General features: G+C 38.0%; 2 pseudogenes; one reads left to right on the forward strand and one right to left on the reverse strand.

Moving 5' to 3' along the window:
* Nucleotides 1-7913: 7913 nt before the first annotated feature.
* On the reverse strand, nucleotides 7914-24778 carry LOC144374382 (TNF receptor-associated factor 4 pseudogene; annotated as a pseudogene).
* A 2624-nt stretch (nucleotides 24779-27402) lies between these two features.
* LOC144374383 (uncharacterized) lies at nucleotides 27403-30228 on the forward strand (annotated as a pseudogene).
* Nucleotides 30229-72089: the final 41861 nt, after the last annotated feature.

Genomic DNA, 72089 nt, shown 5'->3' on the forward strand with positions numbered 1-72089 from the left:
AGCCAGAGAGGGCTGGCAGGCAGGCTGTAGCACAGGCTGGCGAAGGTGGAGAGTTTGCAGGGCTGCAAGAGGCTGAAGAGCAACAAGGAGCAGCAGGGAGCAGGGGTTGGGGAGAAGACAGAGGAAAGAGGAAGGCCCATCCCCCTCCCCCTTTACCTGCTGCTGTCCCCTATCCCTATAGGCTTCCCGTATAGTCCCTCAGAGCCCTGGGGCCAGTCTTAAGGGCCACCTCCAATGCCTGGGCTGCAGCTGAGAACATGGAAGGGAACCAGAACTGCAGGTTGACTGAGGGGTGCCAGAATCTGTGGGAGACATGATCCTTAATCCAGAACAGAATCTGGGAGCCAGACACTCTAGATCTAGCCCCAGTTCTCCTCCAGGACATTGTCCCACTGTTGGGCCCTCTCCGGAGGCTTCCATGTCTCAGGGCACCATCATCCAGCCTGTCTATGGGCCCTCGTCACTTCTGAGGCTCTGCTGAGTGTCATCTGGATGGGAGGCCACTGCCTTTACTGTTTGCAGTCCTGGCCCACTTCCATGCACTCTCCAGGATAGACCTGCACTCCAACAAGAGATGCCTTCTTTTGCCATAGTTGATGTGGGCATCAGAGGCCTCCATACTCCTGCACTCTGGGTATTGATCCTCACTGTCTTTATTTTCTGTCTTAGAACCTATCAATTTTCTCTAGGCCTTTGAATGCAGGGACCAAAATGATCTATCTCATTAATGATAAAAAATAGTGATGATTTTTGTCATTCTCAGGAATGACGGTGATTATCACCAATAAACATAGTGAAAATGTCAATTGTGATGATGACAGTGTCAGTAACAATGGCATTGTTGGTGGCGGTAGTGATGAAGGTCATGGTGAGGATAACAACAGAATCAGTGATGGAGATGATGAGAGTGGTGGTGAGTGTGATGGTGGTAATGGTGTTAATGGACTTGGTAATGTTGACCGAGGTAGTGGTGATGGTGGAGGTGATGGTGGACATGATGGTGGAGGTGATGTTGGTGGAGATGATGAAGGTAAAAGGGATGGTGATGGAGGTGATGAAGGTAGAAGGGATGATGGTGGTGGAGGTGATGACGGTGATGTTAGAGGTAGAAATGGAAGCAAGGGAAAAAAGGAGGGTGAAAACTATGATTGAGATAGTGACAACTGTGGTGATGACAGACATAGGGATAAGAGTGCAGATGTGGTGATGGTGTCAATGAAGGTGGTTATGATGGTGGCTGTGGTGCTTGTTGTAGTAGCAGTGCTGATGGTGCTGACTGACGCAGATGTCTGGGACATTGAGAGCAGTGAATGAGACAGTGTTAGAATAGTTGAATTGGAGGAGAATGGCAACGCTAATGGTTGTGATAGCAATACAAATGGCATTGAGGAGAGAGATGGTAGTGACAGTGGTGATGACAAGCAGAGTAATTACAGAGGGCAATGATGGTAATGATCTGATAACAGAGGATCTAAGAAGTCCACTTCCTACGCCTCTCATCATTCCTCTTCCTCTTCCTCCAGTGATTCTTGTCATACCCTCCATCTTACTTTGATTTTACTTTCCATGTTTCACAATCACTGTGGAATTAGAAAATGGGGCCAATAAATAAAGATACTGTGCAGCTGTTGGTTTTCAAAAGAGAAGCTGGGTTCCCCTAATATCATTTGTTATTGGGGGTGTCTGAATTTAGGTAGTGGTGTCCCCAATTTTCACTAAAGTGAGACGGAGAAGAATTGGCCTCAGAGACTCAAGTTGGGGGTTATGAAGAGCGTCATGATGGCGGGGCAGGCCACACTGGAAGGGGATGTCAGGAAGGCTATGGAATGTCTTGCCTTTGAGATGGCTCAGAGCAAGAGAAGGCCCACACTGGTGTCAAGGAAGGATAATGAATGGCTTTGGGAGTCTGAACATTTACCTTGCCAGGTAGGGACAGGAAGTTTATTTTTTTGGGATGTGGGCTGGGGTGGTGGCTCAGTGGCAGAGTACTTGCCTTGCACACATGAGGCCCTGGGTTCGATTCTCAGCACCACATACATCTACAACTAAAAAAATATTTTAAAAACATGGGACCCATCTTCAAGGCCAACAGGAATCAGATGAGAAGAGGAAGTCAGGGAATCCAACAGGGAACACAGCCTCGTGGTTTGGAGAAATGCTGGAGTTCTTGTACAGATTTCTTGTGGTTGTGAGTGGGAGGCGACTGGGGATGTGGGCCTCTGTGGCGCTGCCTTTGGCCCTGAATCTGCCAAGAGGTCGCCCTCCAGGGACATTGTTTCCCTTCCCCTGGCAGGCTGCCCTCAGAAGGAAGGGAAGAGGAAGGAAAGAGGGAGGGGACCCTGCTGACAATTCGCAGGAGTAATCTGATTTCTCCCACAAACTCTCGGAGCTCTTGACTCCCCTGCAGTTCCCATTTCTAGGCCGTCATCTCAGTTCTGAATTTTCTTTTTTTTTTTAAATATTTATTTTTTAATTTTCGGCCGACACAACATCTTTGTATGCGGTGTTCAGGATCGAACCCGGGCCGCACGCATGCCAGGCGAGCGCGCTACCGCTTGAGCCACATCCCTAGCCCATCAGTTCTGAATTTTCCTCTCAGCACTTTCCATAACAGTCTTAGCTGCTGGCAGAGCCAGGGACTGGGCCTGGCCCCTGGGTGGCCAGCCATGCTTTGCCTCCCAGGGGCAGTGTCTGGGCTCTGGCCTGCCCTGCAGTGGGTGCACCTTCTGATCATGTTGCTTGGCTCCCCAGGCTGCTCCTCTGGTAGCCCAGATAATGAGACCTGGTGCTGTGCTGGAGGGGTCAGCATGGTGCAGGCAAGGCCTGAGGCAGTCTGTGCAAAGCCCGGTGGTGTAGCCATGGCCCCCATGGATTTTGGTCCTGGAAGCTACACAGACCCATTAGAGCCCTGTGGGCCCTCAGCTGCTGCTGTCCTGTTCACACCCGACACGGTGTTCTCACGTGTGACCTGGGTTGGTCGTGGTGCCTTTGCATTTGGACCATGAGTGCTTTTCCCAGGGGTCATGGGGCCATGAGCTGGTGGATGCACTGACCTCACTCTCCTGCCTGTTGGATACCAGTAGAGATGATGGCATCTGCTCTCCAAATATGAGCCATCTTTGCTTCCACTGGCTGAAATGGACAATTTCCCTCCTTGGCCACCCACACAAGAGCCTGTCCAGTGACACCTCAGCAGGGTTATCAAATGGAAAACAGGAGCAGAAAGCATGCCTTCCACCCAGTGGGATGAGGGTGCCATGGATCTATGAGAGGCTTCAGGCTGAGTGGCCTGAAGTAGGAGGCCAGAGGCATCTTGGTGTTGGTTACTAAGTCCTTTTCCTACTGTTAAATGGGTCCTGGGAAAGTGTGGCCATGTTTTGGCCTGTGGCCCATGCCATCTGAGACTGACAGTACATCCTGAGCTGTGTGCCTCCTTATTTCTTTGGGCTTTGTGCACAACACTTGATCCCAAGCAGTTTTTAAGTGTCAGGGGACGTTGGAAACAGCGAGTTAGAGAAGGTGCTTGGCAGCCTTGAGGATCTCTGAGTCCTGGTCACAGGCTTCCTTAGCGGTCCCTACCCATGGCACACAGGGACCACTGTACTCACCCACTGGGAAGTTTGGAGTTCTTGCCACCTGTGCACATTATAAGAAAAGCCAACAGGATCCAGAAAGAAGGACATAAAAGTCAGGAAGAGACTTGTGAGGGTCTCCAGTGGATGCCACCTCTCCTGGCTGAGGTTTCTCACGAAATGCCAGGAACAAGAGATGGCAGCCAAGCAGCTGGGAATCTCAGGAGAGATTGTCAGAGAGAGAGGGTGATGCAGAAAGAACATCACTGATGGTTTAGTTCTTAATTTTATCCATGGTTATAATTTTTTATTTTTGGTGGATCTACTTCAAGACTGTCAGATTAGACAAATTTAGATATGTGTAAAAAGTGGCTTTTTTCCCTAAATATATATTGCAATACTGGGAAATCATCAAATATAAGATATGGATACATTTCAAATATTAGGCTGCCAATGGCTTGGTTTTAGAGGGAAGAGAAAATTTTTAAAAAGTATAAGAAGTGTAGATCATTCATATCATGCTGAACATATTAGAACATGCTAGTAATTATAACTACTTGGAGGTTAATGCAGAAAAGTCACAAATTCAAGCTTAGTAGAGCAACTTAATGAGACCCTGCCTCAAAAAGAAAATAAATTAAAAGGGCTATGAATGTACCTCACTTGTAGAATGTCCAGGTATCAAAAAAATAAATCAAAATTCCAAATGAAAAATCAATTACCCTTAATACAGCCAATACTTAGGAGTTTTTTTTTTTAATGTTTTGTATGTTTGGGCTAACATGAGATGGCTCAATGTTCTACGGGTTGTACACAAAGGACAGCCTTAGGTTACATTTTTGTCACAATATTTTGTTCTGACTACTGATGTAAAAGTGTTCAAATAATTTTTAATGATAAAAAGGAATATGCAGAATGACTATCTGAATCACCATATTTCAAATAGGGAAGATCTTCTAAATCATAATAGAAAGAGGACTCTTCACTGTTATAGCAGAACACCGAATTTGGATTTAATATCTTCAACCAGCTGTCCCAATTCAGTCTCCATGTTTTTTTTTCTCACAGACAAATTATTTAGAATTGAAATCTCACTGTGAGATATATAACTTGATAATGGGCGTCTCACTCTGAGCTGTTTTCAGTAGACACATATGATGTCATCAATTGGTTTGGTATGATTTGTACACACATAAAGAACTTGGGGTCACTTAACTTGAAAAATGAGAAGTGCAATCAAATTTTTATCCATATGGTTCTTCTGTATAAGAGAGAATAAAAAAAATGTTTTCTCTTTTTCCATTGGGGACTCCCTCTCTGACTACAGTAAGACAGGTACTCTCAAACTTCAGCAGTAACACCAAGATTACCAGTCTACTGAGATGAGCTAAAGCTATTGGTCCAATATAACCCCATCTTGGAAGCCTCAGCTCCAAATCCAGGTAGAGAGGAAGCAGAGAAGATTTCTAGATAGGTGCTGGAGGAAGGCATTTTCAAATCTATTACTACATCATATCCAGGACACAGGTATTTATTTCTAACATGCTACAAAATTTATTTGAATTAAAACTTATTCAAAGTTTTATAGAATTACTTTTGTTATTATTATGATTTATAACATTAACATATTATCTGAAAATTAAATTATCTTTCAGAATTATTTCCTCATAATAACTTACAAGTAATAGTAATTCAAATGGCTATTATATCTCAAATTATATAATTATGTAGAACTTGAGATGTTCAGGGCTGAGGTTGTAGCTCAGTGGCAGAGTGCTTGCCTAGCACCTGTGTGGCACTGGGTTTGATCCTCAGCACCACATAAAAATAAATAAATAAAATAAAAGCATGCTGTCCATCTAAAAAAATGTTCAAAGTACTTATTCATATTGAAATGGTGAATTCAATAACAAAACATACGAGGGCAAATTCAGAAAATATTCTTATTTTATAAACTTAATTGTACAGTAACTGTGTAAAAGAATGGTGTGGTTCATATGAAGTGTGTTTTGTTTAGAAATGAAAATGACATGCATGCAGGGCACCAGTGAAGTTTCAATGCACTAGCAAAACATTGGACCATAAAATCAAGATAAAATCCAGAATGTAGCATGTTTTAGCAAATGGAGTGCTTCTGTTGTTGTTTTGTTTTGAAGGGTTGATATTTGACCTCAGGATTTATACATGCTGAGCAAGTATGCTACCAATGAGCTACACCTCATTCCTCTGAAAAATACAGTTTTACTGCAAGGCCACCATGAATTAAGTTACTATATATTGCAGATTTTAGGCTATGACTGCAGAGAACTTCTGGTACACAAAGCCTAAAAATCTTCATGATGTGGTCCTCTGGAGAAATATTTTGGAAAATCTATTGATATAATTTTAATACCACCAAATATATTGACAGGTTTTTGGATCATGAATCCCTATGTGCAGTCCTCAGCAGCATTCTGATTAATTTGAGAGTCAAATATTTAAGCATTTATCCACTGTTAATAAAAATCAAAATCTAATCATGAGTAAAATTGGGGTACCCAGGTAGAGTGTGAGTGTGGCAGGCAGCTTCTTTCTGCATCTTGGCAAGTTTTTAGAAGTATTAGAACAAAATAAACTTAAGATGTGTTATCACACTCAGTGTTTTATTTGATTTTTTATTAGTTCATTTAATCATTTTAACAAAATCTAGAATTGAGCAGAATTCATTCCCGTGTAGCTAAGAAACTAGCCAAATGCAAGCCCAAGTGTATTGCCAGAATTGAAACTACATTTCCAAATATTACTGGAGTTTTTAAAAAAATTGGGGGCTGGAGTTGTAGCTCAGTAGAGCATACTGGTAGCATGCACAAGGATACCCAGCACCAGGGGGAAAAGAGAAATTCAGCCCTGTCCTAGACCAGCTGAAAGAGTACTCATACTTCACTAACGTTCCTTGCTGGTAAAGCATGAGTCACTGCAGGTGGCCACTGAGGCCTATATGAAGAATGGAATAAAAAGTTCAAGTACCTTGTATCTCTCTTTATTTTCTTTTAATTGTAGACTGTTGTTTTCTTTATGATGCCAAGGATCAAACCCAGTGTGTCACACAAGTGCTCTACACCCAGTGTCTCACACAAGCGCTCTACCACTGAGTCACAACACTAGCTCGCCTTGTACTTATTAAAGGCCCCTCTATTCAGTCCCCAGGTGTAGGATTGCTTCAGGTAAGTTAACATTTGTTAAGCACTTAGAATAAGTGTCAGGAACATGTATTATCTCATTAACTTCATAAGGCCCACTTAAGACAGGTCCTTTCACTATGATGTAAAAGTTAATTTAACTTGACTGCTATACGGAAAGAAATATTTTGCATAAAGTTCTTGGCAGTGTCTGTAACCAGAAAGTACTAAATGAATGGCAGTTGTCAGCAGGAGCCAGGCTTGATGATACAATTAAGGAGGCAGAGGATCACAGTTCAAGGCCAGCCTCAGCAACTGAGACCCCTCTGAACATATAAGGGTTGAGGATGTAGCTTATTAATGGAGTTTCCCTGGGTTCAATCCCCAGTATCAGAGGCCTGGGGCTGGGGCTTGCTTATGACATAGCATTCGATTTTTAGTGAGTAAAGAACTGGGTATTCCAGCCTTATCCTGCACCTTTCCCATTTAGCCACCAGGAGGCAGCAACAGGTATTTTCTAAAGCCTGCTGTGGTTCCCCCTGGTGCCCACCAGAGGGCGACATATCAGGGCAGCTGATCTTGGGGTCATAGTGACAGCACTTCTTCTCTCAGTGGGTCTTTGCATAGTTAGCCCCAACATCCCAGGGCCTTAATTAACTTGGAGGAGAAAGGCTGGAACCAAATTAATAAATACAATTCAGAATTTATTAAAAATCAGGCCTCCCCTGTTGTGCCTTCCTCGAGCTAAGGAAATAAATTAACAGAAGGGACATTGATGGGGAAAGAAAAATTAATCTCAAGACAGATTTTTTAAACTACCCTTCCCTTTCCCAACCCCTCCCCCTATGTCTCTTGGGACATAGCACCTGAGCAGGTACCTCAGTCCAGGTACAATGTGGCTGGCACCAAGGCATACCTGCCTTGCCCAGGAGGGGAGACAGGCCCTGGGAATATTTGTTTCCAGCCCTTGATAACCCAGAGACCTGCTCCCCGCAGGGGCCAGGGCTGAATCACCAGTTGAGGCACCTAAGGGTGGTGGCGGTAGGGGGAGAACAGGGTAACAACCCAGGCAGCATAAGCAGCTGAAAGGTGGTCCAGCACCCTCTTCAGGTTCAACCAGTGCCTGATGAATCATGTCCCATCCACCCCCCCCCTTCTCCCCTTGAGCCTGCCGGCTCTGCACTCAGCTGAGGATATTCCTGGGCAGTTCAACAGAGGCATGGATGAAGAATGCATCATATTGCACATATTTTTGCTTTCTAATATCCTGGTGAGAGAAGAACTTGTGGTATCCAGAGCAGAGCAAACTCTCATCCAAGGAGCCTCACCATGTGCCTGGCTTTTGGAAATTTTTCCAGTTTGGGTCAGAATGGAAAGTCTCAATGGCATGCTGTGGCTTAGCAAGCCCTGGGTCGCATTGGTCTAGCAGGGATAAAGTGACACGATGGGCAAAGAGCCACTCAAGGAGATTGTCAAAGGCACCTGGTAGCACACAAATGTACAGAGAAAGATTTGTGTCATCACTACTGCCGTTGTCATTGAGGAATGTAGACACCTGTAGTTTGTAACCATACTTATGTGTATAGAAGTCTGGGCTGATGCAATCGAGGATGGGCTTGGCCTTGGCCTCTTGTAGCCTCTGCCCATAGCTGCCAATCTTCCAGATGAGCATGCCCTCACTGCCTACTAATTGTTCCTCCAGTTCACAACGCAGCTCCTGCAGCTCCTGTGGCTGCAGGCTCACCAGGACACACATCATAGCCAGATGTGGCTTCACACTCTTCTCCACCATGCCATGCCATTGCCAGCTTAGGGCAATGTTGGCAAATCCCCAGGCAATGAGTGAAGGGAGGACTATTACCAAAACTGGAAGGCTCAGGGATAGCAGGCTCCCAACTCTGCAAGAGAAAGACAGGGTATTAGGAAGAACCTGCACCTGAACCGCAGGGGGAAGGACCTCAAAGAACTAAACTGCCAGAAAACCTAGACTACTGAATGTAAAAGAGAACTTCCAGTGAAATTGAGATAGTAGGCAGGATTCCAGTGTAGGGTAAAGAAGAAGAGTGAGTTTAGGAGTTGGACAAAAGGCCCTTTTTGCAATGGAATAAATTTCTATTAGAGTGTAAATGGGAATGTCAGCACACATGAAGAGTCAGTCACAACAAGGCACTTGGGGAAATAGATATCAATAGTGATGTTAGGAGATCTGGAATGTACAAAATGAGTGACAAGATCAGGGATATTTTGAACAGGGGGGTGGTTGAATTACCCTATCCTAAAAAGAAACAAGTGTTTACTCACCATAGGATTGAAATTTGAAAACAATAGGCAACACAGATATAGACGATTTTAGTAATCCATGCTCTCATTAAAATTAGGCTTTGGTAGAAGAATAAGATAACTGTGAATTTTGCATCTTGTGTCCAGAAGAAGATGTGATGAAAGCAATACATGGAGCAGGTGACATGCGTATTTTTTTTCCACCATTTCTGGGAGCATGTTCTGAAACCCTATCATTTAGGGTTTGGGGATACAAATAGGTGTACCCTGGGTCTATGTATATACAGATGATGCATGAATAGACCATATGGTGAATAAAAAATATAACTGCTTACTATTTTAAATAATGGATTGAATTGATATTTCAAAAAATGCATGAAATCTTGTATTCACATACGAACACTCATTCTAAGTAGTCATACATCCAGTGGTAATATTAGGGTTACTAATGATACCAAACTGTGTTTGAGTTTTGCTTCGAAAATGATGATGGAATTCAAAAGTAATGTGTTATAAAAGAAATCTCATGAAAAAGCAAGTAAAGCTACATGGAGAAATCCATGGATTCTGATACCTGGAGTGAATGAAAGTGAATCATATGCATATCAATTTGTGAATATTGGATGAAATGATACATCCTATGATGTATCCTTTCTGAAGAAATAGGAATTTAACAATTTTGAATGAAAATTTACTTCAAAATACACATCATGTCCCATATGAATATACTTTCATTGATGTTCAACTGGGTCACTTACTGTAGAAATATTAGGGTTAGTACTCAATTTTCACTGAAGTTCATTTTGAGTATTCACAAATGAATATGTATGTGGAGAAAATGAATATGTCTGAGAAATATCTTGTGAAAAGTTGATTATAAATCCACACAGATGGACATGAAAGAATCAGGGTAGTATGAGTATATGACACATATATTTCATGTTTGCAAATCCATATTAAAATGTAAGAGTACATATGCCAATCGAAATTCCTAAGGGGATATATGTCCTTCACATATGTACCCAAAATATTCATTTTCCTCTACATTGTTTCATGTATAAACTTGTTGAAGTATAAGCTCACCACAGCTTGAATTTTCAGTTACCTCAGTGTATTGGGGGGCAGTGATCTCTTCATGAAATTTGTATTTTCCAAAGTCAGAGTACTCTCAAGAATATACCTGTGATGGCATTAGAATTATATATGTCTATATAAAACTATACATTGTGACCCAGGCGACAGAGACAGGGAGTCAGGAAGTTACATATTTGTTAATTTTGAAACTTCATGAAGAAATAAAAGGAGAAAAATGTGTGAGAGGTTTTATAATATGTATCTCTGATGAAGCAAAAGGCAAGTCCAAGTATACACCGTGCCTCCTATCAAATGCCTCTACTTCTATTCCTTTAGGAGTATTTTTATCGATGTTACAATAAGGAGTCAGAGTCTAGTAGGTTATGGGTTAGTGTCAGAGATTCGATATTTCAAATGGCAAAATGGAAAATGGGTCTAATATATATGTGAACACGTGCCACATAAAAATCTTCCACTGTCATCCACCACAATGCCTTGACATTACTATCACCCCACATAAGACACAATGAGAGGAGAAGAGGAAAAAAATCTGTGAATACATATCTGGAATTAGAAATTCTGAGGAGCTCACAAACTTGGGTGTGGCAGAGGAGATCCCAAAAGTAGGGGGCAGGGTAAACAAACCACAAACATGGAACTTTGCTGGCCTAATGACTTCTTGACTATATGCCTCTGACATTTGTGCACTAGAAATATAGCTTTGTGCTTTAGTTTCCTTTGAAGTGAGACCTAGATAGCAACCCAAAAAGCAAGAGGAGGAGCTGTCAGTGCCATAGTGTTCATCTTGTGGAAAAGTCTGTCCTCAGGCTTTTTTCTGACCTATCATTCTGTTCCCCTGAATGTCAGGAAGGTCTTTGCCTCTTGCCAACACTTTGTGATGCCTCAAGAAAACAGTTTTAAATTGAAAACAAAGGGGCCTCACCTGTGGCTCTTTGGTAAAGTGATTTATAAGGGATGTGTATGAAGCAGGCTCTTGGCCCTGTGTGAGGCTCTGGCTTAGGTTCTCAGCACCCCATGTAACTGAATAAAGATCCCATGTGTCCATCCAAAACAATACTGACACAAAAGAACAGTAACTTAATATGAAATCTCTAACATTTCTATGGTAATTCTCCTGACCTTCATGAAGTGAGAACAGGAATCCTTTGTGTTAAATAAGTAGTTCCAATCTCAGCAGCAGCTAGTACATAGGTGGTGGGGTTTTTTTCATGACTCCAGTACACATAAAAAATCTACTCCCAGCAGTCAGACAGCCTCTAATTTGAGAAATGGAGTAGTATTAACTGCAGGCTTATTTTATCTATCTTGATTCTCTGGAAGGGTGTCTATGCCCCATGATTTTAGGCAAATGAGGGGCATGGGAGCTTACTTGGGACACCATCTTGGACTGCTTCCCGTATGGAATATTCAGCAAGAATGTTATGATGAGTGCCTATATGGAAGAAGATGAGGGCCATGTGGGAGTGTTTTTGTTTGAATTGTGGTCATTTGTGTAGTGGTTGGAAAAGATGACTGGGTCAATCTTAGCTTGAACTCTGATGCGATTCCCATTAGGGACTGAGTTCTGGAACTGACATCTGAGAAGTATTGCTGTGAATTATGTTGGGATTTTAGGAGGCCAAGCATGAGAGGCACCTTTGGAAAACTTGACATCTAGGCCCAGGGTGACTTTCTCCACAGCACTGGGAATCTCTGCCAGGATATCACATGATATTCTTGGTAAACCCTTGTCTGCAATAGCTAAGAGTCAAAACACACGTAGACCTCACATTTAGACCCCAATTGGCCTGGTTACATGTGACCGTTTGGGCACTCTTTGGGAAGCCTTGCCTGTGTTAGCTCATTTAAAGGAAATTCCTTACTATGAATGCTTCCTGAATGAATCAAAACCCACAGTGCCACCTACTTTATCCTTGACATATGGCCAGACCAATACCATAAAATTTTTGAGCTTCCAGGAAGCAATGATGGAGAACCTTTGGATATCCTGCTGCTCATCATGACTGAACCAGACAGTGCCTTGATTGACTGGAATTCATGAAAATAGTGTAGAACAGAGATACCAGTGAGTTGGAGCCATCTGGGAACTGGGCCTAGAGCAGTGGAGTGAAGGTGTATGATAAAACATCTGTGGTGGGGTTGTGTGGATCTGCCATTGGCTTCTAAATGACATGTGACTGACATGGTGCTGCCAGCAGACCCTTACATATAAAGGCATGTTGTTGTTGGGAGATGTTTTAGGTTGATGGTCAGAACCAGGTTGCTATGCTCTAGTAGGAATAATGTATGGGTTTGCAGCTCATTTGGTGTTTTCTCCCACAGATCCTGACTCACCACATGTGACAGAACTTCCTCCACCACTATGTCCCATTTGAACATTTTGTAATTCTTATAGCAAATACCAAATTTCCAGTGAAGCTGCAAGAAACACCATGAAAACTGGAGGATTACCCAATGGCTTCACAGTCTACATGGAGAGATATTCATCTCCAAGTGGCCACAGTTTATGTTCAAAGAGAGGATTCAGCTTTGCTGCCTCATGTTCATTGGAAAATAGGAAAACATGTCCCCCAGTTCACATCGACACAGACCCAGCTTTAATGGTCTTACTACCAAGAAACTTAACACTCCTGAAACCAACATATATTTGAAGTACCCAATGCTCAGAGGCAGGCTGTCAAGAAGTCATTAGTCCAGCACACCTCTATATTTGTGGAATGTTTACCCTGTTCCCTATTTTTGTAATCTCCTCTGCCACCTTTAAGATGAGATTTTTAGCATTTTCTATTTCAGATATGTATTCACAGATTTCCTTCCACTTCTACTATAATTGTATCTGACGTGTGGCCATGGTAATGTCAAGGCATTCTTCTGAATGACAGTTGGAAGATTTTGGTGTAGCACATGTTTGCGTACACATTGGAAACATTTTCATATTTTCGGTTTGAAATATTGAAACTCTGACCTGAATGAATAACCTACTAGACTCTGACTATTAATCTTAATGTTATGGGTAAAAATTAACCTAAAGGAAAAGAAGAACAGATCATTCATAGGAGGCATGGTGTTATACTTGGACTTGCCTTTTGCTTTATCAAGGGTATGGGTTATAAAACTACTTTCATTTACATTCTAATACTTCTCCATAAATTTTCAAAGTTAACCAATATGTAACTTCTGACTCTCTTTCTCTGTAGCCTGGATCAGAATTATATATATATATATATATATATATATATATATATATATATATATATATATATATATATATATATATATATTTCTACCTGCTATCACAAGTGCATTCTTGTGAGTATTCTGACTTTGGCAAATAAATATTCTGTGAACCAATCACTCCCACCAATCCTTGGGGAAACTGAAAATTCAACCTATGGTGAGCTCCATAGTTGAACAAGTTTATAAATAGAACCATGTATAGTAAAATGAATATTTTTTGTGATCTGTGAATGATATATGTTCCATTATTAATTTTGATTGTAATATACATTGCTAATTTTTAATATATATATATACTCTCTTTGGATTTGATAATATGAAATATGTGAGTCATATTATACATTTCCTTGTTTCCTGTACATTTATGTGAATTTATAATCAACTTTTCACAAGATCATAATCTGAAATATTTATTTTTCCCAACATATTTATTCATTTCCTAATACTCAAAACTAAATTCAGTGAACATTGAGTACTAATACTAATATTTCTTCAATAACTGACTGCAGTTCACATCAATGCATGCAGAGTCATATGGGACATGATGTGTATTTTGACATTAATTTTCTCCCAACTTTTGTACATTAGTATTTCTTTACTACATATACATCATAGGATATATCCTTTCACCTGTAAGTTCACAAATTTAAATGCATATGATTCACTTTCAGTCACTGCATGCGACAGAACACATGTGCTTCTCCAAGTTTTTTACTTGCTTTTTCATGAAGCCTCTTTCATAACACATTATTTTTGATTTCCATAATCATTTTTGAAGCAAAACACACACACCTCATTATAAACTGTAGCCTAATATTACCACTAGATGTACAACTAGTTGGAATGAATGTATGTATATGAATACCAGATTTCATGTATATTTTAAAATATCAATTCAATCCATTATTTAAAATTAGAACCAGTTATATTATTTATTCACACTATGGTCTATTCATGCATCATCTCTATTCATAGACACAGGGTACACCTATTGGTATCCCCAAACATGAGATTATAGTGTTTCAAAACATGCTCCCACAAATGGTGGAAAAAAATACTCACCTGATCTACATATTCATCACAGTAATATTCTGGACACAAAATGCAAAGTTCACACTTATATTATGATTCTATCAAAGCCTAAATTTAGTGAGAGCATGGATTACTAGAAAATATCCAATTCAACTTTGGCAAATGCTTTCCAATTACAATCTTATTGGGGGCTATATATTTGTTTCTTCCTAAGATTATATGTTCAACCACCCCCCTGTTGAAAATATTTCTAACCATATTAATCACATTATATTTTGCCCGATCTCCTAACTTCTATTTGATATCTATTTTCCTACTTATTTTCACAAGTCCATTTTTGTGACTGACTCTTCATGTGTGCAGACATTCACATTTACTGTCTAACAGAAACCCTATTGGAAAGAGCTTTTTGTCCAATACCTAAGCTCAATCTTTTTCCTAAATGTACACTGCAATCCTACCTACTATACCTATTTCACTGGATGTTCTCTTCTATATTTAATAATCCAACATACAAGATTCTATACCATTTTATATTGATTTATATCATACATCTGTGCAAAGCATAATTCAAAACTATGTATGCAAATCCAGGGCCCAAGGCCCTTCTGTGCTTCAGATCTTACCTGGTTTTCTGTTTTCAAACTTACATTTCATCTATACATACTGATAAATATCACAATTTCCCAATACTAGTATTCATCCAGCAGAATGACTCCTAACCCAAATAAAACATGATATTAACCCTAACCATAATCTGTTCCCTCAATCTAATTTTACATAAGAGAAGTTGATCTTTCAATACAGATATGTAGGGATTCAACACCTTCAGAGAACCTCAAAGGTAGGTGCAGAAATGATCCCTGGAGAAGATATCAACAGCTAGGTAGGGCCTGAAGGGCCTAAGGTCATCTCCCATGGCAAACAAACAGGTCAGGAAGAATAAATGTGTCTGAGTCAGCCTCTCTCTTCTGAATGCGTGGAAGATGGACCAATCCAGGCCTGTATGGATAGCTGGTCCTGGGCACCTATGGTATGTATACCTTTCTAAATTGTGAAAATGTCACAGGAAGATGGAGCAGCTTCCATCTCATGGGACCCTTGGAAGCAACTGTTAGGGAAAAGTGGTTTCCAAGGCAGTGATCTCATTCACTTCCTTTAAGGAACTGACCTCATCTCACTTCCTTGGTGATGGACCTCTCTGAACTTGGGATCCAGGTAGCCAGACACTGAGAGCCAGTCCCAGACCCGACCCGGTGGTCTCACTTGTTTGGATCTACCAAGGACAGAGTCATTCTTTCTTGGTACCTAGTCATATGGGGATGGCCAAATGCCAGGAAAGCTCTGAAGAGGGGCCTTTCCTGAGAAAGAAGGTACTGGCTCATCGCTGGCTCCTGAAATTCACTGAGTTGGCAAAGGAGACCAGAGCTGAGACAGGACAGGCCACTGCTGGGGAACACAGTTTGACCCAACAGTCAGAGAACACTTTGGATAGAGGCAGACCAACTCGGGGGGGGGGGGGTAGTGCCTTTGTGGGTCTGTGTTTGAATTTGTGGTTTTGTTTCATGTTCTGAGAATATGGAGGAAAGCGGGTCTGTTCCCTTTGGAGTGGACTGTTTACTAGTGAGTCCTTTTGCTCAAGGCAAGTGTTTCTATGTCGATGGACCCCACAGTGTCTGTGGTGGTAAACAGAGAAAAAAGAATGCATCAGTGGATGTGTCCTGTCTAGTGGAAAGCTTCCCAGTGCTCATCCTGGCTATTTTATGAATGGACTGCTGCTTGCCTTGCAGATGGGCAACACCTACTATGTTCCTAAGTTCCTGTATTCTTTTTGAATTCTGGCCTCTCTACAGAAGTGGCTCGTGGATTTGTGTCCAAGATATATACCATCTGCAAGTCTAGGTCATGGCCATGAAATGGATTGCTGAAGGGAATGTCAAACATCTCAGAAAACTCAGAAATCAATGTGACCAGTAAGGCTCTAAGTGTAGAAACTTTGCTTGACTACATAGCAACCCTAGGAGCATGATCAAGAGCTGTCAGTGCCATAGTGTTAATCTTGTGGAAAGGTTTGTCCCTGGGCCTTTTTCTTACCTATTGCTCTGTTCCCCTGAATGTCAGGAAGTTTTTTGCCTCAGGCCACACCTTTGGGAAGCCTCAGGAACACAGTTTCTAAATGGAAATGAAGGAGTCTCACCTGTGACTCTTTGATTAATTGCTTTGTAAAGGGTTGTGTCTGAATTAGCTTCTTGGCCCTGTGTGAGGCTTTGGCTTAGATTCTCAGTAGCACATGAATCTAAATAAAAATTCCATGTGTCCACCCAAAACAAAAATGACAAAAATTTACAGTCATTTTGGATGAAATCTCTTGCCTTCCTCTGGTAAGGCTGCTGACATCCATGAAACTAGAACAGGGATCCTTTTGGTCAAATGGGTTGTGCAAAGCCCTGCAGTAGCTACCCCATAGGTGCTTGAGTTTTTCCATGAGTTCAGTACACATAAAGAATCTACGTCTGACAGTCAATAGGCCTCAAATTTGAGAAGTGGAGCAGTATGAATGGTAGGCCCATTTTATATATCCTGATTCTCAGGAAGGGTGTCCAGACCACGATTTCATTAGGCAATAGAGGGGAATGGGAGCTTATTTTGGACATCATATTGGGCTGCTCCTCTTAGGGAAACCTCCAGCCAGAATGTTATGATGAATGCCTATATGAAAGAAGATGAGGACCATGTCGGAGTGTTTTTGTTTTAATTGTGGTCATTCATGTGGTGGTTTGAAGAGATGACTGGGTCAACCTCAGCTTGAACTCTGGTGTGATTCCCATTAGAGACTGAGTTCTGGAACTGACCCAGAGAAATATTGCCATGAATTGTGTGGGAATTTTAGGAAGCCAAAAGTGAGAGATGCCCTTGGAAACTGAGATCTAGGCCCAGGGTGGCTTTCTCCACAGCACTAGAAATCTCTGCCAGGATATCACATGATTTTCTTATTAAAGCCTTGGCACCCATCTTTGAGACTCAAAACACACATGGACCTCACATTTTAGTCCCCAATGGGCCAGGCTTCTTGTGACCACTCTTTGGGAAACCTTGCCAGCAGAGTTCTCTAGAGCTTTCATTGAAAGAAGATTACTCACCACTTCAGGTTTCCTGAATGAATCCAAACCCACAGTGCCACCTACTTCATCCTTGAAATATGCCTAGACCAATATCATGAAATTTTTGTAGTTCACATTACCAAGAAGCACTGTAGAACCTTTGTGTCTCCTGTTGTTCATCATGACTGAACCAAAAAGTGCCTTGATTGACTCTAATTCATAAAAATGGTGTAGAACAGAGATGCCAGTGAGTTGGAGCCTGATGGGAAGTGGGCCTGGAGCTTTGGAGTGCAGGTATGTGCTAAAACCTCTGTGTTTGGGCCATGTTAATTTGTCTTTGGCCTCCAAATGAGATGTGACTTCCATGGTGCAGCCAGCAGACCCTTATGTGTAAAGGTTTCTTGTTATGAGGAGAGATTTGGGGACAATGCCCAGAATTAGGTTGCTCCAATAAAGGGGTATAAATGTATGGGATAGCAGCCTGGATAATATTTTCTCCTGCATACCCTGAACCACCTCATGTGACAGAACTCCCTGCAGCACTGTGTCCCAGTTGACCTTCTTGTATTTCGTGAAGCAAATGCCAAATTCCCAGTGCAGCTGCAAGAAACACCACAAAAATTGGAGGAGGACCCAATGCCTTAACAATCCACACGGGGAGACATTCATCCTCCAGTGGCCACAATTTACCTACAAAGAGAGGGTTCAACTCTGCTGCCTCATGTTTTTTGAAAAATAAAAAACAGTTCACTTAGATGCAGACCCAGCTTTGATGGCCTCACTACAAAGAAGCTAAGGCTCCTTACACCAACATATATTTCAAGTGCACAAACTCAGAGGCAGGTTGTCAAGAAGTCATTGGGCCAGCTCAGCTCCAAGTTTGTGGAATGTTTACCCTGATCTCTACTTTTGTAATCTCCTTTGCCACCTCCAAGGTTGTGAGCTCCTGAGCATTTTCCATTCCCGATATGTATTCACAGATTTTATTACTCTTCTTTTCTATTTGTGTCTTATTTGGGGTGAATGTAATGTCAAGTCATTGTTCTGGATAACAATGGGAAAATTTTTGGGTAGCACTTGTTCGCATACACATTGGATTCATTTTCCTATTTTCCATTTGAAATGCTGAATCTCTGACTCTAACCCATACCCTACTAGACTCTGACTACTAATCCTAACATGATGGATAAAAATAAACCTAACTGAAAAGATGTACAGAAAGTTCATAGGAGGCATGGTGCATCTTTGGACTTGCCTTTGGCTTTATCAAGGATATGTGTTATAAAACTAGTCAGATTTTCATTCTAATACTTCTCCATGAATTTTGAAAGGCAACAAATGTGTAACTTCCTGACTCCCTTTATCTGAAGCGTAAGTAAGAACATGTATTTTTATATGCATATATGTAGTTTTCCCTTCTGTCATAGGTGCATTCTTGTGAGTTCTCTGACTTTGGCAAATACAAACTCCATAAACATATCATTCCCCTAAAACCCTGAGGGAAATGAAAATTCAACCTATGGTGAGGTCCATAATTGTACAAGTTTATTTATAAAACCGTGTTCTGAAAAATAAATATTTTTTTTAAATCTGTGAATTGTATCTATTCCATTATGAATTTTGATTGGCATATCTATTGCTACTTTTTTGGTGTGTAATATGAATATACACTACTTTGATTCTTTCATGTTTATTTTTGTGGATTTATAATCAACTTTTCCAATATTATTTTCAGAAATATTAATTTTAATGGCATACATATTTGTTTCCTAGATCAGTGAATAATACATAATATTCCAAATATTTCTACAAAACTGACCCAAGGTTATCATTAATGAAAATAGATTCTTATGGGACATGATGTATATTTTGACATTAATTTTCATTTAACATTCTTTCATTATTAATTATTCAGCATGTATACATCATAGGATATATCCTTTCATCCACAAGTTTACAAATTTATAGGCATATGATTCACATTCAGTCACTTCCTAGATCAGAACACATATATTCATCCATGTTTCTTGACTGCCTTTTTCATGAGACTTCTTTACAAACACATTATTTTTGATTTCCCTAATAGTTTTAAAAGCAAAACTCACACACTTTTCATGATAATTAGTAACCCTAATATTACCACTAGTTGGAATGAATGTATGTATATGAATACCAGATTTCATGTATATTTTAAGATGTCAATTCAATCCATTATTTAAAGTTGGAACCAGTTATTTATTCACAGTATGGTCTATTTATGCATCATCTCTATATTCATAGGCACAAGGTGCTCCTATTGGTATCCCAAAAACTAATGTGTAGGGTTTCAAAACATGCTAACACAAATGGTGGAAGAAACACGCATGTCACCAGATATACACATACATTTCATCACAATAATATTCTGGACCCAAAATGAAAAGCTCATACTTATCTTATGATTCTGCCAAAGCCTAAATTTAGTGAGAGCATCGATTACTAAAAAAAATCCATGTCAACATTTTCTAATGTTATCAAATTTCAATACTATTGGGGACTATATATTTGTTTCTTCCTAAGATTATATGTTCAACCACCCTCCCTGTTGAAAATATTCCTAATCCTATCACTCACTTTATACTTTGCCTGATCTCCTAACTTCTATATTGATATCTTTTTTCCTTTATATTTTTACGAGTCCATTCTTGTGACTGCCTCTTCATGTGTGCTGACATTCACATTCACTCTCTAACAGAAACCCTATCACAAAAGGGCTTTTCGTCCAACCTAAGCTCAATCTTCTTCCTAAACCTACACTGCAATCCTACCCACTATACCTATTTCACTGGATATTCTCTTCTACATTCAATAATCTGAGGTATAAGATCCTATCCATTTTATATTGATTTATATGACACATCCGTGCAGAATGTAATTTCAAACTATGTATCCAAATTAAGGGCCCAATGCCATTCTGTGCTTCAGATCGTACCTAGTTTTCTGTTTTCATACTTACGTTTCACCTATACATTCTTATAAATATCTCAGGTTCCAATACCAGTATTCATCCAGCAGAATGACTCCTAACCCAAATAAAACATGATATTAACCCTAACCATACTCTGTTCCCTCAATCTAATTTCAGGTAATAGTAGGTACAGAGTTGGTCTTTCAATGCAGGTATGTAGGGATCCTACAACTGCTGAGAACCTCAAAGGTAGATGCAGAAATGATCCCTGGAGAAGATATAGGCAGCTGGGTATGACCTGAGAAGCCTAAAGTCATCTTCCATGGCAAACACCCAGTCAGAATGAAGGGATATGTCTGAATCAGCCTCTCTCTTCTCAATGCAGGGAAGATTGACCAATCCAGGCCTGTGTCAATAGCTGACCCTTTGCACTTATGGCATGTTACATTTATGATTTGTGAAAATGTCACAGGAAGATTTGTCAGCCTCCATCTCATGGAACCCTTGGAAACAACGGTTTGGACAAAGTGGTTGCCAAGGCAGTGACCTCATTCACTTCCTTGAAAGAAGTGACCTCACCTCACTTACTTTTTGATGGAACCCTCTTAACTTGGGATCCAGGAGGGGAGGCACCCAGAGCCAGTCCCAGTCCCAGTGGGCTCACTTATTTGGATTTACCAAGGACAGAATCATTCTGTTTTGGAAGCTACTGATGTGTGGATGGCCAACTGCCCAGAAAGCTCTCCAAAGGGCCTTTCCTGAGAAAGAAAGTACTGGCTAATCACTGGCTCCTGACAACTTCACAGAGTTGGCCAAGGAGACCAGAGCTGACACAGGACAGGCCACTGCTAGTGAACATAGTTTCGCCCACCAGTAAGATTACACTTTGGATAGATGCAGACCAACTCCTAGGGAGATGTGTGTGTCTTTGTGTTTGTGTGTTTGAATATGTAGTTTTGTTTCATGTTCTGAAAATATGAAGGAAAATGGTTTGTTCATTGTGGAGTGGACTATATACAGTTAGTTCTTTTGCTCAAGGTGAGTGTTTCTATGTAGATGTATCGCACTGTATCTGTTGTAATAGACAATAGAAAAAAAAAAGAATGCATCAGTGAATGTGTCCTGTCTAGTAGAAAGCTTCCCAGCACTCATCCTGGCCAATTAATGAATGGACTGCTACTTGCTACTTGCCTTGCAGATGGTCAACACCTTCTATGTTCCTAAGCTCCTGTATTTTTCCTGAATTTTGGCCACTCTCCAAAAGGGACTCGTGGTTTTGTGTCCAAGATATGTGCCACCTCCATGCTCTGGGACATGGCCATGTACTGGATTGAAAAAGTAAATGCCAAGCATCTCAGAAAACTCAGAAATCATTGTGACTGGTAAGGCTCTCAGTAGAGAAATCCTGCTTGGCTAGATAGCAACCTAAGTAGCACGAGCAGGAGCTGTCAGTGCTATAGTGTTCATCTTGTGGAAAAGTCTTTCCCCAGGTTTTTTTCTGACCTATCATTCTGTTCCCCTGAATGTAAAAAAGGTCTTTGCCTCACTCCAACACTTTGTGAAGCCTCAAGAAAACAGTTTTAAAATGGAAACTAAGGGACCTCACCTGTGGCTCTTTGGTAATGTGATTTGTAAAGGGATGTGTATGAAGCAGCCTCTTGGCCCTGTGTGAGGCTGTGGCTTAGATTCTCAACACCCCATGTAACTAAATAAAGATCCCATGTGTCCATCCAAAACAAAACTGATACAAAAGAACAGTAACTTTAGATAAATCTCTCCCCTTCCTCTGGTAATTCTCCTGACTTCCATGAAGTGAGAACAAGGATCCTTTGTGTTAAATAAGTTGTTCCAATCCCAGCAGGAGCTAGTACATAGGTGGTGGGGTTTTTTCATGACTCCAGTACACATAAAGAATCTACTCACAGCAGTCAGACAGCCTCTAATTTGAGAAATGGAGCAGTTTTAACTGAAGGCCCATTTTATCTATCCTAGTTCTCAGGAAGGATGTCCAGGCTCCATGATTTTAGGCAAATGAGGGGCATGGAAGCTTACTTTGGACACCATCTTGGACTTCTCCCCATATGGAAACTTCAGCCACAACATTATGATGAGTGTCTATATGGAAGAGGATGAGGGCCATGTGGGATTGTTTTTTTTTTGAATTGTGGTCATTTGTGTGGTGGTTGGAAGAGATGACTGGGTCAATCTTAGCTTGAACTCTGATGCGATTCCCATTAGAGACTGAGTTCTGGAACTGACCTCAGAGCAGTATTGCCATGAATTATTTTGGGATTTTAGGAGATCAAGGAGAAGAGGCATCCTTGGAAACTGAGATCTAGGCCCAGTATGGCTTTCTCCAGAGCACTGGGATCTCAGCCAGGATATCACATGATTTTTTTAGTAAAGCCTTGTCTGCCATTGTTGAGAACCAAAACACAAAGAGCCTCACATTTTAGAACCCAATGGGCCTGCCCTCATGTGACCTTTGACAACTCTTTGGGAAGCCTTGCCCATGTGATTTCTCCAGAGCATTAATTAAAAAAATTCCTCACCACTCAATGGCACCTGAATGTATCTTAACCCCACAGTGCCACCTATTTTATTTTTAAAATAGGGCTAGACCAATACCATTTGGAAATTCCCATTACCAGGAAGCACTGGAGAACATTAAGATCTTTTGTGGCTCCCTCATGAATGACCCAGACAGTGGATTTTTTTACTAGACTTCATGAAAATAGTGTATAATAGAGATGCCAGTGACTTTGAGCCCATTGGCAATTGGCCCTGGAGCAGTGGAGTGCAGGTGTGTGATAACTTCTGTCTTGGTGCCATTGCTTGGAAGCCAGTGCCAGATATACATATTTCTTGGCCAATACCTACTCTCTCCTGCCCCAGCTTCATCATCAGTAGTCTCAAACATACTGGATCTGTTATCTCCAGTATTTTAATGACTTGTGGTCAATGAAGTTCCACTCTTATTTTGTCATGATGAGCAGAGGGAGTTCCTAAGGTGCTTCAGAGCTTCTACCTCACGGGAATTAGATAAATTTCAGGATGTAGGCATAGGCATATGTCAACAATGCAGTAGGCAGCTAGGTAGGTTTTGGATTCAGACAGGGCCCAAGAAGTAGTGAGCAATCTTGTCTAGCTGTTAACATATAAAGAACTCATGCCTGAGGGCTTTCCACATCATATCCAAAAGTCCTCATGCATCAGGTTCAATGGGTTAAACGTGGGTGGAATATATATGCTTCAGGCTCTAACTTTGGCACCTAAGGCTTTATAGAGAATAATGTGTGAAATCATCACTGAGATTATTAATGTGGTAAAGAACTCCACAGTGGGTCTTGCTCTTATTTCCTAAAGACAACTTTGATGCTGGGGTAACCAAAATTCCAACACAATTCACTGTAACACTTCTTGGTTAAGCTCCAGAAAACAGGTTTGTCTCATGTTGTGATTTGATTCAAACAATTTTTACTTCTGAGTTTTACCCAGCTATCTATTACAACCACCACACAAATCACCACAATTCATTCAGGAACCTTCCCTCATGGGCCAAGTCCTTTTATCTTTTTCCTACTAAGAAATTATTCTAAAAACATGGCTGAATATGTCCATACTTACAAAAGTCCAGGATTGTTTCCATCGGAAGTACCCATGCCTCTCATTTGCCTAAATTCATAATGGGCTAGATATCATTCTGAGATCCAGGGAAGTTGAAATGAACCCAGAGTTAATAGTACCCTTCAACTAAAAATAGAGGCCTCGAGTTTGCCAATGGTAGGTATGTTCTTTTTTATGTAAATTGAGCTAGAAGAAATTCAATAATCTAAGTCCTAGCAACTTAAGGGCAAGGACTAATACATTGGTCTTAAAGGGTCACTGTTGTAGTTTCATGAGTGTCTGGAATCTCACATGATGGAAAGGAGAGTCTCCACTCAATTAGGTTTTTGTATAATATTAGTTTTGGATGGAGAAGCAATATAATTAATAATCTGAAGCTGTGTGGAGCATCTCAATGAGTGCCTCACTCAGGTGAGGCAATTGCTTTAGCTCTGAGTAACAGATGCAACCCATTCAAGTAAATTTCTAAAGTTCTTCTCCTGAGGCTTCACAAAAGAGAGCCCTAAGGCAAAAAAACTGCTTCTCATGAGTAGAGCAGAGCAATAGCAAATAATAAAAGCTCTGGACAGAGTTTTTTACAGGACCAAAGCTAGGACAATAAATTTCTTCTATTGCTCATCCTGCTTGGATATCTATGTATCCAGTCAGGTTTCTGCTCTGAAAACCTTACCTTCCACAGTGATTTCTCAGTCTCACAGTGATGCTCATGAGTCTCTGCATGAAGCCCATCGATAGACATGTCAGAGGGCTTGGAGCTGGTAAACATCTTTGACATAAATTATCTTCTCTGTAGTGGCCAAATTTCATGAGAAATATTAAACAAATGAACATAATAAGTCTTTTCCATCCACAAGGCAAGCAGATATCCATTCATTAATTCACAGGGATGAGCAATGGGAATATTTTCATTTGACAGACACCTCCACTGTTGCATACTTTTTTCTTCTTCCTAGGATGACACATGAAGAGGAACATATCAATGGTGAAATAGTAGCCTTCAGCATAGCACCTCACTACAATACAGGCAATTAACAGTGGGAAAAATGCTTTTCCCACCATATTCTCAGGCAATAAGAGACAAAACAATAAATCAAATACACATCCCCAAATAAAAACACACACACATAGACACACATCCCTTAAAATGGCCTGTGTCCATCCACAGTGTCAACTTACTGGTGTGTTAAACTACATTCACCTGTAATAGCCGCTATATACTCAGCTCTAGTGTCCTTGGGAAAACTCACCAGAGTTTTCAGGACCATGTCATGGTCCTGTACCTTCATTGGCAGGAAAGCTCCCTCCTTAGTGCTTTCATTACATTTGGCCAACCATAGATCAGTAAATACCAAGAAAGTAGGACTCTGTACTGGGTGAGGCAAAACAACTGAGAAGACTGAGACTGTATCTGCCTCTGGGTGCCTAGATACCTTTATTCTTTGTTAAGAGAGTTCTATCACCAAGGAAGTGAAGTGAGGTCACTCAAATGAAAAAAGTGAGATGAGGTCACTTCCTTGGAAACCACTTTCTCCTACCAGGTGTTTCCAAGAACCCCATGAGGAGGAGACTGCACCTATCTTCCTGTGACTTTTTCAAAAGTTGACAGAGTCAAGCAAACATACCCAAGGTCAGCTGTCTAGTGAAAGGTTAATAAAATAGGTACTTGTCACTCCGTTTTTCTATATGCTTAACAAAACACTGTTGAAATCTTAATAACTGTTTGCTAATCTTGTTCCCAGAATGTGCTGTCCCCAACTGTGAACTCTTTGCTAATCTTGTTCCCAGAATGAGCTGTCCTCAACTTCCAAACTACAAAATGTAACTTCTCTCCCTGCCTTCTCCAAGGAAAGTATATAAGCTCTGCTTAAGCTGTTCTCAGGGCTCTATCTCTCTTTGCTATAGAGAGCTCAGGCCCCAGCATGCTGGTCTCCAAATAAACTCACCTTTCTGCTGTTGCATAAGACAGTCTCTTGTGGTCTCTTACTCCGACATTTCGCCGGACCCTTACATTTGGTGCATCGCCCGGGAACTGTGCATTGCCGGACAGGGAGACCTCAACAAGACTCCTTTAGGGGGGTAAGTAAGGCACCTTATCTTCTTCTTCTCCTCCTCCTTCTTCTCCTTCTTGTTTTTCCTTTGCGATCACTCAGAGTCTGGTTTTTGGCTGGAGAGCATGAACTCTCAGAGCCTTCTGGTTTTTGGCTGGAGAGCGTGAACTCAGAGCCTTATGATTTTTTGGCTGGAGAGCGTGAACTCTCAGAGCCTTCTGGTTTTTTGGCTGGAGAGCGTGAACTCTCAGAGCCTTCTGGTTTTTTGGCTGGAGAGCGTGAATTATCAGAGCCTTCTGGTTTTTTGGCTCAGCGGAGAGCGTGAACTCTCAGAGCCTTCTGGTTTTTTGGTTTGGGTTGGCAGAGTGTGGTTGTCAGCGGAGAGCATGACTCCCCCTGGCGGTGGTGGACAGACGTGTCCCTGAAGCCACAGGCCACATCTCTCAAGGGACATTTTGAGAGACTATGGGGGGAGACGGAAGTACCCCCATCTGGGAGGGACGAAGGTGCCCTCATCTGTATTCTGCTGCCAACCCGTCTGGTCTTGCCGGCAACTATTCTTTCTCTCAGGTTGAATTCACTGTCTGTTTTTAATCTTTGCCTCTGAACTTGTGTTACACGTTTACTGTTTACTGTGTGTCCATGTTTATGTCACGTTTGTATTGTCCCTGTCTTTGTTCAAGTAACTTTCATTATGGGACAGAGTCATTCCACGCCTCTGACCTTGACCCTTGATCACTTGACTGTAGTCCACATAAGGGCTCAAAATCTTTCTTTTTCAGTAAAATTCCAGACCTAGCAGACTCTCCATGTCTCAGAATGGCCCACCTTTGGAGTTGGATGGCCCCCAGAAGGATCTTTCTACTTCCCACTAATTTGAAAAGTCAAAAATATTGTCTTTGTCTTTCAGCCGGGACCACATAGCCATCAAGATCAACAGCCGTATATCTTAACTTGGCAGGACCTCTGCAAATCTCCTCCTCCATGGGTGAAGTCTTTCCTTGTCCCTGCCCCCGCTCCTACTCCTCCCCCCACGATTCTATCTCTCAAACCCTCTGATCCTTCTCCACCCTTTGTTCTCCCTGAGTCTCAAGATTTGACTATGCTGAACTCTCCTCCCTTTCCTTATCCCCTGCCTTTGTTACCCAACCCCCAACACTCTCTAAGTAATTCCCCTGCTGCTGACTCAGCTTCTCCACCATTGGAGGAGGTTAAGCCGGCCCAGCACCCTCCAGATTACTTCCCCAAGGCACACACAGCCCCTCCTCCCCTGGAGGAAACTGGACCAGCTAAAAAAAAAAAAAAAACTCAAAGAACTCACCGGCATTTTCACACCAGCCTACTTGGGATGACTGTCAACCACTCCTAGGGACTCTCTTCATGACAGAGGAACAAAAGAGAATCCTCCTGGAAGCTAAAAAAAAAATATATCCTCGGACCAGATGGGCAACCGACACAACTTCCCCTTGAACCGACCCAACTGTGACCCCAACACCTTTGATGGTATGGAACATCTGTCCACTTATTGCCAGGCTCTAATAGCGGGTCTCCAAGCAGCCGCTAGATGGCCAACTAATTTGGCCAAGGTAAGAGACATTATTTAAGGGCCTAATGAATCTCCCTCTATGTTTCTGGAGAGAATTATGGAGGCATATAGGAGATATACTCCTTTTGATCCTCAGGCAGAGGATCAAAAGGCATCTGTCACAATGGCCTTTATTGGGCAAGCTGCCCTGGATATTAAAAGAAAGTTATAACACTTAGATGGATTACAAGATATGACTTTGAGAGATTTAGTCAGAGAAGCCAAGAAGGTATACTATAACAGAGAAACTGAGGAAGAGAAGGAACAAAGAATGGAGAAAGAAAGGGAGCAAAGGGAGGATGAAAGAAGCAAAAGACAGACTGAGGCATTGACTAAGGTCCTGGCCACAACAACAAATAGGCCAGAAGTTAGGAGACAGGGAGACAGAAAGGGATACCTGGGCCCACGCCAGAAGCCACATCTGGCCTCAGATCAATGTGCCTACTGTAGAGAAAAAGGACCCTGGGTCAAAGAATGCCCTAAAAAGAAACAGCCATGCCAACCAGCCATTCGAACTTTGAAGGATGACTAGGAAAGTAGGGGCTCAGATCCCCTCCTCGAGCTCAAAGTAACTTTTGAAGTGGAGGGGACCCCAATAAACTTTGAAGTGGATACAGGGGCAGTATACTCAGGCCTTAAGACCCCATTGGGCCTTCTATCAACTAAAAGGGCTCTAGTTCAAGGGGCTAATGGCAGTAAATATCGGGCTTGGAAAACTAAGAGGACCATGGACCTGGGAAAAGGAAAATTCCATCACTCCTTCCTAGTGATCCCAGAATGCCCAGCCCCATTGATGGGTAAAGATCTGCTCACCAAACTCCGGGCCAGAATAACTTTTAACCCTGAAGGCCCCCAAGTGAAATTTCTAAATCCTTCAGTAAAAACTCCTATAGTCATGGCTTTAACTATGTCAGTAGAAGATGAACATCAACTCTTCACACCCCCCAAGACTGATCAAACAGGCAAGCTATCCCAGAAATGGATAACAGATTACCCAGATGCCTGGGCAGAAACTGCTAAGTTAGGCCTAGCTGTAAAACAACCTCCAATATCAGTGGAGTTAAAAACTTCAGCCTCCCCAATTAATATTAAACAATATCCTCTGAGCAAAGAAGCTAAAGATGGGATAAGGCCCCATATTCAGAAATATCTGGCCTTAGGGGTCCTAAGGCCCTGTCAATTGGCCTGGAACACTCCCCTGCTACCAGTAAAAAAGCCAGGAACTGGGGACTATTGCCCCATTCAAGACCTAAGAGAGATCAACAACAGAGTGCAGGACATTCACCCCACAATACCTAATTCCGTACAATCTGCTTAGCACCCTTAACCCCGAGCAAAAATGGTATACTGTCCTGGACTTAAAAGATGCTTTCTCTTGCTTGCCTCTGCATAAAGATAGTCAATTGCTGTTTGCTTTTGGGTGGGTAAACCCAGAAACTGGAACATCTGGTCAACTAACTTGTACCAGACTTCCACAGGGGTTCAAAAACTCCCCCACTCTTTTTGATGAAGCCCTCCACAGAGATCTCAATAACTTCAGAACCATGCACCCTAAAGTCACCCTACTCCAATATGTGGATAACCTGCTACTGGCAGCATACACCAAGGAAAACTGTGAGTCTGGGACCCAAGCACTACTATCTGAGCTTGCTCAACTCGGGTATAGAGCTTCTGTCAAAAAGGCCCAAATTTGCCAGCAAGAAGTAATCTTCCTGGGCTATTCCCTTAGGGGCGGTAAACGATGGCTCACTGAGCCCAGAAAATAAACTGTTGTACAGATACCACCCCCATCTAATAAGAGGCAACTCAGAGAGTTTCTTGGGACTGCTGGGTTTTGCAGCTTATGGATACCTGGGTTTGCAACCTTAGCTGCTCCTTTATACCTGTTGTTAAAGGTAAATGCCCAATTCTAATGGAACCCTGAACACCAACAAGCTTTTGATAACATCAAAAGTGTGTTGCTATCTGCTCTGGCATTAGCACTCCCAGATGTAGAAAAACCCTTTACTCTCTACATTGAGGAAAAGAAAGGAATAGCACGAGGAGTGCTTACTCAAATTTTAGGACCTTGGAAAAGGCCTATAGCCTACTTATCTAAAAAGCTGGACCCAGTGGCTAGTGGATAGCCCCATTGCCTAAAAGCTATAGCAGCGGCGGCCCTACTAATCAAAGATGCTGATAAGTTAACGCTGGGGCAGAAGCTAACCGTTATAGCCCCCCATGCCCTAGAGAGCATCATCTGCCAGCCACCAGACAGATGGCTATCAAACTCTAGAATAACACACTATCAGAGCCTGTTGCTTGACAAGGACAGAATAATATTGGGACCCCCTGCCCCGCTTAACCCGGCTACACTACTACCTGAACAATCATCAGAACCCGTCACTCATGACTGTCAACATATACTGGCAGAAGAAACCAGTATACGATGGGATTTAAAGGATCAGCCACTGCCCCACCCTGAGGTCATATGGTTCACTGATGTTTATTCTTTGGTGATTAAAGGAAAGCCAGTCAATATGAGACAGTTTTCAACTAAAAGATAGAAACAAAGCTTCTGCTGCTTCTGCTACACAATGTCACTCTACAAAATATAATTCCACATGTAGTTAGCAATTTATCATGGCCTTCATGCAATTAAGATTTTCATATCAATTTCTTGCTCCTTTAAGTTGTCTTTCTTGATTGGCAGAAGGACTTCCATATGAGTCATGTACTTGCAGAAAAGCCTAAGATTTAATAAACTGGAACAGGAAATTATAGGGACTGTAAGTAACAGGCTGCTACTGCCTGCTTGAGTGCCTAGAGGATACCTCTACCCCTCTGAAGTTAAGGGAAAAAAACTTCAATTTTACTCTAGGATACTGTCTTGGGTGAAATTCCTCATCTTTTTTGAATTGTAGTCACACTATACCTATGTCTCCCTCTTTGTTCACATCACATCTTCCCTTCTTTTTATGTTCTCATTTTCTGCTATATCAAAGATTCCTCTGTCATACCCAAATAATATCGCTTCTGTTGTATTTAGGCCAGACTAAGATAATCCAAATGGTTTCTTAATAGAAAAATCTCAATGTCTTAACATATGCAAAGGTCCTTTTCTCAAAGAAGTTAAAATTTACCATATCAAGGTTTGAGATGAGAAAATATATTAATGGAATTGACAATTCGGCCTACTATAGTCATCCTCTGGCCTTTTAAAATTCATCTTATTTGCAAAATATATTCAATATGTATTGAATATATCAATCCAGACATCCCCCAAAATCTCAACCAGAATCTCATCTCTTTATCATCATCTCTAAATCATCATCTCTGTATTATAAGCTCAAAAGTCATAATCTCATCATTTAATGCATTTAAATGGGTGACACTCTGGATATGATCCAAACTGAGGTAAAATTTATTTTCACTTGTGGACCTATGAATCTAGAAAGCAAATTATTTGTCTTCAAATTATGATAGTAGGACTGACAGAGTATATATATATATATATATATATATATGTATATATATATATATATATATATATTCCATTTCAAAAAGAAATTATATGTAAGAGAGGTTCACCAGTCTCAAGTTCAAATCTAGCAAAAAAAATTCTGTTAGGTTTTAAGGCCTAGAGGGTAATCTATGACTTGCAACTCTCTTTGCTAGAGTCAAAGATCGACCCCCAGGCCTCAGATTCCATTTATTTATTCACTCTTTCCCTTGCTCCACCAGCATCTGCCTTCAAGTCCATTATGCTTTTTTCTTAAAGGTTCATACATATTTGCAGCCTAATGGCTCAACATCCTTAATTCTTGCCTAAAGAATTTTGACATCTAAAGGTTTCTAATATATGCCTGAATTCTGATTCTGTCAGTCCACAAAAAAAAAGAAAATCTGTTTTTATCAGTTGTATTTCTGTACTAAGCCATTCTCAAAACTCCACTTGTCTGTCTGTAGGCATCACAAAGATACACATTATTAGAAAGGACAGTGCTCCACCGAACATTTTTTGATATCACCATTTCTATTTTTGGCTTCTGATAAAAATCTTTAAACAGATCCATGATTCAAAAATTTTCAGCATAAAGTTAACCAGCTTGAGTCTTTTATTCATGATTTTGTTTTTATAATTTTATTAATAACACAAATGGCTAATGGAATCACCAATTTAAATGACTTAAATTAACTATCCTGTGGAAAAGTATTTTCTATATTATCCATCTTACCAATGATTGTTCATAAGCTGGTTAAAAATGTCATCTTGGACCAAGATAAATCTAACCTTTACAATCAGCCATTATATCATTAAAAAACAAGCAAACAGTAAAATCAACAAACACATAAAAAATGTTCATCATCACTAGCAATTAAAGAACTGCAAATCAAAACCATTCTAAGATTTCATCTCACTCCAGTCAGAATGGCAGCTATTATGCATACAAACATATAAGTGTTAGTGAGGATGTGGAAAAAAAGGTACACTCTTACACTGCTGGTGGGAATGCAAATTGGTACAGCCAATATTAAAAGCAGTATGGAGATTTCTTGGAAAACTGGAAATGGAACCACCATTTGAACCAGCAATTTCTCTCCTCAATCTATAACCAAAAGACTTAAATACAGCATCTTACAGGAATACAGCCACATCAATGTTTATAGCAGCATAATTCACAATAGCTAAGTTGTGGAACTAATCTAGATTCCCTTCAATAGATGAATGGATAAAAAAGTGACATATATACACAATGGAATATTACTCAGAAATAAAAAGAGAATAAAATAATGGCATTTGCAGGTAAGTGGATGGAGTTAGAGAAGATAATGCTAAGTGAAATTAGCCAATCATAAAAAACCAAATCCCAAATGTTTTCTTTGATATAAGGAAGCTGATTCATAGTGGGATAGGAAGGGGGAGCATTGGAGGAATAGACAAATTCTAGATAGGGCAAAGAGGTGGGATGGAAAAGGAGGAGGCATGGGGTAATTAATGATGGCTTAATGTGAGGAATATTATTATCCAAAGTGCATATATGCAGACAGAAATTGGTGTGAATATACTATGTATACAACCAGAGATATGAAAAAGGAGCTCTATACATGTAATAAGAATTGTAATGCATTCTGCTGTTATATATAAATAAAAAACAAAATAAATTTAAAAAGCAAACAATGTCACATTTATTCAACTTTTTAAAATAAGTTGCTTGCTGCATTAGAAGTACATGGCTGACAAAGTAATATGAGATAAAAATTTTTAAAGTGTCCATCATTAATGCTTTTCTGATGGGCAGGACTTATACTGATGTATCAAAAATACATTTTGAATAAAATTGAAAAAAATACCCTTGTTTATTTCTTTAATTTCTTACCCCTTAAATGTTCAATTAATAAAACTTACAGTCCATGTGAAACACCTTAATACATGAGTTATGCAATGTTCACCATGGCAAAGGAAAGACCAAGAGCCAAAAGCCTGTCAAGCTGAGAAAATCTACACAGTCCTCTTTCTCTGCTTTACTGACCTGGACCCAAGTACATATGCCTGGAAACAAAAGACAGAACCTTGAAGTATTTCCACAGTGGTAACAATTACCTTCCCTCTCAAGTAAAAATAGACATGCCATCTCAGTCCAGCCGCACAGGAAAGGGCAAGCAGCTCCTGGAATGTCAGCAGTTGTCCCCAGCTCTATCTTGGGTCATGGCTCAAGTGGTCATCTCCAATGTCATGCAGCTGAGGGGTCAATAGTGGATACTCTCACACAGTAGGCAGTCTGGTGGTTTCTATCTCTACAGCATGCTTTGTTCCAGTATTTACAATGCATTTCAGTGAGCCACTTGCTCTACTGCACATCCTCATCAGATGACATTCAGGGCATCAGTAGATCATCACCCTGAGTGTCTGTGAGCAAAAAGCTTGTCCTTGCACAAACTTTGGACAATTCATCAGCCGAGAGAAGTTTGTCTGTGGCACACTGTTGGGAGAATGGCCCAGGATTGGCCATTTCTGGTTCTTTCTCCTCATTTTCTCACCTGCAACTTCTATTTCTGTGCTGTCCTTCAGGGCCTCTAAAATGAGGTTAAAGTTTGTTCTTAGAGCCAATCAGGGAAATAGGCAAAAAACCTTTCTCATCCATCTTTCTCTGACAAAAAAGTCATGTTCCAAGTTTATTCTACTGAAGTAATTATTGGCTCTCTTTCCTTGAGTGCTTGACTGGGCCTCATCATCACTGACATTTTCAATGGGACCATCTAATTTTGTTTCCCAATTTTCTTAATCTCACTGTTACTCCTCTTTTCAATCTTCTTTTCTTTTTCTTTTGTAATTTTTGGCTTCTTATTTCTTTAGCTGATGACACTTTGAGATTGCAAAAAGGTTTTTTCAATGCTAACTCTCCTGGTGTTGGCCAGTTTGCAATATCGCTGAACTCACTGGCCTCATTTGAATTCGTTGAGTTTTCCTACTTTTATAACTTTGCCTGCTGGGTCTCCAGCGCAGGCTTCGACTGCCAGGTGGAGGCAGGGGACTAGTGCTGGGGAGGCTTTTTGGTCCAGCCCTTCTCCTTGGGCAGCAGCGGCTTTGCCCCAGGGCCAGCCAAGGCCAGCGGCTCCCTGTCAACAGGACCCCTGGCCCAGGCTAGGGGCAGCAACAGCGGCTACATGGGCATGGCCACCAGTGGCATACTGTGGCCCAGCACCTGCGCAGGCTCTCAACGCGTTCCCGCGCTTGTGGCGGCCCTCGCTGCCTCCTTTCCCTCCCTTTCTGGCCAGGGCAATTGCTCCACCAGCAGGCTCACCAAGGCCATCAGAAACTCCCTCTCCACGCGGCCTCTCGGGAGGGAGGACACTAGGGGGCGAGCAGACATCCTTCACCCACCCAGGTCTTCCCTGATAGAGGGCGCCCAGAGCCAGGGGACTGGGCTGCGCATCTCTGTGGTGGCCAGGATGCTGAGAGTCTGCCGGTGGCTGCAACTGAGGCCAAGGGCATGCCAGATGCCCAGGCCGGGAGTCGACCAGCTAGACTCTTGGTCCTGTCACCAGAGTGTACTTTTCCAATGATGAATTTTCTTCTTTTAATGTTCTTCACAATTTGGACAGGCTTAGATCTTCCCCAATTACCAAGTGTTGGGTTCTTTTTCTTTTTTTAGCTTAACAGTTCCTTTCTCAAATTGTTTTTTTTTTTTGTTTTCTTATATAAGTTTGTTTATACCCAGCAAAGAAAAATCAGATTGTTCCCTTCACACTTTCCTTGGAAATCCCTTCAGCTAAAGTTCATCACAAATTCTGCTTTGCATAAAAAAGAACAAAACTCAGACAAGTTTTGATCACTATATATTAAGACTTATCTTTCATCACATTCTCAATTATATATTTCTCACTTTGCCCTTAGGTCCACTCCTGCTGTGTTTTAATACTCATAGTTATACTAATATTCTGTTTATGGCATATGTGTATCTTCTAAGGCACTAGAGATTTCTATCTAACTCTCAACAGATCAGTTTTGAAATTCATGTCTACCAACAGTCTCTTTAAAAAAATCTAGACTTTTAATCGTGATTCTCCAATTTCTCCGAGCCTTCGCCTTTATCCAATTTCTAAAGTCACATTAATAATTTCTGGCCCTTCAGGATCTCTGTATTATTTCTTTTATAGCTGATAACATTGGAAGACATCAGTTCTTCTCCATATATTTTCTTCTGTCTGTCCCAAATTTTTCTCTTCTTATCTCTTATTCTGGGTCATCTCTTTATCTCACGACCTTTTACCTTGTTAAACATACAAAGATGGTGTTTTCCTTAACAGTGAAATGTATATGCATTCCAGAATTTGGACATGGAGACAATACATTGAAAGCCACCATTCCATCCACTCAAGGTAGAAGACACCTGTGTGAGAGGACAAGGAGTTTGCCTAGAGGTTGTTGAGAGAGTAATCTGACTACAATGAAAACCTGACCAGTGTTGTAAACTCTTAGAAAGATTGCCCAAAGCAATCTCTGCCATATTCATTGTATCTTGGAAGAATTGTTCATTTAGCTCCTATCAGCATCTCATGTCTTCCAGACTGCAGCAACTGCTGTCTAACTCCTCCTCCTATTTTCCCATAATACAGGCCTCACACTCTAGTCACTGTTATACTTTTAGTACATTCCAAATTTCTTTCTTTATATAGCAAAGACCTAAATGAGACAAACCAAAGATAAGTCTTAGCCCTCACTGTTGTATTTGTAAAAGAAATAATTAAATAAAAACAATTTATAACATTTAAATAGTGTTTACTCTGTACTAAATGAGGTTAAGAACTTCTACATATTAATAATACTAACTTGAACTTCAAAAATTATCATTTCAAGCATGAGTAAATTAAGATAGGATGGGTTTAGTGTCTGGTGCAAATTTGCAAACTCAGTAATGGTATGAAAGTAGTGAGGGGCAAGTTCAAAGATCAAAAACGAATGGAGGTCAAATATCAACTTTTACGACTTAGTTGTAAAAGGTCAGAAAATAGATATTGATGTATTTGTGGTTTCCTTGCATTCACATTAGAGTAAAATTAACCAGTAAGATTATGGGCTTCTTAACAATCCAGAAAGCACTTTCTGTTCAATAAAGCTACATAGAAAATTAGTTAGAGACTAAGCCATTTTTGTCTGGGATCTCCTCAAATCCCTCTTCAGTGAGCCTCTCTTACTCTTCTGGACCAAACTGAATAAAGTTGGATAAGAGGCCTGAAATATGATCTGATCTCTCCATATGGAAGCATGTGAAATGAAGAGCACATTTTCCTACCCACACCCTCCCTGAGCTTCACTAGTCCTTTACTTCCATTGCAACTTTTCATCGCTGCCCTGAACTGTATTCCCATGTTCTCAGATTAGATTCCTTAGAGTTTTAGTGGCATGGTATTATTTTTATTTTTAAAGGAAAAGCTTGTTGATAAAAGGTGGTTCTGTTTTCAATTTTAAAATTTATGTAACATGAAAATACCTGCTTTCTCATATTGTCTGATATTGTTAGTCTTATTCATTGGTTTTATTGATCATGATAATTATGCAAAAAACGAGTCTTTTATGATTTCTTATTCACAGCTCTGAACTTCAGAAAGAATGTTCAGGAATCAATTATTGTTTGATTTAGATTATTTCTCTTACAATTTATCATGAATACACATGTTTTTTAGGTGGAACAACAAGTCCATTTGTAATGTATTTTATATATTTAATGATTTTGCATATGATTATAAAATATATTAATCTATGGCCTAAAGGGGGGGGGGAGGGAAATTTTCACATTGAGGAAAAGAGGAAAGAATATGATATAGATGAGAGAACTTTGTTGCACATAAACTTCAGAATAATTCAAACAATGAACTCTTGAACTCAGATTTTGAAGAGTTTTTTTAAGACATCTATGCTAAAATGGCTCTTATTCAATACATACTTGTTGAAGGAATGGCTAGCAAATAATAATAAAGTACTTTTTAAACAATCATGTCTCCCTACTTAGGATGCGTTTTCCTCAACTTTTATACTTATCCCTTAGGTCTCATCTTGAATATCACTGTATCTGGAAAATCTTCCTGGCTTCCTGTGAAGTGAAGAGCACATTTTCCTACCCTACTCTCTCCCTGAGCTTACACTAGTTCCTTTACTTCTGTTTCAGCTGTTCATCACTTCCCTGAATTGAATTCCCAGGTTCTCAGAATAGATTCTTTAAAGTTTTAGTGGCATGGTATTATTTTTATTTTTTATTTTTTTTAATTTTTATTTTACACTCCTGTATTTAACTGTCAAAGAGAAAAAGGAAGTGCTGTTTTACTAGATCTTCCATAAGAGGGATGACCTTTGTTCCTAGCTCTACTATATAGCCACAACTCTCTGTAATTAGCTCTACACAAAACAGCATCATTTTCCTAAGTAAGGTCTCATGAAATTCTAACTCTTCAGTAGATACTTTTGAACTCACATGAATATTTGATTTATATTATTAAGGTCAACATACTAATGCTATTTTTAATTTTCCACAGGTTTAGAAAATACTTTTATTTAAAATTGTAGATTTAAAAGCTCTGTGCCGAAGTGATTTTTTTTTTTTATTTTCAGCTTTATGGGATGTTTTTTATACAAGTAATTTGTCCTTATGTTCTTGGCCACACTCCTCTTTTCCACTGTTAATATTAGCAACCACCACCAACTGCTTCCCCTAACCTGGAGGATGTCACAAAAGTTTTTTTCAAAGCTAAAATATTTGGAAATTGAAAATTAATATCATATGGGGAAAAGTAAAAGTTCTTATATGGGCAAAATTTTTCTTTAGATGTATAGTTTGTATAAAAAACCCATGTTAATAACTGTGCAGTTTTGCAGGTAGACAAATAATTTCATTTTTCCATTTCTATAAAACTGGCTGAGTTGGAATGAAGTGGACATCACTACCCTAAGTACGTGTATGAAAAAGGCATGAGTTGTGTGAATATGCTTTACATGCAAGCAGAGAGATGACAAATTGTGCTCTACAAATGTAATATGAATCGCAATGCATTCTGCTGTCATATATAACAAATTAGAATAACGAATTTATAGAAAAGAAGCTGAAGGGATTTGGATATACTTTCACCATTAAGATTATTTAAAGCAAATTTCATTAGCTTTATATTTACTTGTTATTAAAATAAAAATGTTAATCAGAATAATTTTAATTCATTAACACTGTTATTGGAACTCATAACTGATACAGGTCTAGGGGCTTGAAAAATTAATCCTGAATTTAGAGCCACGATGCTTGCTTTCTTAGAGGGAGTTTTCCAGAGCACTTCAGTGGCTTCTAGGCTTACAATTTTTGTTTGGTATATCCAGATAAGTCCTAGAGAATGTATTTACCCAAGAACACTAGCCTATTTATGAATTTATGTTAGTATATATATCAATGTATATCTATGTATATTTTCAGAAATTATTAATACAATTTTATAAAGCATTATTTAATGTAGTTTTAAAAGGTAGCCTTTTAGAGCTGGGGTTGTAGTTCAGTGGTAGAGCACTTGCCTAGCACATGTGAGGAACCTGGTTTCCTGGTTTCAGCACCACATATAAATAAATAAATAAAAGGTATAAAAAGATAGTATTTTATAAAGAAATATAATTCATAACTGTGTTCTCTTCATCTTCTTTTTTCACACAAAATAGTGAATTTGCATTTTACTTAATTATTTTAGGCAAAACTCACTTCCACTTGGATAAAAATACTATTTATTATTTTATGTAAGCAAAACAATAAAGCCTATCCATTGTTCAAAATCAAAGTTAGATCCTTATTATGATCTAGAGGTCTGACTACACATACATTTCAAATTTCTAAGAATTACATGTGTATATTATATATGTACATGAAACTTACAATATGTAACTTATTTAAGGTCAGCTTGTCCTTATCCCATAAGGTCTTTTTTTCCTTATTTGAGAAGTAAAATAAAATAGAAAAAAGATGGTATTGTTAAGGTCATATTAATCTATAGTAAGTTAGCTATTAATGTGCCAAATATTAAGTTCACCCCCCAAACCTCATCATTTTTTATTTAATACAATCAGATAAATGAGTTTGGAAGACAGAAGCCACCTAGGAAAACATCACTCTTGAGTGCACAAATGTAGCATAAAGAAAATGGATATTAGTTGGAGTTTACAGAAATCTCAGAAAAGCTTTCTAGGTATTGGCTTAGTCATAATTTGGAGAAGAATCTTTTTTGTCCTCAGCTGTCAAGAACCATAAGAGATATTTAAAATGTTTTAAAAACTTTAATGTATAATAATCTATTATGCATGTGATATTGTGGGAAAAAGCAATTTCAGGACTGAAGGAGTTTAAAGAATCTGATGTAACTGAATTTCTGCCTGATTCCATACAGAAACCCACATATAAACTTGGGAACACACTCCATACCTACTTTATGGTAGTAAAGAAAAAAGAAAGGCAAATTAGGAAATTGTGCTTCCACATTTTATTGACTTTCCTAATATTTGAAAATATCTCTGGTAGTAAAATATAAGCTAATACACTATTTATTCAACTAAGCCAAATCACATTTGAATTTCTGTTTACCTGCAACTCCAAATGTCTTAAATGACATATGTTTTCTTTATTTATGTCAACCACCCTGACCTAAACTGGCATCTTTGCTGAACCTGTAACTCTATTAGTTATTCCTTTTAACTAATTCCAAATTAGTCCTATAATTTACTCTCCAAACCATCCTCATACTTTATATTGGAAATACAAATGTCATTTTGTCTGATCATAACTTAAAATGCTTTGAAAATTTTTTTTCAAGTCTCCAAAGGTAATGTACAAAAGCCTTATAATCTCCTATAAAGTTCCCTAATAGATTCCTGTCTACATTCTCAAATTCACTTTTTATACTCTTTCCCCATGTTCTTTGTTTTAATCAAAACCTTCCTTTTAATAAAAAATATTTGAAGGTAACTTGATTTCTCTAGTAATAAGTACTTTGTATTTAATATTCTGTCCTTTATAAGTGCAATTGCTTCTGAAATCCAGCTAATTTGCATAATGTAGAGAACACAGATATGCCATTTAAAAAGGTTATTATTCACACAGGTTAATTAATATACTAACAAAAAGCCATGTTCAAAATCTTGTTTGGTTAAAATTTTAGAAAAAAGAAATAAAGATGAAGAATTAGACAGTAATATATGCAGGACCCAGCACAAACTCACAGACCTGTTTGAAAATAGTATTTTGAATTATATTACTCTCCTATCAGAGCAGTAAAAGTTTTCTTGTTTTATAGTTCAAAAACAGAATTATCTATTTCTCACTCTAATTATTTCAAGTGTGACTGAATATATTATTTACAGAAAAATTATGCTAAAATTAATAAAATATTGCTTTGCATTAACTTTTGATATTTATTTGTACAACCACATGTGTACATATGAGAATTTTTCCACTTTATTTAAGAACTATTTTCATGACATTTCTGACTGCAATCGTTCATCAAATATTTCAATTCTATTCCTAAGTTGTCACATAGGGAGGGAAATGTACACTCATTAAATTCTCTGGCAATTAAAATAAAACTTTTAAAGAAAATTTTATTGTACAAAAAATTTGCTTCCTCAACATTAACTACACTCTGATATGTATTGTTATGTCTATTCAAAATTCTATCCTACTCTTTTTTTATACCTCTCCTTTCCAAATGTTTTCCTACACCTTCCAAACAGAAGTGAATCCTATTTGTGTATCTTTATTGTAGTTAATTGCACTCATAGACTTTTTTCAGTTATGTTCCTTTCAGATGATTTTCTCCCTGTTGATGACAGAGCAAGGCAGGTTGTCTAGCACCTGGTCAAAGTCTTCCTTTACACGTAGTCTACTTCAAGTGTATCAAAGTTTCCCATTGAGCTTATCTTTAAATTTTCTCTCTGGCATTTCCTTCTGCCTATCCCAAATTGCTGAAAGAAAGGGTTTAGACATAATTATATAAATAAATCACTAGGTACCCAGATCAAAGGAGATGGAGAAAGGCAAAGGAAAAGCAAATGGAAAGATAAAATATGATTTCAAGTGTATGAAAATGAAAAGCAAAATAAAATGAACCTATGAGCAACAAAGAGTTTAATAGTTCCTTTTTAATTGTTCTGTAGAAGTAGTTTATTTGAAACAACATCTGAAAAAGCAAAACTAAACCAAAACAAAGAAAAACAAACAAACTCCCACAAGCTACACAACTAGCATTAATCTGTGCAGCTTATGAAATACAAAACTCAGGTTTAGAATTGTGTTTGTTATAGCACCTTGCACAAAGTGACATAAACAGTAAATATCATAATTGATGTTAGGATCAAGGTCTTAGTAGAGGGCTAGCTAATATTCATTAAATAGCACAGAAATAATTTTCACACTAATTGCTTTTTAATTCATATACTCTATTTAAACTATGACACTAATGGTATTGTGGAGATAAGATCACCTTCCTGATAGATTTGACTTATCCATTCACATCTATTCTTCCACCTATGCATCTCATTATCAGGTAATAAAATTCACTGGTTGCTTGCAAACAAACAAATATGTGTGAACAAAAGTATAAGTTGATTTATGTGCTGAAATCTCAAAATGAGAGATTTCATTACTGGACAAATTATAGAAGAATAAACTGTACTCAATTTTCACTCCAGAAAACACTTCTAAATATGGCAGACATCAGGTAAAGAGGGTGTCTATCTATCCATCCATCCATTATTTTCTAACTAATATTTATCTATCAAACTATATATGAATATTTTCTCAATAAGTACAATTAGCATTATGAATTTCTATTTTTCAAGCTACTTAACTAAAAATAGACACTGGATATTTGTTGAATAAATCGAAAATGGTAATACCCACTTCTGTTATTCATCTTCTTTTAACTAATGCAACAATTTCTACAAATATTTTCTGTTTTTTTTTTACTTGTTTTGTTTGTTTTCCATTAGCTCTAACAAATTAAAATTAAATAGCAGGATAATAATGTTGAAGTAGTTTCCTTGTCAAGAGAAATGTTCAAAAATAAAAAATACAAGGAAGCTATGACGGGTTGGAAGATCAATTAATTTTGAAATCAAATTTATGCTAGATTTATATAAAAACAAACTTTTTCCATGAACGCTTGATTTATAAAGCTAGTTAACTTTTTCTACTTTAATAAACATAGACCTTTAATCAATTTTACTCCTGCTGTGACTTTATTTAACATCTTTCTCTCATATGCTTACTTTTTAATTTAAATTATTTGCTTAAGAACTATAATCTCTTTGAAACTTGACAAAAATATTTAATTTATCTGTTTTTTAAGCCAGGAGCTGAGAATGTGGAATTCATTTAATAATACTACTTAATGGATGCCTTTCACTGTCAAAATTGATTTCTAAACATTGCAATCAAAATTTACTATTGGAAAAACTAGAGATTAATCCATTGATAGCTGAATGGACTACTGCATAGTAGGGACTACTGGAGGCATGTGGGGATTGGCTGGAGGAAGGAGATCACTGGGGGTATGGTCTTGGACTATAACCATCCCTGGCCTCTTCCTTTCTCCCCCACCCCATCTCACCTTTTACTTTAATGAGCTGAGCATGTTTTATCCATCATATTCCTTCACCATAATGTTCTGCCTCAACTCAGACCCACAGCAATACAATTGGCTTATCATGAAATTAGGACTCCAAAACCATCAACAAAAATAACCTTTTAATCCTCCAATTGTTCTTATCAGTTACTTTGGTCATATGTATAAAAAGCAGAATAACACATTTTGAATCTGTGAAGTTCTTCTTTCACTGAAAGATTATTCAAACATTACCTAAAATTTAATCAGGAGTTTCTGCTATTGTATCCCTCCGTTTATGAAGGACATGTACCATTGAGGAAAAGAAGAAGCTTATTATTTGAAGATATTTTTAGTGAAAGAGACTAGCCATGTGAAAAGATTTTTAAAATATTTTTTTAGTTATATATTGACATAATATATTTGTTTTTATTTTTATGTGGTGATGAGGATTGAACCCAGTGCCTCACATGTTGGAGGCAAGCACTCTGCCACTGAGCCAAAACCCCAGCCCCTGAAAGCATTTTTTAAAGGAACAAAAATATCTTCATCTCTTTTACCATATGGATTATAGTATTTCCACATAATAAGCCAATTGGCATATAATTTAATGGTTGTTTGTATTCCCTAAGTTCAAGAGACTAACTGCCATTTAAAGACCAAAGCATCTGAAAAGAATATATATACATTTGAAAAACCACATGCTGATAATGAACATCTGCATTTCTCTATTTAAGTCACACATGGCTAAAACTTAAAAAGTTGCAAAGATATCATCATAATTATTTTAGAACTTGGTTAAGGGTTACATCTTGATTATTTTACTTTAATTTTCAATTATTTTCTCACAGTCTCTAAAATTTTCTCTTTAAAATCATGTTTGATTTTTAAATTTTGATAAATAAGTTATTTAAATATCTTTTAAGAAAAATCATAAATATTTTGAAATATTGTTGTGAATGATATTTTACATAAATTAACAGCTGCTTTGTGATTGCAATTTTGTAAACCATTCTCAATATACACGGACAATGACAAATTTATTTATTGGTTTGGGGAAATACTATATAATAATCTTCCCTAAATATAAAAAAATGGGTGAAAAAAATCACATATTTAGTTAAGTTTTATATAAACTTTTTCTATAATACTTTTTGTACCTTTAAAAATTTCAGATGGAATCAGTAGTTCTATACCCATAAGTCCTGGATGAAATTATACAACATTTGAATCAGAACATCATAGAGTGTTCTGTTTATTAACTTATGCGTTGACTCATTTAATTTATACACACTTGCTGAATTATATATTTGCAAAACAACCAGACAGTTCATGAAAAGTTAAACATGGTGCCAAAAGTAGAATACCAAGATTCAAAGTGCTAATTTTTCCATTAGAATTTTCTAAAATAAACTAACTATATACCCACTGATGTGGAGATTAAGAAAACACTTGGTGTAGCATTGCACAGAATTACTTAATATTGTTTAGATTTTCAATGCATCTTATTGGTAAAGGAAGATATATATTTAACAATATTGATCATATATTCAAAGCTAATATTTAGTGAAATGTTAAATACAAAAATGCTTCTTAATTTTCATAAGGTAAAAAATTTTTGAGAGAAAATATAAAATTTTAAATATTAACTTTCATCATGAAAAAGTTGCTCTTGTAATTCAACTGTGTCTTCTGCACATTCTACCGTACTATTTTATCTTTGCCATATGTCACATGTTGAAATGCAAAGAATGTGAGTTTTTGTATTTGTTCCATACCAGAAGAAATCCATATATTGACTTTCACCTATTAATAATAAACATAATTTTAAATGATTATTAATTTATATATACCCATTGGGAGTGGAACATATTCTTATATAAATTCTATTATTTTATTTTAGCTAACTTGACAATAGTCTTTTTTATTATAAAATACTGATGTTTATGCTGATGTTTATAAAATACTGATATTTCAGAGTCACCATCCTGCCTTTAGTGAAGGACACTTTTGTCTGAAGTGGTGCTTCTTTCTTCTTCTTTTTTATCTCCATGTGCAAATACATGATTTTATTAATCTTTTTTACTCCATATCACATTGTTACATACATAGTGTTTGGCACATAGTTATATATAAAAACAATCTGATAGATTCATATATATTTCACTCCCAAAGAGTTGATTGATCTTGCCTTTGTATCAGAATATATGTATTACTTGTTGTTTATTAAAAAATACTAAGAAATTTTTAAAAAGGAACATAATAGAGAAAAAGTAACTAGTACATTAAGGATGACAGCAGGTTAGCAATTATAGTATTTAGACTTGGGTACAAGAAAAGATACAGAGGTATTATGAAAAGGAAAGTAATTTTTGAATCTGAAATAAAATTGAAAATTTGTATTATAAATATACTAGACCAACAATATCTCTGTAACATATAAAAATTTTATGCATGGAATGAAATATAAAACCACAAGTAATGACTTTGATGAGATGGTAAGACTCTGAGAAAATCTCTCATTGATTTCTGTTTTTATTTCAATTTTATTAGTAATTCATCAATTTTAAATTCAGCCTTACACAAAGTTTTAGAACATGGGGAAATATAACCAAGCTTTTTGTTTTTCCAGAATATAACTTGAGTGTCTTATTCTCCAATTCCCAACAGAGTCCTCATTTCCTTCTGAAAAGTCATAAGCACAGTCCATATCTCCATCAACATTATGTTTTTTAAGCTCCCACTAGAATTACCCACTCAGCTCCACTTTGAGTTTTCTAAAGCTTTTCCAGCTTGCATCTCTAAACTATTATTTTTTTCCCACAAACAAGTTCCAAAGATTTCTGAATCACATGGTCATGTTAATTATAGTAAGGACCCCACTTCTCAGTACCAATTTCTGTTAGTCAACTTTTCTTCCACTGTGATGCAATTTCCCCAAAAGAACACATTTGAGGAGGAAAACTTTATTTGGGGATCATGGTTTCAGTAGACTCAGATGGCCAATTTCATTGCTTTTAGCTCAAGGTCAAGCAGTACATTATAGGGGAAAGGCCCAGAAGAGAGAAGCTGCTCAGCTCATGGTGGAGTCAGTAAACAGAGATGGGGGAGAGAAGAGAGAGAGAGAGAGAGAGAGAGAGAGGCACAGAGTGAGAGAGAGAGACAGAGAAAGAGGTCAAGATAGAGAAGTTTTCAGAAAGAATCAGTGGATTTTTGATTAGTTCCTTTCTTTTAAAAAATCAAAGTGCTAATATTTTATAGAATAATTATCATGTATTTAAAATATTAATATTTGGTAAAGAAATTAAATAAGGAGTACAACTTTTAGACTATGTAATTTTTTATATGTTAGTTTCAAACTAGTTGTCAACTGCCTACCTAAATGGAACATAAGCAAAAACCAAAAATCAGAAATAATTGACAGTAGCTATAAGAAGAAATGAGGTGTGCCTCTCATGGGAATACCCAGATTGATCAATTTTCTAATTATGGTGATTTTTCCTATTTCTTTCATGCTCAATTTTGGCTTGTGAGTAATAAATATTTTATTAGTTTGTCTTTTTGAAGGGAGGAAATAACACAATATCTCTACCTACCTATTTACACAAAGAAATATTATTTAGAGAGAATATGTGTTTCAGGTACAAAAATGCAATTAGTTAGGTGGAATAAGTTCTAGTATTCTACAGTGTAGTAGGGTCAATGTGGTTACCATTATTTGTCCACTCTGGAGTTTGAACTCTGAATGTTTCACATAGTAGTTACGCATTCTAACACTGAGCAACATCCCCAGCCCTGGTTGACAACAATTCATTATATTTCAAAATAGTTGAGAAAAAAGAAGTTTTAATGTTCCAAACACAAAAAATATTAAATATTTAAGGTTATGGGTATGAAATTATCCTAATTTGATTATTGCATATTATATACATGTATTGAAATATCACAGTACTGCACTCCACAAGTATGTATGATTATTACATATCAATTGCAAAAAAAAAACCTAATATATTTTTATATTAAGAGATACTGAAAGACATTAGAAAGATAATATTTTTAAGTCAGGGTAATTTGATAACACTACATAATGGAGAGTTTTATTAAAAAATCAATATTGTATCTTTTAATTGCTTTTATTAGGAATTATGCACATCAAGGCTATTCCTAGGTGACACTTTTTGTTCACTAAAGACAAGCTATATTCTTATTTCCAATGCTGTGAGAGTACATTAATATAAGAACCGTATTATTATATAATGACATCACCTTTTGACACTAAATTACCAACACAAAGAAGAATTTAACTCATTTTATTTCTACTTAGAAATGCAATTTTTTTTGGAATGACACTCATTAAGATATTCAAATGAGGCAGTCATTGAAAATCATTTATCAAAATGAAATTAATCATAGTAAAATTAAATGTGCCAATATAAAACATTATTCTCTTTATAGATTTATATAGCCATGAAAATTAGCATGGTACATGAATTAATTATGGACGTTTAGAATGAGACAGCTATAGTGTGTTTACCAGTTCTTGGAACTCATATGGTTTTAGTAAATTCAGTTAAGTTTTCAGTGCTTCAGTCTCCCCTTTTATATAATGGTGATGTTATTCACCATGGTGACAAAGACTAAAGGAAATATACAAGTGACCATGGTTTGGAAATCATTAACTATTACATAAATGACATTTGTTTATTTTGATTAAGAATTTAAACTATAGTGGACAGGGTAAAAACTTTGAAATACCCTCCATTTCCATTAAGCATCTATAAGCATCTACATTTTATTTTATATTTTTAAAACATATTTTCCCCAGTTCAATTTATTTCAAATGGCTGCCTTAGAACTGTCTCTTATTTATGTACCATGGAATATGTTACAATACTCCTCAGGCTTTTTGATAGCCTCCCTCCCTGGCCTATCTTCCCATATGATCTACAAATCCCTATCCCACTCTAATGTTCACATCTAGGCACCTCAAGCAGCAGCTTTGCTTAGTTACAGAACAATGCAAGACAATCTTGTTCTGCTTTTGAGTATTTTCTAACTTATGTGTGACTTGCAATGTTGTCTGCTATCTTCTATTTAGGTTTTCAAATATCAATGGGATAAGTGTTAACTTCTAGAAACTACTGGCTATAAATTTTCCTTCCAACCATTGGTTGTGATGATAGTGTACTTGGAGTGAATGTGGGTGGATGGAGGTGGCAGGATGCATCTGATGCCATTTCAGCAGAGATACCTTCAGTCCTTTGAAGAGCAAGAGCTGCTTCTTAATCTCTACTTTATGTTGATGTTAAGCGATGGGATAAGATTTTAGTATTAGCGAATTTTCCACTGTTCACATTCGGATTTATTGGTTCTGTCTTCTTTCAAGAAATTCTGCATGTTATATGGGGTTTTCAATGTTTTTAATTTCATGTAATCTTATACATGAAGTGAAATTATGAAGGACAACAGTATAATTATATCACGTTTTAAATTCATTCTGCCTCTCTCTGTCTTCGATTTAGTTGACATACTTAGTATATTTTTACAACATTAATTTATTTATTAGGGCTGCCATTTTATTTTTTCCTGCTGTGCAATCATTAGTTTTGATTCTGTTTCTTGACTTCTGATGTATTACTTGAATATTATTTAGAATTCCATTTTGGTATATTTGTAACATCTTTAAGTGTTTCTCTAGATGCAGCTTTAATATTTCTTCTACTGAAGCTTGTATTATATATGCATAACATGAAATTCAACTAGTATGATATTATATCCCTACAAATGAATTTCAAAAACCTTACCTTCATTATGTGGATTTACTTCCACTGTTAATAACATGTTCTAATTAATATCTATATAATTAAGAATATAGCAGATAATATTGTTATTTTTGTTTTAGTTATCAAATATAATTTAGAATACTAATTAGGAGGAGGTGATGTAATGTGTTTACACATACATCTATTTTATATTGTTTGTTCTTAAGGTTCTAAGATTATTTCTCTCATTTCTTTTCTCATTTGAAATCTATTTTCAACCATTCTTTTAGAATAGCTCTGTTGCTGATGATTTTATCACTGCTATAATTATTAACTTTCATTCAACTAAATTGACTTTGATATTTCTTTAGTTTCTGAGATATTTTTTGTTGTAAATAGAATTCTGGGATGGTTGTTCTTTTCTCTTACTCATTAAAAATATTGTTAAACTTTCTTTTAACTTTTATGGTTTCTGATGGGAAACCTACTTGACATTCTTAATGGTTTTCCCAAATGCATAAGGTATCATTTTTCTATTGCTACATTGAGATATTTTCTTTGTCTTTATTTTTTTAGAAACTTGAATATGGTGTGTTTTCTTGTGGATTTATTTAAGTTGATCCTGCTTGGAGTTCAATCAGCTTAGTGGGTTTATGTCCTTTATCAATTTTTGAAGTTTTTACTGCTATTTTTCTGAGTGCTTTCTCCTTTCTGAGTCTCTGTTGACCTGAATTTCAGATCTTGTTACAGCCCCACAGGATCCTGAGGCTATGTTCATTATTTATAAAATCTACTTTTTCTTTATTTCTCAGATTCTTTAATTCTTATTCTGTATTCCAATTTAGTGTCCTGTACACTCTTCTATGTATATTTGATTTTACTTTATATTTTTTTATCTTTTGCCAAGCACATTCGAGGCCCTGGGTTTGATCCTCAGCACCACATAAAAATAAATAAATAAAGATACTATGTCCAACTAAAAAATAATATTTTTTAAAAAAGAATGCACAATGTAATGTATTGAAGTATCACATAATATCTAATCAATATGCACCAAATTTTTGTGTAAATTATATTTTTAAATGAAAACCTAATTCATTTTGATGTAATGTTTTTATAATTCTATATAATACTTATTTATGTGGCAGATATTTAATTATTACCTAAGTGTTCAACAAAGAGATAATCAACTTTACTTTAATTCTCATAACACTGTGAAGCAATTATTCACTTTACACTTTCAGATAGAATAGTGAGGCTCAGCATAGTCTTTCCAAACCATGTTGAATAAATCAATTACTTACATTGATATTGAACCTATTTTTCTACACCTATCTTTATTAATCAATAATTTCATGTATTTCCACTGAACACTACCAACAGTCAGCCTAGCTACTTGATATATGTAGAAATTTGTGCTTGGATTGGAGGATAACTATCTACAGGAGTGTCATATATCTGCTCATCAATTTTGTAGACCAAAGGGAGTATATACTTAATTGTACTTTAATTTGTTGTGTTCTTTTTGGTGTCTTTTAACCAGATTTGGGTGTGTCTTGTCATTTGATTAATTCAGAATTTCCTAAGGAGGGAGAATTAGTCACTTAAACACTATCTACATTGTCTGATTTGTTTGAATCATTTTCCTATTCTCTGGCTCACAAGAGTTCCCTCTTAAGACAGGTCTTAGAGCCAACAAATATTCAATAGAATGTAAAGTGTTGGCAAAATTTAAAAAAAAATTTAAAAACCCTCAAATATTAAATGCTACATGAGCATTTTCATTGGCCTTTATTACTCTGCTTTATTCAATTAAAGGAGAAGTTATTTGGGCATGTATTACTGATTTTATGATTATCTATTTGTTTTTAGCTATAATATATTTAAAGTCTACTTCTTTTAGTGAGAAATATACTGTTTCCATCATTTTATGTTTGACAATGAAATCAGTAAGTAGCCTTTGTTTTCATTCATTTATAAATAAGTGGAAGGTCCTTCTTTCCAAAATATGATATTCAATTTCCAACATGCTAATCACTGAAAGAAAGTTCTGTATTTCTGAGAAGTGAAGGGTGGACCACCCACTGATATTGGTGTGATAGTTACTGGTGTCCAAGATGGGGAGTCATCTTCAAATTGCATCATCCTTAATTGAGTATTTGATTACAATATATGTCTTGGATAAATGGCATTGACCTAAGTAGAATAACACCAGTGTTCTTGGGTAAGGAAAGAAAAAAAAATCTCTGGGCAGAGTGATGTGTCTCAAATCCTCTACCTTCCCAGAATATGTTCAGTAATGCAAGATTTCTCCAGAAAAAGCCAGAACTCTCAGAGTCCAGACTATTTTAGGAGCACCTGTTTGCAAAGGTTCTTGGATCTGGTACCTGAGTGGTAGGTGACAGAATAATACGAGCTAAAGTGAAGATAATTTGCCTGTCATTAAGAGTATTCTTGGCAAAACTATACTAGTTATTACATGGAAGCAGAGAAGCTTTGGCAGAGCTATCTGGCAAGGCCTGTTGGTGATGGTCATGAAGCAGGTTAACAATTTCATTGCCCAATTTGTTGTTATTGGTGCTAGTCTCAGTACAAATGCTAAGACTGAAGAAACACAGTCTTTAGTAAGAGTTACAAACACCATCTGACTTTTTGAGTTCAAACTCTGCCTGCAGAACTTAGCTTCTGAAACTCAGGCAAGTGACTGAATCTTTTGTTTGCTTCTAATTTCCCATCTGTAAAATGGTCTAAATGTTTTTAACCTATCTAATAATATTGTTGGAATAATTAAGTAATTTATTGAAATGAAATATTTAAAATAGGAATTTATACATCATAATTATTAAGTATTTTTACTTATTATTAATATTTTGACTTAGATATATAAGACTTGTTGGTTATAATTGATGGTGAAATATGATTATCATTTATGATTATCTAAAGTACATTTTGAAAACATGAATTGATGTGAATATACTTTTTATACAACCAGAGATAGGAAAAGTTGTGCTGTATATGTGTAATAAAAATTTTAATGATTCTGGTGTCATTATATAAATAAAAAATAAAAATAAAGACTTCTTTACTGTTAAGTTTCATTGGTGAAGTGAATGATTCTTTCTGCATACTATGAGTGATAAATTCTTTCAATTAATATCATACACAAAGTGCATTTCAAATTACAAATCTTCCTTAAGAGGATGGGTTTTAAAATGTGGCCTCTCTTGACACTGACATTCATTTATGGTAGATTAGCTATGTCATTACATGAAATGTATTAGTGGACACACATTGAGTTTGAAAAGCACATCTTATGACTGATTTTATTTTGACTAATTTATCTTTAATCTTACATAATACTAACTTTTGTTGATATTCAGATTTAAGTTTGCTTTACAGATTTCTTATATCCATCTCCCCAGAATTCTTTCTTTGAATAAAGGGAACTGTTCAAATATCACCCAGGAAGTAAAATGAATGCTCTGAAATTACTCAACTTTAGAATAATTAGAGCTTGGTTAATCCACATGTACGCAGACTCAATTAACTCAACAATTAAATTATGCATTCCAAACTCAATCTAAATTACTAAAATATGATTAAGAAGAATGGATTTGTTTCAAACTATTTATGCTAGTACAAGTATTGTTGTAATATTAAACATCTGAAAAATATTCTTTTATCATTATTCACATTTAATTATGACATATGTCGAATTTTAAGTATTGAACACATTTGTTATGCAGGATATTTCTCTGTCACCATGAAAGAGCCAAGTATGCAAAATGTAATTTTAGTAGTTTCTCTCCAAGAAGACTGGCTTTCCAATGCCATCACACAGCTTTTATTACCCATAACATCTTTGTCACTAGCCCCAGGAAATGTGCATGGTATAGTAGTTTCTCTAACTTTTGTTGAAGCTACACAATTCAAAGGACTCTCACCATGCCTTGAAGTTGATGAATACCATGACTGAGTTTGGGAAAATTTATTAATTACTGGAAGAAATAGATAAAGTTAAATTATACTATGAATAATTTTTACAAAGCCTGATTTTAAAGTGTTTGATATAGATTACAAAACTTCTAATGCATAACCCCAACACTCAATTGTGAGGCTGGGGATATAGCACAGTTGGTAAAGTGCTTGCCTCACTTGCATAAGGCCCTGGGTTCAATCCTAACCACTACTAAAAAAAAAAAAAAAGAAGAAAGAGAAGAACTAATTTTAAACACACTTATTATTTTATTGCTAATGTAATTTTTGTACTGTTTCCATAGCATCCCAGGGCTTGCTAACAAGGTGTGAGTGATTTCTTAGGTTAAAACAAACTGAAAGTGGAAATTCAGCTGTGGCATGTTTAAATTGCAGACTTTACTTAAGAGAGGTGTTATTGTGAACCTCTACAGGATATGAGAATTCAGAAGTTAATGCACATTTCATAATCTCAAATTTTATTTTTATGCTGAATTAAAAAATGATCCTTAAGGGATTTCTTTACTTGGTATATCATACAATGAACTATAAAATATAAATTTAGCCAGTTGTTTTATATGAAAACTTATTTTTAAAAGTCATCTGAAATTTTGCCAACAATTGAAAAGCATAACATGCATAAAACTTTTTAAATGTTCCTTAGAAATTTACTGCAATTTATCAGGCAATTTATTTTTGAGTAGTAAGAAGATGAAATCTGCCTCTATTTTTCCTATGGTCAAAAAAATTACACTCATACATTGCTGGTAAGACTGCAAATTGATACATAAAATATGGAAAATAGTATGAAGATTTTTTTGGAAATCTGGGAATGGACCATCATTTGACCCAGCTATCCTTCTCCTCCAGTCTATACCCAAAGGACTTAAAATCATACTACAGGGACAAAGCCAGATCAATGTTTATAGCAGCACAATTCATAATAGCTAAACTGTAGAGCCAACCTAGGTTCCCTTCAGTGGATGAATGGATTAAAAAATGTGTCATATATACACAATAGAATTTTACTCAGCAATAAAAGAGAAAAAAATTATGGCATTTGCAGGTAAATGGATGGCATTGAAGAAGATAATGTTAAGTGAAGTTAGCCAATCCCCCAAAAAACAAATGTTGAATATTTTCTCTAAGGAGGCTGATTTATAGTGGGTAGGGAGAGGAGCATGTGAGGAATAGAGAAACTCTACATAGGGCAGAGGGGTGGGAGGAAAAGGGAGGAACAGGGGGTTAGCAAGGATAGTGGAATGTGAAGACATCATTATCCAAAGTACATGTATGAAGACAAGAATTGGTGTCAACATACTTTATATACAACCAGATATATAAAAATTTGTGCTGTGTATGTGTAGTAAAATTGTAATGCAATCAACTGTCATTTACTTTAAAAAAAATTTAAGAAGACTTTAAGAGGAGTGTCCCATATAATTCACTGTACAGATACATATAGTTTCTGTGTACCTTATGCACTTATTTGGATATATAACGTGTAGCATAAATGTGTAGATAATAAGGATGTGTGCCCCAGAGTTACTAAAAATAACTCCTGAATCATAATAAATATGAACATAAACTCATGTGTATATATTTAATATATTTGCTTGCCTATAATATGTATGTTTCAAAATTTGATTTTCTGAATCTAAGGTTTAAAATAGTATTGTGTAGAAATTCAGTTAGTATTTATTCTCCCAAAATTCTTACAAATAATTTTAGTAATTTTTCTAAACAATAGAAAGAAAAAAAGTCATATTTAACAAATCATTATTTACTTAAAGAAAAATTTCAGTGAAATTGAAATATTCAAACTGCTATATTTGTGTTATAGTTTGTATTCTGAAAATTACCTTAAAATGCTCAAATGGATTTTTTTAACTCTTTCTATGAAAGACCTCATATCTATATTCTAAATTATTTACTTTAGAATACATATGACATATATTTAGCACATACTCAGAACATTAACATGACAATAATTTCACTATATTATGTTTTAATCCCTATTATAACTAGAAATAACTAAAATAATTCATATGATGTATATAATACAATATCTGGTATTATAAAATTATCACCTTACAGCACTATAGTGCTATAATCCTATAGATTTAAGTGAAGAAAATATGTTTCTCCTCAATATAATTGTATTATCTCATGTTTTAGGATACTGTTTCAGGGGGAAAGTTGTAAGCTTAAGTACATTAAAAAAGAGGAAACAAGTCACTTTCTTCATAAAAAACCTAACAGCAATGTGATACATTTTGGTCATGTTACTGTCATCATCTGAGAAATAGGAGAAAAAAGATTCATTACCTATATGCCTCTATCTTCTTTCTTGGGTAGTAAATGTAGACATGGGATGTTAAAGAATCCTTAGCAATAATTATAAAAAATACAAGTGATTAAATTTGTGGAAAGAATAAATTAATTGTATTTTACACAAAATTTCATAGCTATAAGTGGTGTTATTTGCACAATAACCCTATGTAAATGGTCAGAATAGCCATTGTTTTACTTCCTGATGTATTCTTATGATATGAGTCATGTGAAAATACTTTACAGTCTATAAAAATCCTGTTAATCTGACATAACTTTCCCATGTTCCTGTATGAATACATAACCAGTAAAACTTCACATCAAGTACAACCACAAGAATGAGATTCCAATTAGAATGTAATACTCCATGTATGTATAATATGCCAAAATATACTTTACCACCATGTGCATCTAAAAAGAATAAATAAAAATTATATATAATATAAAATGATCCTAGTAATATAAACTTAAACCAGGAAGTCAATGGTAAGGATATATGTGTGTATGTGTGTGTGTGCATGTGTGTGTGTGTGTACATATATATGTATTTATGTGGCATGCATATACATATAATATGCCACATAAATACATATATATGTGTGTAACATACATATGTGTGTAACATATATATGTGTGTAACATACATATGTGTGTACATATGTGTGTCTATACAAATAAGTACATACATATGTAATTTTTTTTTGTAAAATTCAGATTCAAGTTTTTTATTTAAGATTTTCAATTAAGACTAAGGTTTTCTCAAAGCCAAAACACATTAATTCACATAGAGTATATATTATTCTGTGTGTAATTTTGGAATTGGTAAGAATTCTTTGAAAGATAGCCAAGAAACATAAACCCTACCTACAATGGAAAAAAGAGATATATTTGGCTTTGTTTAAATATAAAAGTAAAATATTTAACAAAATTAGAAATCAAAAATGCAAGAAAACAGTATAAATACATTTAAAAGTCAGGTAGTAACTTCTTTTAATGAGGGAATGGATAAAATTCTGTCCATGACAGTAATATCTAATTGTTTCAAAAATAAAGATATATTTTATTTTTGATCTTAAGTTCAAATATTTTTCATTATCAAACATTGATAAGTGGAAGAATAGTTCACACAGGATCCAAAACACTGTCTCATTTTCAGTCAGTTAAATTCAACTGAAAATTTTAGCTCCAGTTCTATAATATTACCCAGTTCTATGGGGGTACTTCAAATTTTCCTGCTTTTAACATGGATGTTGTAGAACTAAATATCCTGTTACTGTACAAATATAGGCTTGTTTTAACATTTCTATTTATTTCTTTTTAAAAACATATTTATTTTTTAGTTGTAGTTGGACACAATGTCTTTATTTTATTTTTATGTGGTATTAAGGATTGAACCCAGGGCCTTGCATGTGCTAGGTGAGCACTCTACCACTGAGCCACAATCTCAGCCAACATTTCTGTTTCTTTCTACTACTAGGGTACAATTATGTCTTTTAAAATTTTGTATGTATTTAAATTTCCATGTTGTATTTTATTTAACATATTCTGTGCTTTTAGAACAAGATAGACACTTAAGGAATATGTAAAATTTCAGATTAACAACCATTCCTACAGACGTCTTTGATTTAGAAGACACCTTTATTTAAATACCACATTTTCCAGAATTCAAAAGCTACTTTAAAACATATAAATATATATGTAATTACTCATACCAATATAAGTAGAACCAATCAAAATTTTATGATATGAAGTATCCTTCCAGGAAATATCTATATTCAGATGATGGAGATTTGTTTTTCAAATGAAAATTAGAATTGGTCTGAAGCTTGTGGTTTAAGACATTCATATGGCATAATTTTTTTATTTTAAATTACTTCTATGAAACATTTTTGGTATCTTTTTATTTTTGACACAAAAATATAATCCTATCTTATGAAGATGTATGATTAATTTCATAATGTTTTCTTAAGTAAAATATCATTTCAGATGATGATAAGTCACTGTTTCCTGGCTGCCTGGCTCCAATATAAGATTAAGGCCTTCTAAGTTTCCATTTTGCTCTTCATGATTAGTTTTATATTATTTTGAACATGTTATAGTTTGCTCAGATAGTACTAACATAAGAATAATATGAAAAAAAGTTGATCAATACATCTACATAGTGTGGATTCCATTTGGTCTTGGAGAAACCTTAGAGTTCAAGCAACCAAGTTAAGTAGATCTAGTAACATGTGAGTAAAATTACTTTACTATAAGGGAAAATAGTTTATCAAATGGTAGAAGTGATACAGCTACTGTCATCAGCAATATATTATTAACTAGATATTTGAGGAGTGGAAAATACAGAATTACACAAAGGGAACAGCTGCATGTAGGAATTTTTTGTTTTGGTTTTATAATATACTGGTTTTACAATATACTGAATTATTTAACCAAGTTACAACACCAGTGAAATAAAAAGTAAATGAATAGTACTACTGAACACTGTTTTTGTTTTTCCAAGATGTGTCTAAGCACATGTATTAATATTTTAATCCTATCATACTTATAGCAAGCCAACATGGGAGATGTTATTTCTATTCTTATTTCTCAGGTGAGGATGCTAAAACACAATGTGGTTACCACATTTTCCTGAGATCTTAAAGCATCTAGAGAGCTCCAGGATTGAGTCCACTCAGGATGTTCTAGCACAAATGGTTTTATCTATGTTCTACCCAATCTTTCTAGTACATGTATGTACACACATTTACCCTGATAAGACATTTGTAAGGGAATAATACCTGGTAACATTAAATATGATGAATAAGAGATGTCCAAGTTTAAAAACACTTGGGATATTACATAGGAGGTGCTCAGTATTTAAAAGCTATTATTTTTATTTTAAAAAGCTTCTAGTTAAATTTCTGAAATTGGGTGGATCTAATTACCAAATAGTATTACTTGGATTACCTTATAAACAACAAAATTTAAATTAAACAATTAAGAGCAATGTGCAACATATAGTGTGAATAATGAAAATTGGTGAAATTCAGACATTGAGTATATCTTAATATTTCATGAAAAAGAGTAGATTTTTGTTCAAAAAATAAAAACCAGAAATATACTATAAGTTTTGTCCTCCTCAATTTTTATTATATTCACTCATTTTATTTATTTATTTTTATGTGGTGTTGAAGATTGAACCCAGTGCCTCACATATGCTAGACAAGCTCTCTACCACTGAGCTAAAACCCCACCTCCATTCTCCTCAATTTAAACACAATATGTCATTTTTAAATTTTTACTATTTTTTTAAGTTTTCCAATTAAACAGGTAAAATATATGTTCTTGTCAGAGTTGGGTATTCTTTGTTATTAAAACTGCTATTATACACATTTTCAAGTATTCCATGCTGGTCCTCAGAAGAATGTGTTTACTCTGTAAAATATAATGAAATATATCTTTTTTTGTCGTTGAGGTATACATGCATTTACTTGTATATAAGTGTTTCTGTGGAAGTGGGAAATCAATAATATAAGAACAATGAAAAGGGACAAGAAAGAAAAAAGAGGTTTTTTTTTTTTGAAATTTCTGTTCAAAGCCTAATTGACTTCATTCTGAATGAGTGTTAGTGAAGATAGTGCATTGTTCTTTATTCTAATGGACTTTCCTTCATGTGCCCCTAATATCCCTTTCACATTCCCATTGCCACTCTAATACCTATTTTGGTGGGAAGGGGATAAATGTACAGAAATTTGAATCCAAGGTATTTAACTCTAGTACTATATCCCCACCCTGTTTCTATTTTATTTTGAGACAAGGTGTCTCTAAGTTACTGAGGGCCTTCCTAAGTTTCTGAACTTGACATTGAAGTCTCAATCCTCCTGCCTCAACTTCAGAGCCATTGGGATTACAGGTATACACAACCATGCCCAGTCTAATACCCATATTTTAATCACTCACAGGGATAACTGAGGATAACTTAACATCTTTAGATTATACCATAAAGAGCTGAATTGATATTATTTATAGATAAATTTTGTGCTTAAGGGTTGGGAAGTTTAAAATTGGCAGAAATAAAACATGTAACTTGAAAGTGAAGTAAGAAAAATTTGTCTTTTTCACATGTAAATGACTGCATGTAAGTTAATCTCCAGAGAGTTACTAGGTTTTTTTTTCTTTAAGAGAGAGTGAGAGAGGAGAGTGAGAGAGAGAAAATTTTTATTATTTATTTTCTAGTTCTCGGCGGACACAACATCTTTGTTGGTATGTGGTGCTGAGGATCGAACCCGGGACGCACGCATGCCAGGCGAGTGCGCTACCGCTTGAGCCACATCCCCAGCCCCTAGGTTTTCTTTATTTCTTTTTGTTTTGTCCTTTTCTGTATTTTTATGAAATTCTGAAGTTGGATCTGGCAAATTATCAGAGGAAAATAAAGTCCTTTTTGCTGCTTTCTAAAGAGAAAGGAATACATGAAAAGTCTCCAGCCATTTATCTGTCATATTCACTGATTAAAACTCCAAAGAGGAACAACTAAGGTTGATTACAATCAATCAGAATGTTTTTGTGGAATACGATTCAAATATATTCTATTCTAAATCTCTACTATTCAGAGTAGCAATTTTTATTTTTTTTAGTTGTAGATGGACAAAATATCTTTATTTTATGTATCTATGTGGTACGGAGGATCAAACTCAGTGCCTCATGCATGCGAGGCAAGTGCTTAACCACTAAGCTATAATCCCAAATCCAGAGTAGCAAATTTAACTACATAAATACTTAACAAAATTCCTAAGTAGGTGTTAAGAAAGCACATACTTGTGAATATAACAAATCTCTCAGTTGGTGGTGGAGAGAAATAGGTTATTTGGTCATTTCTCAATCAGGTTAAGCATCTTCAATGAAATATTATTTAATGGTACTTAATTGTACTAAGGGATCTGAAATAACCAGCATAGTAATTTTTCAATTTGTATCCAACTCATCTTGTATTCCAGATAACACAGACTACTGATCTACACTGAATTTAGAGTTTGGAACATTGGAGAATTAGAACAAATGACTTATAACCAGTCAATCAATACAATAAAATTATTCAAGTAGTTTCTTCTAGAATAATGGATTTTTTCTCTTTTATTGTTTTTACAATTTCTTCCTTCTTTTCTCTACCAACACCCAAATCATAATCATAAATAAATAGCCATATGACATAAAATAAGCTTTTGATGAACTTGTTGTAGTGTTGAGAATCAAGTTAAATTGACTAAATTTTTTAACTACAGTTGTCTCATTATTTGTTGAGAAACTGAAGATATGCACATAATTAATGAGGTTTCTTTGTGAAGCTTAGAAAGGAAAATACATAACAATGTTAGAGACGTTTTACTCTGCATATATCACAGGCAATATGATTCACAGATATATAAATCATGCTCAACAAAAGGAAAAGCATAGTGGCTCTTTCAGATAATGAAATCCTTTCCAGTTTTCTCCCCCTCAGAGTAAATGAAAATGTAGTGAATTAAAACAATTCAGTAAGTAAAAGAAGATTTTGCTTCTATGTTGCATCTAGTGCTTTTCTATACTATTCAGAGCATCTGCTGACCAGGTAGAATATATAAAATACTCTATATACAGATTAAACCATACTCTTAATCCAAATATTTTGTTAATTTCTAAAATAAAACAGAGGTAGATATATCTTAAATGCTCACAAAAAAGCTGAGTCATCTGGACTTCTGGATATTTTTTACACTATAAAAAACAGGATTGTACAGCAGTTATGTGCAGGTGTATGCATATTGGAGTGAATTTAACTATATAAGTTAAGTGACACTTATTGCCAATATAGTGTCATCCACAGTTGAGTCAATGAAACCTTCTCAGAACAATATATTTTCCTAAGCAATAACAATAACAACAAAATCATCCTTACCTACCTTTTGCTTTAATAGGTAACTACCTCCAAAACATTATTTTGAGATATTTTAATCTGTTTTTCTCCACTATTAGATGAGGTCCTTGACAGCACACTGTAATACTTATCTGTGCTCTCACATCACCTTTTGTCAATAGGTAAAAGTGGGAAAAAAGCAAGAGCTGGATTTGATTAAGAATGACTTATTTTTAAAACTAACATCACCATCACATGACACTAAGTGGAAAGTAATTTTATAAAGTGACAATTCAATGTTAATGTTTTCTTCAATGATTTTAATGTGTAAAATTAATTTAAAAGATTGGATTCATTTCTCAGAAATACTAATTCCTCAAATGTACTAAGTTTAGAAACTGAGAATGCTTCTCAAATAATACCTATTAACAATTGTAATCAGATGAAAAAAATATTAAGTTATTCTGAAAATTAGAAAATAACCCAATTTTTACATATTAACTATTTTCTTGGGGAAGGTACCAGGATTGAACCCAGGGGCACTTGACCACTGAGCTAAATACCAAACCTATTTTTTATTTTATTTAGAGAGAAGGTCTCACTGAGTTGCTTAGTGTCCCACTTTTGCTAAGGCTGGCTTTGAAGTCAGGATATCCTGCTTCAGCCTCCTGAGCCACAAGAATTACAGGCATGCATCACCATATGTGGGTTACATATTAACTACTCTTGCTTTGATATTTTCAACAAGGTTCCAAATGCCTGTATACTCTACAGGTTTATAAATATTAGGTTGTGGCAAAAGTATTTATCCCCCATCAACACAATAACAATCCACAATATTTTGCTTCTGCTGTTTCCCTCTCCTGTGGTATACATAAAGGAAAATCCATGGACTCCCTAAAATCTCAAAGTATGGTTTTTAATTCATTATATGACAAGGTCACCCTGCCTTCTGAGAACATTTAGTAGACACTACAGCTCCTAGGCTAGTTATGGATGCCAAGGAAAACATAAATATTTTTATGTTGGAAGGAAAGCAGAGTAAATTGAACCAATGTTCAAAAGTCAACGAGGCATAAGATATGGTAACTAGGTTTCACTCAGATTTTTAATGTGATATGTAATAATATGTTAATGTTTCATGTATCATTGGCATTTCAAAACTCAGTCCAAAAAAGAGGCCTTTTCTATTTTAGGCCTCTTCTATTCTTTAGTTGTATATACTTGGATGTATTTGTTTTTATTTATACATTGTAGTATATAATTATGCATATTTTTATCTTCCCTTCTATATCATCTTAAAAATTCTTGAGGATAGAAAACACTGGTTTTGAATGAAGGCTATTGCCCACAATAAAGTAATACTGCTTGAGTTAATTTCTATGTCACTAATTTTTTTTGTCCCAAATTTATTGCATATTATGAAATATTTTCCTGGAATTGGATGTGGTGGCCCATAACTATTATTCCTCGAGAGGTTGAGGAAGGAGACTCTTGGGTTCAAATTCAGCCTGAACATTTTCTTTATTTATATTCCATCTTTAATTTACTTTTATTTTTTTCCTATTATTTCAGATTATTTTACTATTTATTTACTATTATTTTCCTATTTATTTCCTATTATTTTACCAAATTTTACCAAATTATTATTCCTATTATTTTGCCATACAACCATGATACTGTACCCACGAAGACCACATACCAGGGACAGTCAACAGAAACAAGCCATACAGAGGCCTGCTAGGTTGAGCAACAGATAGAATGAGGTAGAATAGGCACCCTTGCAGGGACAGGATGTAGAGGGTGAATGTCTGGAGGACCCTGGGTTTGGGTCAACTGATGTGCCTGGTCTCAACCCTTAGTTCTCTCATTTCATAGATAAGAAACCCAGGCTCCAGATGGGCCTGAGCTGGGACACATAGGTGGGCTTGAAGGTGTCTGAGTCTCACTGGTGTCCTGAAGCCACATGAGGGAATGAAGGAATGTTCATAGGCGCAAGTGGGCAGGGATTGGTTTCCTGAGGGCCTGGCCTGGCAGGGAGGTGTCACTGCTGGTAGGTGGAATGTAGGCTTAAATGTGCATTCACAGTACTAGGTACTGAGGCCTGGTCTAGGGTGCAGGGTGCTGCTCCTAGAAGGCTGAGGCTTTGGGAATCCCAAAAAGTTGGAGACTTGCCAGGGACACAGGGTTTAGGGAGGACAGGTATATCTGGCCCAGACCTAGGCTTTCTAGGGACCCTTTTATATTTGGATAGAAGAGAAAGGGAAGGGATAGGGTGGCTTTGTTCTAAAATCATTATGACAAAAGCTCTTTCAGATTTTATAATTGAGAGCCTGTGGGTAACCTGAGTAAATGATCCAGAGAGGGTAACTAGGAGGTAGGTGTGTCCTCTGGGGTGAAAGATTAGACAGTAAAGATCCTCAGGAGTCACTTGGGAAGAATGAGTACAGTAAGATCTGGGAATAGCCTCTGATTCCTTACGGCTCAGCAATGGCGAGTGGTGCCTGTGATTGTCCCTTGGGCTTAGAGACTCATCTCTGAGGCTGGTCCTTCCTCAGCCCTAGGAGCATCTGTGTCTTGAGCCAGTAGACTGAATCAGGCTTTTGTAAAACCTGCAAGTGGATAAGTTATGTAGGAGAGGCAGTGCTGGGAGTCTGAGATGACCCCCTCCTGAGTACTGGACCAAGGTGCTAAGGAAATAAAGCTGGAAGTTCCCTGCTTCCACCTACTTTACAGCCCTAGGGCATCCCACCCTCTTTCCCTCCTTCCTGCAGGAACACCCATTAAGTGTGTCAGCCTCAGGTTGTAGGGATGCAGCCAAAATACACTGACCTCCTTTTCTAGAAGGCAGTAGCTCCTGGGCCTCCCACCTGCACAGGTGAGAAGCCTCCAATAATTTCCATCCCAAATTGATTTCAAATAAGCAAGAGTTATCACACACAATCATATAGGAATAATTTATCACTCATTAACAAAAGATCAATTACTTATTCACATTGTCCTTTCCTGAGCACATAATAAGCTCTGATGCAGGAATGCATTGGGGTCTCTCACAGAAGTGGAAGATGCCCCTTCATTTTCAGCCAAGGTCAAGTCTAAGTCCCAGGGGCTGCAGAACCTATACCAATGGAAGGTGACCCCTGCTGAGTAACCCACTAGCCTGGTGAGGGAGGTGCCTTGTGACAGAGGACAGGAGCAGGCAAAGATAAGGAGAGATCCAGGAGTGAGTATTTGTTAGGATGTTAAGGGCTGGGCTAGGTGGACTTGAAGGAACATCAGACAGAGCAAGAAGCAGTGACAAAGAAAGCTTGCGCACAGAAAATTTTCATCCAGAAGCTTCCCCTTCAAGTGTCTGGATTGCAGAAGCCTCTGTAATCAAGAAACCAGAGTGTCCTTGGAAACACAATGTGTCTTCAACCACACATGGCTGAGTTGGGAGTCACAGAGCAGTGTGCAGGGCTTAGACCCTGCCCCAGATGCCAGATATGCAAGGCTGTATGTGCAGGTGCTTTTTCATTCTGCACCTCGGAGACAACTCTTTCTAAACCCACATTTTCTCCAACTTCTGGAGAATTCAATTTCCTTTCTTTTTTTATTATCTCTAAAATTTTAGTGCCAAATATGCAGGCTTTTGTTTTTAAACTGCAACGTTTTAGTCCACAATATCTTGCACAAGGTTAAAATCTCTAACCAGCTATTGATCTGGAAAATTGGTAAGGCAGCCACTGTTACCCCCATTTCCTGTGTTAAGGATTACCTTTGCATTTCTGAGGCTCCCAACTAGTCCCTCTCTTGTGTGGTCTATGGTTTTTCCTGTGGTTTATAGTTGACTTTGGTTTTTGGTGTTTTGTTTTGTTTTCCCTCTTGTCCCATGTCATGAGATTATTCTTTCCTATGTCAGAGTTTGTAATGGGTTTCTTATTTTCTCCCTGGAAAGATTTCAGGCCCTTTTCCTGCTACTCCATTAATTCCCTTAACCACTATTGAGGTTGTTTAAAGAAAGATGCAAAATCTCAATAGTTTGGCATCAGGCTTATATTTTTGATACACAGCACTCCACCTTTATTATAACTTCAATCTTCTTTGAGGAGCTTCTCTTTGATAACCCTTCATGGATTATTAAAATGGGATTAATTTTGCCCTAGGTGCAGGAATATAAACTTAATACTCAATAGAGTTCATCCCATAAAATTTTGGCTCCAGAATTTTTGTTGTGGGGAAGAGAGTCATGCTTTCTTTTTTTATGGATGTGGGAGCTGTGGCAGTCACACTGTGACCATGAGAAGCCTCATGTGTAAATTTAATAGGATCAGCTGCCTGAAAGAAATGGGGACTGAAAATGGCTCAAGGAATAGAACTTGAGCAGATATGAAGCAGAGTCTCTCTCTCTCTCTCTCTCTCTCTCTCTCTCTCTCTCTCTCTCTTTCTCTCTCTCTCTCTCTCTCTCTCTGTGTGTGTGTGTGTGTTTGTGTGTGTGTATGTGTGTGTGTTTACAATTATAACCACCATACAATTTCTGAGAATTTGTCAGATATGCACTGAGGTCTTTTGGGTCCAAGGCGTTCAGAGTTTGATGTTTTCTAGAGCAGAAGTTCTTTATAAAAGCAGCAGATTTGCCATGCCAAAGGGAGGAGTTTGCCCTGCCTTGGGGTGCAAGAAGAATTTTCTGCAAAGAAACAGGAGGGGGATAAGGGAATCATATCTGGAAGGCAGGTGGTTGTGGTGCTGCTGGGTCCTAGATCCATTCCCAGGGACCTCAGGGGAGGTGGTTGGGGTGCTGCTGGTGTCCTAGAGCCATTCCCAGGGAACCTCAGGGGAGGTTATTTGGTGCTGACTGGGGTCCTAGAGCAGTTCCCAGGGACCTCACCAGGTGAGATCGAGTGCTGAGTTTGTCCTCTCTGGGAAGTATCTGGTGGTGCATGTTCATAAAGTAAAAATGATTAACATGGATCAGTTTCTAATACTCTGTGCGGGGCACATGTGTGGCTCATTTATTGTTCACCATAACACGGAGGGTGAATGTCATCACCCACTATTCATGTACACTGATGCCAAGTCCCAGCAGCTCTGGGACACTGCCCAAGATTCACTGGGAGTCAGCTGAACCCCAACCTGCTCCCAGTGCCTCTGTGATCCTCTCTGGCCCAACTGCCTTCTTCATCCTGCGTGACTCCTGACTCCTGCTGTCATGGGGGCCAGTGAATGACGTCCTTAGGGCATCTTAAGCCTTCACAGCAAATACATACCATTCATTCCTCCTCACCAGCAATGTTGTATTAATTACATAGCTGTTGTCCCATAGATATTTTTGACACCTCCTTCGTGCATCTTATGTATAATAACATGCATGCCAGGACCTGCCCTCTATCTGCTCTCTACAATTCCCCACACCTGGCTGCCCACATCTGCCCTCTTCCTGCTCTATGCCTGCATCCCACTCCACCATCATAGGACTTCATGAAATAGCCCTGCACAAGTGTCCTTCAGCTGCCACACCAATGACCAGGGAGGTTGTGGTTAGAGCAGTGGGAATCTGTGCTCTGGGCTTGGAGTGCCCAAACTCACAGTGCAGATGCTGTGTGGTGGAGAAGGTGCTCCAGCCTCTGATCTTCACCTTCTCCACGTCTCTGTGTGTTTTCCTGTTTTGTCTCATAAAGACACGACTCCTTGGACACAGGACCCACACTAAAATAAAAAGCCTCCTCTCGAGATCCTTAAAGAAATCCAGGGGTGGAGAACCCTCCTCTACATAAAGCCACATCTTGTGTACTGGTTGGATGTGGGGTTAGGGAGCCCTCCAGACACCACTGCATTTTCCTCTGAGCACTTTCCATTACAGTCTTAGCTGCTGGCAGAGCCGGGGCCTGGGCCTGACCCCTGGGTGACCAGCCATGCTCTGCCTCCCAGGGGCAGTGTCTAGGCTCTGGCCTGCCCTGCAGTGTGTGTACCTTCTGATCACATTGCTTGACACCCCACGCTTCTCATCTGGGAGGCCATATAATAAGACAAGGTGCTATGATGGAGTGGTCATCTTGGTTCAGGAAAGGCCTGAGGCAGTCTGTGCTGAGCGCACTGGTGTGGTGATGGCCCCCATGGATTTTGGTCCTGGAAGCTACACAGACCCATTAGAGCCCTGCAGACCCTCAGCTGATGCTGTCCTGTTCACACCTGACACAGTGTTCTCTGGTGTGGCCTGGGTTGGTTGTGGTGCCTTTGCATTTGGATCATGAGTACTTTTCCAGGGGATCAAGGGGCCATGAGCTAGTGGACACACTGACATCACTCTCTTGCATTTTGGCTACCAGTAGAGCCTAAGCAACTTATTAAGTCCCCAAATATGAGCTGTGTTTACTTCTGCTGGCTGAAGTGGACAGTTTCCCTCCTTGGCCACCCACACAAGAGCCTGTCCAGTGAAACCTCAGCAGTGTCCTCACATTGAAAATGGGAGCAGAGAGCATGCCTGCCACCAAGTGGGACAAGGGTGCCTTGAGTCTATGAGAGACTTCAGGCTGAGTGGCCTGAAGCAGGAGGCCAGAGGCTTCTTAACATCGGTTACTAAGTCCTTTTCCTACTGTTAAATGGGTCCTGGGAAAGTGTGTCAACGGTCTTGGCCTGTGTTCCATGCCATCTGAGACTCACAGTCCATTCTGAGCTGTGTGCCTCCTTATTTCCTTGGGCTTCATGCATAGCACTTGATCCCAAGCAGTTCTTTAGTGTAAGGGGATGCTGGAAACTGAGTGGGAGAAGGTGCTTGGCAGCCTTGAGGATCTCTGAGTCCTGGTCACAGTCTTCCTTAGTGGTCCCTACACATGACACACAGGGACCATTGTACTCACCCACTGGGCAGTTTGGAATTCTTGCCACATGTGAACATTATTTGAAAAGCCAACAGGATGCAGAAAGAGGGACAGCAGAGTCTGGGCGAGACTTGTGAGGCTCTCCAGTGGATGCCATCTCTCCTGTCCGAGGTTTCTCAGGAAATGCCTGGAACAAGAGATGGCAGCCAAGAAGCTGGGAGTCTGGAGACAGACTTGTCATAGAGAGAGGGGGATATTGAAGAGGGGGAGGCAGGAGGAGGAGGGCAGTATAGGAGGGCAGTTGAGGAGAGATCCATGTCAGGAAGGGGAGAACAACAGGAGTGGAGGGCAGCAGGACAGAGGGCAGCAGGACAGTGGACAGCAGGAGGGGACAACAATGCATTTCCTTTTCTTTTAGTTAAAGAGGCATGCCTGAGTCCCGAGTCCCACTGCAGGGTTCCCTGGACAGACAGCAGCAGGAGCTTCATGCAACCCCCACGTCCCATCCTTCAATGCCTCAAATTCTGCTACAAGAGCATTACTCACTTGGGCCATACAGAGGTTAGGATTCTGACAAATCCTTTTAGAAACTTTTTAAAGTTTCAGGCACATGGAATCATGATGGGTCATTTACCTGTCCTCACCCCACACTTTTTTTCTTTTTTAAAAGATTGAGTTAGAATTCATGTAACACAAAATTAACAATTTCAAAGCCATCAATTCAGTGGCACTTACCATATCACCCCAAAAAGAAATTTGGTACCCAGTAGCTAAGCAGTACCTCCCCATTCCCCTGCTGTTCCTAGACCCTGGAGATCACTGATCTTCATTTCTGTCTCTATGGTTCACCTTCTGTATGAATTATACCACTCAATATGTTCACTTTCCCACACTTCATAGAATAGTGTTTTGATGGGCATTGAGTTCTTGCCAGCTGTGCATATTATAAACAGCACTGGCCAGGTGGTGATGCACAGCTTTAATCCAGGTGGCTTGGGAGTCTGGGGAGGAGGATTGCAAGTTCAAAGCCAGCCTTAGCAACTTAGCAAGTCCCCAAGCAATTTGTCTCTAAACAAAATTTAAAAAGGGCTGGGGATGTGGCTCAGTGACTAAGTGCCCCTAAGTTCGATCACTTGTACCCAAACAAAACAAATCAAAACCCCCAAACAAAATAACAAACAATGCTGCTGTGGTTGTGCATATGTTTTTATATGCATTTGACTGAGTTCCTGTTTTCAATTCTTTGGAGTCTAAGCATAGGAGTGGGATTGCTGGGTCCTGTAGTCATTTTATAAGAAATTTATTGTTATACATATTAGGGGATCTCTTGCATCCATAAGTACACAAACACGATTTGGTCCACTTCATTTCCCGGTGCCTGCCCTTACACGATCTCCTGCCTACTGACACTTTCTCCTCTTCTGGTTTCTCATCTATTTTCGTGAGTCCCTCCCCAGATTTTTTTCCTTCTTGCTTTCTAGTTACCTCATGAGGGAAAGCATATGTGGGCCCTACAGTAGTTCTAGGGTAACATTTTGAGAAATTGGCAAACAATTTCCAGAGCAGCTGTTCCTTTTACATCCCCACCAGCAACATGCGAGGATCTGATATCTCCAGGACCTCACCACCTCCTTTTTGTCATATTTTAACCAGTGAGTGAGTGTGGAGTGGTGGCTCACTATGGTCTTGATTTGCATTTCCCAGTGACTGACAACGCTGAGCATCTTCTCATGCACCTGTTTGCCATCTGTATGTCTTTTTTGGAGAATTGGGTAGTCAAGATCTTTGCCTATTTTTTAATTGCATGATTTGTCTTATTGATTTGAAAGAATTCTTTGCATATTCTGGATATTAGACCTTACCAGACAGATGATCTGTAGATTATTCCTACCATGTAACTGTCTACTGTATCTTCACTTTTGCTCATCTTGTTTTAACCAGCAGCACTTTGGACCGTGTGTGGTCTAATGATTAATCTTGAGGGGATCTGGGCTCCCTAGGTCTCAGCAGTGCTGGGAATGGCCTCCCTATTCCTGTCTTTTCTCTCTAACTCCTGCACATGGGCCTTGTCTGCCTTTGGTATTCCTTTTGTGTGTTCATGGGAAAGATTTTGAGAGCCTTCCTGAGCATTCCCCATCACTGTGTGCTCAGTGGAGTGGCCTCCTGGGTCCCTGACGTGGCAGCTCCTGGCCTTCCTGATCCCAAGGTGATTCTTCCCCACTTGCAGGTGAGGGGAAAAGTCCTTCTAGTTCCCCACATGCCCATCAAACCCCATGAATCCCAGTGGCAGGAAGTGACCTGTCTAAATTCAGACTAAACTGAAAATTAATGGAAATGGCCAATGCTTTAGGGTCCGATTTTCAAGCACTCGTAAAAATAACAGGACACTTTGTTTTCAGAAGAAAGCCACTCACAGTGTTCTTCCTGTCTCCTGGGGGGAGGACAGTATGCCCACACTCCCCACTATGGGGTTGTGTTCCCCTTTGGAGTCAACCCAGAATGTTTTCTTATACATGTTTTTTCCTACCTCATAGAATTAAGGTGGCAGCAGATGTGAAGATCACAGCCTTGAGAACCAGCAATGGAGACCAGTGGGCAGTGGACCACAGCAGCACCCAGATGAGGGCCACCCTGGCCTGCGTGGGCCACCAGACACCCAGGGCAGGTGAATGCTGAGAGGCTCAAGGCTCAGGGCAGTCGAGGGACTGGGGACTGTGTGGGAAGCCAGGGTTGGATGTGGTGTCTAGACAGATGAAGCTCCACTGAGGAGACATGCACATCCTAGCCCAGTAGCTCGGCTTCTAAAGGGCTGTGGTACAGGACACATGGGGCAGAGCTTGGTCCTTCTGCTCTTCATGCACAAAGGCCTAATGTGGTGGAAAGTGTTCAGAGCCGCTGAGTTCACCTTTATCATGGTGCAGGGTTTAATATCTAGTTTCAGATCATCTTTATTATTGTTGTCATTATTGTTTTAAACTAAGGGTTGATGAATGCAGTGGGAAAGCAGAACTGACATAAGAGGCGAGAGGAAAGTGGACATTTTATGGCAGACAGAGGAAAGCTCAGGCTTTGGGTCGTTGTTCCTTACCACCCAAATAATCATTTTTCTGATGTCACACCTGGGGACTGGTGCATGTCTTTGGTCTTAAGGTAGGTCCCTGGTGCTACTGGCTGGCAGCCTCTCTTCTCCAGCTGGGGCTCGAGCCTCAAGTTTGTGGGCTGTGCTCAGCTGTGCCGCAGAGAGAAGTCCTCACTTTTGATGTTGCTTTGGGATACCTGGTGGGTGACAGGATCCCTTGCCTAAAGTCTTGGCCCCTGCCCTTCTACTTCATTCCAGCAAGAGAACTGACCACCATTCTCTACCTTATCCCCTATGGTCACAGATGGTTGCAGCTCTTCCAAGCATTGAAAACTCACCCAGAAATATCCAGGGGTTCAAAAGGAGTGGGACTTGTCCTATGTGTCTTCTTCTACAATCAGTCTCCAGAGGAGTCTTCCCTTCAGAGCTCATCAGTAAGCTGTGGGATCTCTGCCTTTGCCCAAGAAGCAGGTGCTCTTGGGAAGTACCTGTTGGTTGGTATTTTGGGCTTTGTAGTGGGAGATGGTCTCTGCCATCAGGGAATGAAGAGGAGAGAGTGGCAGATAGTACTCTTCAGAGTTGGTGTCTGCCAAGGGCTGTGGCTTTATTCTGTTTTGCACAGTGCATGATGCAGCTTTTCATTACTGTGACCAGGATACCTGACCCCTACAGCTCTGAGGAGGGGAGGTTTACTTTGTCTGATCATTTCAGAGGCTTCAATTCATGGTTGGTCAAATAGATTGCGCTGTACCTGAGGGGGGCAAACATCATGGCTGGAGGGTGTGGTGGGGAGAGATGCTCAGCACCAGGCCTTGGGAGTGGAGAAAGAAGAAGCTGGGGATAAGATGAACCTTCTCTGACCACATCCCCAGGGATAACCTTCCTCCAATGGGGTGCCACTCCCAATAATACATTCCCATCTTTAATATATCTGGTGCATTATCCCACTGAGGAGGTCAGCACCTGGGAATGGAGTCATTTCCTATGAGCCCCACCTCTGGACATTGCTACACTGGTGACTAAGCCTTTAGGTGCATGAGACTGTGGGGTACTTTCCAGACCCAAACCATAACACAGAGCACTGCTGTTCATATTCCTGGTGGAAAAGTTCCTCTCAGGTTTTTTGTTTATCAAGTGGTTTTGTCCATTTGGTCCTGTAACAATGAAGGTCTTCAGGTAGGTTGAGTTCATGGTGGACAGGCACTGGGGTGTTGGATTGGGGCTCCAACCTTCTCCTCAGAGCCTGTCCCCTTGTTCCCATGGTTGTATTCCTCTCAGGTGCTCTCCATCCTGGAGGAGGATGGTGGACACTGACTACATCTGCATCCATCTGCTGATGTGGTCAGTGTGATAGAAGCTTTTCTTCCCGGACAGGCCCAGCACAGGTCCTGGTCATCCCTGACCCTTGGGATGTAACTATAATCATGTGATCCCCTAAGAAATTGCCATAGCCAGTCCTGAAGTCAGGGGTTCCCATCAACCTCAGCTG

The sequence above is a fragment of the Ictidomys tridecemlineatus genome, unplaced genomic scaffold (assembly GCF_052094955.1).
Source record: "Ictidomys tridecemlineatus isolate mIctTri1 unplaced genomic scaffold, mIctTri1.hap1 Scaffold_67, whole genome shotgun sequence".
In the NCBI taxonomy this organism is placed as follows: Eukaryota; Metazoa; Chordata; class Mammalia; order Rodentia; family Sciuridae; genus Ictidomys; species Ictidomys tridecemlineatus.